The sequence below is a fragment of the Nannobrachium achirus genome (genome assembly GCF_963921795.1).
Source record: "Nannobrachium achirus genome assembly, chromosome: 5".
NCBI lineage: Eukaryota > Metazoa > Chordata > Actinopteri > Myctophiformes > Myctophidae > Nannobrachium > Nannobrachium achirus.
Window position 1 is genome coordinate 5,286,741 of NC_137814.1, and position 72,089 is coordinate 5,358,829.

Sequence of the window (72,089 nt, forward strand, 5' to 3'; positions counted from 1 at the left end):
CTGGAGAAAAACCTTTCCACTGTAAACATTGTGACAAGCGTTTTATTGCATCATCTCACCTGAAAATACACCAGCGCATCCACACTAAAGAAAAACCTTTCCAGTGTAAGAATTGTGACAAGAGCTTCATTTACTCATCTCAGCTGATTACACACCAGCGTATCCATACTGGAGAAAAACCTTTCCACTGTAAACATTGTGACAAGAGTTTCAGTTGGCCAGGTGACCTGAAGGCACACCAGCGTGTCCACACAGGAGAAAAACCTTTCCACTGTAAACATTGTCAAAAGAGTTTCAGTCGGTCAAGCACCCTGAAGGATCACCAGCGTATCCATACTGGAGAAAAACCTTTCCACTGTAAACACTGTGAAAAGAGTTTCCGTCTGTTAGGTAACCTGAAGGATCACCAGCGTGTCCACACTGGAGAAAAACCTTTCAACTGTAAACATTGTGACAAGAGTTTCAGTCGGTCAGTTGACCTGAAGGCACACCAGCGTGTCCACACAGGAGAAAAACCTTTCCACTGTAAACACTGTGACAAGAGTTTCAGTCGGTCAAGCAACCTAAAGACACACCAGCTTACCCACACAAGGGGAAACTCTTCACAATGTTAACAGTATGACAAGAGTTTAAATTGGTGTAGTGCTCTGAAAAGAGTGCGGTCACTCCAAAGGGAGAACTAATTGAACAGCTGTATGTTGGCAGGGAGTTGGAAAGACAAACAAACATTATAGAGATGTACCCTGTTGACCCTGTCAACAGAGGCCTTCCATCTGGACTAGACTTTTGCAGACATTTGCCTGATCCTTTGTTTTCTTGTTCAACCTTGCATACATTAGTTTTTGTTAATGTTAAATGTTTGTCATTTCATTTCAGTCCCCAGAGTTACTACAGGCCTAAAGAAAAAAACGTTGGGTCGGAGGGTGATAATCTTGTTGGGAAGTCTCACTGTCAGAGGTGATTGGCCAGTCGCTAAGGGCTGTCGTTGTCTGTCCATGATGTTTGGGTCGTGGGTGGAGTTCCTGGGACAGCCAGGGGTATTCTTTTCCTTTTTTGTAATCGACTGTGTCTAGAGGTGCCGCGGTTCGGTTCGTATCTCGGTTTTTGGCTCACGGTTTTGGTACGGTAAAAAGATTAAATGAAAAAAATAAAGAATCCAAAATGTTCAGTGAATTCAGTTAAAGATGGGGTGAAATCATTTGTTTTCCCCCTAAAACATGCTAATCAGTTATTATGATTATACTAGGAGGAAGATTTTCAAAAAAAAATTGTTTGTGGCACCCCTAACTGTGTCCCCTTCTGAATTTCCATATTTTCATGTCTTGAAGGTCATTCTTGAATGTATCCACTTGAATGAATCTGCTTTTGTGTCCTCCAATAAACTGTCCAAAGCAGGTTTTCACTGATCTTTATCAAGCAAGCTCTTTTTTCCCCCCCTGCATGTAGGCGGAGGTAATGGGATACATCATTTAATTCAGCCAAATAGCTTCCATTTCAATTAAAAGCTCTCTGTCCACCTCTAATTCATCTGCTTTCTTTTTGAGATCCACATAGTCAGCCATTAAAGCATCATACTTTTCATTTTGCTCCTGATTCAAAATGTTAGATTTAAATTTAAAGAAGAATACGAAACATGTTTTCATTACTTCCCATAATTCAATAGAAGATTTAGTAAATACATTTAAAGTTGTGGTAATAGCAACGTATTTCTTTAATTCTGCCAGCACATCGTGACTCTTTAAACATATAACATTCATTTTCCAAAAACCTTTCTTTTCTGTTTTTTCCGCTACTACTACAGTCAAGGTCAGAATTTACCAAAACCCAGGTTTCAATAGGCTCTCAATAGCCGTCTTGGCTGCTGGCATTTCATCTTTTGTGTGTGCAATGACAAGCAACGTTAGATCTTTGGAGCGGTGATTTAACATCTCACACCACATTTTGCAAAACTCTGGATTATATCTCTCAATTCACACTTTGTCAAGTCCCACCCCATCTCGCTCTGTTACTAGGTGGGACAACAAAGCCAGGGAAGACTATTTTTATAATGGAAGTGAAAGGGGAAAAAAATAAAGATTTTTCATAGCCTCATTATTGTTGTTTGAAGAAAAACTATGTGATAAGTACAAAAAAGTACAGTAGTTACATTGCAAAACAGGGGTTTTCCCCTGAAAATACATTTTTGAATTAGTTTAATCCTCTGAAATTAGCAGAGGACAAAGAGCGAGAGAGAGCACAGTGCATCTTGGGTGACTGCAATGACCAGGAAGTTGTGGAATTATAGGCTCACCCTCAACATAAAATGTATTTTAATTGTGGAATTATAGGCTCACCCTCAACATAAAATGTATTTTAATTGTAATTCTGCCCATTTAAAATATATGTACCCAATTGAATATCTTAGTTACATCGATATCGTTCATGTGAACTACTTTGTTGAAGCTTATTCATTATACTTACTGAAATCGCTATGACCGCGCCGTACCGCGCATCACCACACAATGCAGTGTCTTGCAGGAGATGTCTAAGCAATTTTTCTTTTATCATTTCAACAAATATTCACTGTGTAATCAGTCCATTTTGCTCCAAAATGTTCCTATTTATCATGACAAAGCAAAAAATAAATATATAAAAAAATATCAATTTAAAACTACACTCGCCATTAATATTAATGGAAGAATGTGGACTTTGTCCCACTGCATAACTCCGCCCCCGGTAGCAAAAGAGAATGATTTTTTTCTGGTTGGCCAGTCGGGGACCAATCAGAAGGCTGATAAAGGGTCAATTGTGGGTTCCAAGTTAGAAGTTGCGTATTCTCAGCCCCTTGGATATCTTATCAGCACGGTAATACGCATGTAGTTCTAAGCGCACCTCCTTTTGATAAGTGTGTAACAGGTTAGATCTCATCTCCCTCCCTTCGGCCATCTCCCTCATTGAGACGAGGCAGTTGTCAGGGTGTCATCCCCTCTGTTCTGCTGAACAGATTTATAGAAAAGGGATATCCACAGGCATGCCTTCATGCAGTGGTTGAGACTGTAAACAAAACTGAAAGAAAAGAGCTTTTCACCCAGCGAACCAAAACTAAAATAAATTCATTCGATGAATTTCATTGCATGAAATAAGTATTTGATCACCTACCAAATAGGAAATAATTCGGGCTCTCACAGAACTGTAAAACTTTCTTTAAGAAGCCCTCCTATTCTACACTTGTGATCTGTATTAATTACATCCTATTGACCCACGTTTGAAGTTGTTGTTACCTGTATAAAAGACCCCTGTTCACGACGCACTCAATCAATCAGACTCCAACTTCTCCACTAAGGCAAGACCAAAGAACTGTCTAAGGAGGACCCAGGGAAAGAATTTTAGACCTGTGCAAGTCTGGGATGGGCTACAGGACAATAGCAAGCAGCTTAGTGAAAAGGCAACAACTGTTGGCACAATTATTCAAAAATGGAAGAAGCTCAAGATGTCCATCAAGCTCCCTCTGTCTGGGGCTTCATGCAAAATCTGGGGAAATCTCGCTCTTTCGACAACGCAGCATTTCGACAACGGAGCGTCGGCAGGTTAGCGACTCACCCCACGGAGGTTAGGGTTTGGGTTAGGTTTGGTTGTCGAAAAGATGACATGTAGAAACAGCGTCACGTTCCCCAAGATCTCACCTCAATGGTATCAATGATCACGAGAAAGGTGAGGGATCAGTCCAGAACTACTTGGGAGGACCTGGCCAATGACCTGAAGAGAGCTGGAACCACAATTAATTTTGTCAGCCGGTCCCATGTTTTTTAGACATTCCGGAAGTTGCGGCTGCGTAGGAAACATTACTACCTCCGCTGGTCACTAACCCTTGAACCAAATGGACCCATGTTCACTGAGGTTATAGATCTGATTCTGTGTTACCTAGGCCAGGGGTGGGCAACTTTGATGATGGCGAGGGCCACTATATTTCCACCTTCACTCCAGAGGGCCACATAGCATATAGCTACGTCCTACTTTGTCATTCTAGTATAGTATCTCATACAAAAGAAGCAAAACATAGCCGATCTACAAGCTCAAAACGCATCGCAGATCGGCTATTTTTTGCTTCTTTTGAATTGGAATCCTGTATAGTTTTTTTTTTTAATTGGAAACCTGAAATGTAACATTTTTAATTATATACTCAAGTTAACTTTATGAACTTGAATACAAATACATTGGACATTAAAAACTGAAGGAATTAAAGCAGGTCATGTTTGGAATTGTAACAGCTGATATCAATAATACATCAGTATTCCAGTATTAACCTGAGGGCCGCATTAAGTGAAGGTGCCGCCATTAAGTGAAGGGGCCGCCAGTTGCCCATGTATGACCTAGGCTATAGTGTGTTTCTTTTGTCAGCTGCAGTGAATAGCAGAAAGACCCTCTGGCTTGCTTTGCTGTTGAGGAGACTGCGGCGACGCCAGGGAAGGGTTCACCCGATCAATCAGAGGAGACGACAGCAAGGACACTACCACAACCTGGTAACCGAGCTCCAAATGTGTGCAGAAAGACACCATAGGTTTGTGGTGGCCATGTATTGTAGGATACAGTTGTGCATGTGGCCATTACTGTATGCTGTTGCCTTCTGGAATAGCATGCATGATTATGAACTTACACTTCCTGTTAGCCAATATTGTTTAACATTGAATAAGTGATACAGTATGTTTCTGTAACCGTAGGTACTTCAGAATGAGTGCAGTTAAAATGGAGGACCTACTGTCCATTATAGGAGAAGACCGCCAGGGACCAGGCACCAACTACAGGTCTTTCATAGAGCCTAAGCAAAAACTTGCTGTGGCATCTAGGTAATGATACAGAAAAATATCTGTACCAATATCGAACATAGTTTTATTTTGAGCACAAACTAGCACAAAAGTGCAATGACAATACTTTTTAATTACTACAGTTGTGTATTTTTTCGAAACCATTAATGTATAGTTTACTTTAAACATTACAACACATTTTAAACATTACAAAGTGCAATAACTTAATGAAATATTCCGCATAAGTAGAGCTACATATAAATCTTGTCTACATTAGATCATCTCTTCAATATAACATTTTATACTTTTTAAACAACATTACAAAAGTTCAATAACTTTTGGAAAATATGTAAACAGTTCCAGTGCAAAATTCTCCACTCCTAGTGACCCAAGTAGAGGTCGACAGGGATCACTCAAAAGACGCCCACGGGTCTCCGAGAATCGGGAAATTAAACCATGTCCACATATGGACGTTGTTTCAGCTCTGAGTATAGTCTCTGCTCTAACAGGTTTGAGCAACAAAGCCAGAAGGGAGGCTCGTGCTGGCATCGATGGCTTGCTTTGATGCAAGATGGGTAAGTGCCCGGTAGGCCTGTCACAGAATGTTCATAATTTTCAGACCTTTGCAAAAAGTAGGTGAAACTAGCAGATCTACAAGCTCACAATGTGCTGCGATACAACACGTTTTCGACTATTGTCCACGACTAATACTGCATTTATTTGAAAGTGGTTATTAAATATGTCAGTTTTTCTTTTTTTTTTCTTTTTTTTTCGTTATTTGCTCTGTGCAAATTCAAAGGATTTTAGCCATAGAGAAAAGTATTTTTTTATATGTTCGTGCTCAGTGACACAAAACGCAATGAATGAAACAGGAGGCAGCACAAGCACAATGGAAATCTGAACTTTGAACAGATTGTCGAAATTGCTCGTAGGCCTACCATGAGACTCAAGAATCGATCCACTGCCAATAAACTCTGGCTTGCCTTGACTTAAAGGGCTTACACCATGCTTTTAAAACTATATTTTTTGTATAAATATATGCTCAAAATTGAGTCTTAGACAGGTTTTAACCCTCAACAAACACTCTGACCATTCTTTTTGTTTGTTCTAGCTCTACTATAATGAGGCTCTCCAGCTGCAATACCAAAACGGCCTCTGTTTGCTCAGGGGTGCATCTAGTGGGGTTTTTCCACCCCTCCCCCCTCCCCTCCTCTTCACTCCTCCCCGGACCCCACGATGACAACAAATAATGTTAATATTGGGCCAATACAAAAATAGGATAATGTTGCAGCTCTGATTATAGCCTACTGTAGGCCTATGTTGTATGTTATAGGCCTACTGTCAAATGACACAGGGCGACCGTTGCTAGACCAGACATTACAGAAAGTGAATCTACATTCTAAAACGGCTAGTTCCATTCCTTGATTTTGATTGGCTGGTTGCCATGGTATACCTGAGACTGTAACCCACACCTTGAATCAGTTTATATCAAAGCCAGGTGCGTTATTTCTTTCCACTGTGCCGTGAGGCTGAACTAGAGAAGCGAGCGTTTGATTTCCTCTCAAATCCTGCCGTGCGGGTGCTTCTAAGCACCGCCCACATGCATAGGACAGTGACTGAATGGCTCCGGGCGGGGCTTGTAAAGGCAACAAGCGCCCTCTATTCTCCAGGCACCACTCGGCTGTTTAGCTTAGGTTGCTATGCTAGCGTTTTTGATGTTTTGTTCACCCACATAGCAGCTAAATCTGGATGAAAATAAACATGTGTATGGATCGAATATGGTTCTTAACATGAGACTGATCTAACACAAGTGTTGTTTCCCTATTTTTTTGGCAAAAAGAATGACGTGACTTTGTAAACACACACTGCCTTCCGTAAGTTCCATTCCTGGATGTGACTGGTAAACGCAAGGAAATGTCTCTTCCTGGTGGCGGAGAAGTGTACTTTTTTCTTTAAATAATGCACGTTTTTTGAAAAAAAAGTTTTTTGAAAAAAAAAGTTTTTGAAAAAAAAATTCTTTTTGAAAAAAAAAAAACATTTTTTGAAAAAAAAACATTTTTTGAAAAAAAAAATGTTTTGAAAAAAAAAAATTGAAAAAAAATTTTTTTTTACTCTGAAAAAAAAAAACGGGAATCCTTGTGACGTCACACGGATCAACTCTCAGAACAGCATTGTTCTGAGAACCCGTGGAAAGCTTTTCATCTCTGTCTTCCCAAAACCAGAGAAAGACACAATGTTCAGAAATAGGACTTTGTGAGGATAGAAGGTGCCAGTGGGACCCCAAAAAAAGGTTTTAAAATAGAAAAAGTGAAAATTCATGGTGTAGGTCCTTTAAAAAAGGTGTTCATATGGTAATCCACTATGGACCAACAAGGGTAATAGAAGACTACACGCAGACCATTGGGAGAGGAGGGAGAGTGTAACTGTCCCAGAGGTCGAGACAGCGATTTAATTAATATAAATGTCATATAAATGTATAATAGGCTATAGACAACATGCCTGGCCACGCCCCCTACTTCCGACCGGAAGCCCTTTTTTGGGCTCAGTCGTAAATAGACTTCCTGCTTTCGTCACAGCTCACTCTCCCACCAGCTGATCGGACCGCTTGGACGTGCTTGTTTTTACTACTTTCTGTTTTTTACTTGCCACGATGCCACTGAAATGGCAACATTCATCCACTCAGCTGATACGAGACGGGGTTTTGACGATTCCACACCCATCTACAGTCCATACTTGGAAGGACGACATGACGACATGGCCGGACATAACGTTAGACAAAATGGTATTTTACTTGATGACATCAACGGCTGTCGATGACGTTCAGCAGGACGCTGTTAAAAGTACGATGGCATATCAGTATCTCCACGGCGAAAAAGTTGGTGTTGTGTTAAGCCATCAACTGGACGGCTTTATTTTTTTTAAGGCCAGTGTTGAACCGAGCCAGTGTCTCAATAACGACGCCCACGGTCCGTGGGTTTTGGTAACCGACGAAGGCTTCATTGAGACAGCTGGATGCACTTGTGTCGCTGGACCTGGGCGTGTTTGCAGTCATGCAGCAGCAATCATGTTTAAGGTATGTACAATACGAAAATGAGATGTATTTCTGTATGTATGTAGCATTGGCTCATTGGTAAGATGAATTTGCTACGTTGTTTTGCTGATGCTGCGCGAGAGATGCGCTAAATAAATTGGCTGGCTACATCGCAAATGCAGCTTCCCAATGAGCAAACGCACCCATGCTGTCTGGTAGAGGATGACAATAATTCCTGTGGGTCCCGTGGGATTCCCGCAGGACAGGAGTCAAATATAATATATGTGTGTGTGTGTGTGTGTGTGTGTGTGTGTGTGTGTTAATGTAACTTATTATGCTGCACGCACGCGCGCCTCATATGCACACTAATTAACAATAAAAACAGAGCATGATGTCATGAATTTAGAGGACCCACACTTCTAAAATCCATATCACACCACTGGTTAAAAGGTGGTGTCACTCCCTACCCCTTTCTATTTATTTGTATAATTGCATGGGTGTTTTTGTATTATGCTTAATGTCCTTATGTCTTCATATTTTCTAGGTGGAAAATGCTGTGAGACAGGGGAAGACTGGACATGCCTGCACAGATGGACAGAATCAGTGGAATGCCGGGTCCAAAAAGAACTGTGGGCAGAGCAAAATGAGTGACATCAGATTCAAACGCCACAGCAGAGAGAAACTCTTCCTGCCATCTCAAGATCGGCCAGCTGGACCCTCCAAGCCTGTTGTACACTACACCTGTCATGAAGATTGGAAACAGAGTAGGCTTCGCCTGACAGTGGCACCGTTCTACACTCGCATTGATAACAGCCTCGTCTCCACCCACTTCCACTCTAAACCCTCTGCTAAGCCTGTTCAACCTGTGGAAGTCCTGCCAGCTTCACTGGTCCATGACAACCATGAAACACCGTTGGCCTGTGTGAAATGCAAAACATTTTACGATGACTACATCAACATGTCTGCAACCCAGTTGATGGCCATCGAACAGCACACAAAAGGACAGAGCAAAGAGCAATTGTGGCATGATATGCGTAAGGTACGCATTACTGCCAGCACAGCAAAAAAGGTCCCAGTTCGTCTTACCACAAAACCTGACACGTTTTTGTCAGGGCATCTCCACCCAACTTTTCTTGGCAACACAGCAACACGTCACGGAACAGAAAGTGAAGAGGTTGCCAGACAGTCTTTACAGGACCAGGGCCTCAGCATTGAAAGCAAAGGTCTGGTGTTGTGCCCAGGAGAGCCGTGGTTGGCAGCAAGTCCTGATGGGATCATCGACACGGATACACTTTTGGAGATAAAGTCACCAGTGGTGCGAAAAAACAAGACTTTCAGAGGTGAAGTGGCACGCATCAGTGACATAGACGTGGTCAATGCAGAATACCAGGTGTGCCAAAAGGGGTCAAGGGGTTACTACATGCAGGTGCAAATCGGAATGCACTGCACAGGACTTAGTAAAGCATTGTTGTTGTTGTGGAGCAGACGCAAAGAACCGTCTACTGTCCAGAGTCCAATTTGTAAAGGCTATGCACTCCATTGAACAGCATTTATCCATTTATATATATTTTTTTTTACGTAATTAAAACTTTTTCATTTTACCCAAAAACATAATTATCATTGTGTATGCTCGTTTAAATATGTTTTGAATGTGCATATCACAGGAAAATGTATCGTTTTTCAACATTTTTCAATTGGCTGAGGGGTACTCTTATTCTGAAGAGATGCCTTATATACGCCAGCTTATATTCGCCAGTTTCACATAGACCCTTTTGCACGACGTCTGTGTAAGCAGTGTTGGCACGGCAGTGACGGCACGTAGTGAAAACGGTGGGCTAATGCCATAGGCTAATGCTGAGCTAGCTAGCATCAGGTAGGCCTACAGTGTAGAGTCCCGTCCGTCCATTACAATTGAACAGACGTTTTCTATTGTAAGTTTAACTGAACCCAGTTGGACGTTTTAAGGGGCATTCTGCCGTTGTCAAGCTGAAGACACAAAGAGGACAACCGCAGAGATAGAAGAGCTTTGAGCAACCCGGGCTTCACTCAAAGTTCCTCTGGCAACGTTGGATGCGATTGAGAATAGCCTACAGACTAGTGAGTGAAATACCAGGTTAACCTGATGCTAAACCTGAACCTGTGGTGGTGGTGGGAGTACTGAGAGACGTGCAGGAACATTAACTAAGGTAACGTAGGGGAGAGTGGGGTAAACTGAGGAATACCAGTCACTTCGCCAATCGCCACAAATCCAACTCGACAAATCAACTTGCTAGGACACCTCGCCAATGAGCAGGGTTGTCAAAATTGGACTGTCAGTCCAGGAGAATCCAGGAGATGTATCTTTTTAGGGGGTGCCGTGGAACCCCCCAACAGGGGTCTGGTGGTCCTCCCCCCCAAAACTTCTTAAAGGAGTAGTTCACCCCCAAAATGTTTTTTTTTTTGTTTTTTGTTTTTTCTATTGATTACTCACTCCAGGGAGACTTGAGTTCAATAATATATATATATATATATATATATATTTTTGTCTCATTCCTGTCACAAGACAATAATGTGTCCATAAATAAATGTTCCGCCATTGATTCCGGATGGGGACCCAAATGCATTTTGATTCCCATCCGGAATCAATGGGTGTAAATTTACCATAATTACATTTTTGTCTTCGGAATGTGACAAATACAAATCAATATTATTGAACTCAAGTCTCTGTAGCTTGAGTAATACATTGAAAAAAAAAGAAAAAAAAAACAGTCATTTTGGGGGTGAACTACTCCTTTAACAGATATATTTTCCTGTGTTCTGTTGCATTTTGTGCATGTTTGGTACTTTTATCAGGCTTGCTTTACTAGCATGGGTACAATTTCAGCCTTAAAATGCCAAAAATGTAGATGTACAAATGTGATGACAGATGCAAAGTAAGACATCCTTAATAATGACTTCTCATCTGGGGGTCCTCCTGCAGTAGATGCAATTGCCAAACATCCTGGCAAATCCAGGAGCATTAACATTGATTGATTGATTGATTGAAGACTTTATTAGAAGTTTGCATAGGAAAAAGGTACAGTTTCATGACGGTACAATTCACTGGTACAAGGTCTACTAAAAGGAGATCCATGAAAAGACTAAGCTTATTTCCACAGGAAACCATTAAAGTATCTCATATAACATTGAATGACAGACGAATAGAACACAGTACTATGCAGTATATATGTAAATAAAATAAAATGAAAGAACCAAAAAAAAGAAAACAGTAAGTCTAAACAAACAAAGTATATACAAAGAAGGGGCAGGGGAGGGTAGGGCTGGGCTAGGTTTGTTTTTTACCAGTTGCGAACGGCTGCTGCCTGTAAGTGGTTTTTCAGGGCAATTTTAAAGGATGCTAGTGATCCACACTCCTTTATGGCCTTTGGTAAGGCTTTCCACATTTTGGTGGTATAGCAGAAGAACGAGTTTGACCCTTTGTTGGTTTTGACTCTGGGTTGAAAGTGACAAGCCTGCCCAATGAGCGTGGCCAATTTGGCGAGTTGGATTTTTGCCGAAGTGACCGTGAAGGAAAGGACCTGATTGATAGTGCTGTGGAAAACATGCTTTTTTCACAAGAAATGTGAAATGTCAAAGTATTTTTTTTTTCTTTTTCTTTGCTGTCAACATAATCAGCTGTTGTGTCAAAGCAAATTGATTCAGGGAGAACATTTTTTTTTTTATCATACATGTTGATGAACTACTAAGACGCCTCAGGGCGACCAATTCTTTACCCATATTAGTAAGGGGAACATAAGAAAATCTGCAAAGTAAATCGTTACCAAGAAATTTCTTCGACAAAGTGTTAAAGGTGTGTAATAATAATTATGTACAAAAAGGTTGAAATTCAACTCCCGGAGGGAAAAAATGATTTGTGTTTGTGTCCCATTAAAGGACCACCTCACCTCTGGGACAACCAGATCTTATTTTATTGTTGTTTGGGACACGATCAACTCAATCCTCAGTTATTTTTTGTGTTCAATCAGTTTTTTTAGATATTTTAGTATTTCAGCAACATATGATGCATTAGATGATGCAATATCATGCAACAACTGGTCATATGACCAGTCGTTGCATGCTGAAATACTAAAATATCTAACGACACAGATTGAAAAAAAAGATGGAAAAGATGGAAAAGATGGAAAAAAGATGGTGGTCGTGTTTGCATAACGTCTTCAGACTAGGATTTGAGTCTAGGATGTACAGGCTATGCTACACACACGTTTTGCGATGGCAGAACGCTGAGGAAAAAGGCTACAGACATACGACATATGACATCACTAGACAAACATGATGCTACGTACACACAATTTAATATGGCAAAACGCTGAGGAAAAAGGCTACAGACCAGGGGCGTGCACAGACATTTTGAAGGGGGGGTGCTCAAGTGAAAAAAAAGGGCACCTTGTGCAGCGCGTGGAACCGTCGACTGCCAGTAGTTAGGGATGGGAAGTGTTGCATTGGTGATTCAATGTTTGGGGGACGTGATTTGAATGATGTCACGTGGACGGCGCTTACACATACATTACAGGAGTTAACAGGTACAGACAATGGTCTATTGATATGCATACATGCCCTGCTGTGACATATCTAGGCTATATCTATTGATATGCATGCATCAATTAAATGTGTATTTGGCTGCGGACCCCTATCTCAAAATATTTTGTTCCAGGGACCCCCAGAAGCAAATACTTTAGTTAATTTGGGTCTTGCCTCAAGCTAGATGCAGAATAGATACATGCTGTTTTGATTACAGATAGCCTACACATGTGGCAAGATTCCAGAGCATTTTGGGGCATAAATATATTAGAACCTTTTAATCCAGAATTGACCAATGTCACCATGGTCCATGCACACTGCACAAAACAACAAAACAAACACTGTACAAAAACATGGGGTCTGTCTGGGGGGCGTCCCAGATGAGTAAAGACCCCATCCAAAAGTAAAACAGGTTATTCTGTCTGCTTTCAAATTGTAGTAAATGAACTCAGGTTGTTTTAAAACCTACAAAACAACTCTAATATTATGAAAATCGGACATTAACTGGCTGGTGTACTGTTCTGGGAGGTCCCAAAATAGATAACCCCCAGGGGCGGGGGTCTAGAACATTTTACACCCATCATTTACTCATTTGATTCCTTGACCCAGAACACATAGGATTGGCATGTTTAATTACATTTCTAGGTTGTCTAGAAGCCAAGATAGCACAAATTATGTATTTTATGTCGGCCATTTTGCATTTGGATTTTTGGATTCCCCATGCTCTGAAGATTCCAAAAATGTATAGTTTTACTAATCTTCAAAACTTTTGAACAAAAGTACAAAGTGAACCTGACTAAAAAAGGGCACTTTGATCCAGGAAGGCAAAAGGGCAGGTGCTCTGGCACCCCCTAGTGTCTACCTGTGCACGTCCCTGCTACAGACACACGCACAGCCACGCATAGGAGCGGTTTACCACCGCTCAAAAATAACTCAGGATTGTATTGATCGTGTCCCAAACAACAATAAAATAAGATATGGTTGTCCCAGAGGTGAGGTGGTCCTTTAACTTTACTCTACAGGAAAAAAAAAAAAAAAAAAAAGCTTTAAGTAGCATGTGAGGGGTCAAACTAGGGGTTTTTCATGATGCTGAATCCATTGCAAGCACTTGTTTTGCACAAAATACATTCCCTGGGCTACAAATGGCCCCTACAAAACGGTGAAAAGTGATGATTTATCACTAAACCATCGTTTTGTGGGTCCGTTTTTACCACAGACCGGATGTCGTGGTGTCCCCCTCCTCTACTTCTTCCTTTCCTCCTCCTCCTTCTTCTTCATCCTCCACTTCTCTTCCCTCCTCTCCTTTCCCTCCTCTGACATCACTGATGACATCACTGGTTTTCTAACTATTATGACATAACTGATGACATTCATTTTCAATGACATCACTGGATGGGGCGGACGGACGGACAGACAGACAGACATTTGCTCCTTTGCACCATATACATACAATATATTTTATACCCATACATGGATCTTCATATATGGGTATAAAAGGGATTCTGGGTTGGGAATACCCATATATGGACTTTTACATAGGTGATGTCACCTGTGATATCACCTGTGATGTCACAGAGACAAGGGAACCAACCCATAGACTGTAAAAATGAGACAAGCTGTGACATTTCTCATGGTAAACTGCAACCTTCGGTCACAATAAGATCTATATTTTGTGAAGTTGGCAGAAGCCATTTTCCCTTTACATTCTGCAAATGGCTTTATTCTTGACACCACTTCAAGACACGGACGCGGAAATCAGTGGCTGTCTCTCAACACTTGTGTCTCACTCTCCAGTGATTAAAGTAATTATTCAATTGCTTCATTTCAGAGCAGCGTGTGGAGTCCAGACTGCAGGTGAAGATGAACTCTCCAGACTCAGCCAGGGACATTTCTGTTAAACAGGAGGAGCCTGAAGACATCTCTATTAAACAGGAGGAGCCTGAAGACATCTCTATTAAACAGGAGGAGCCTGAAGACATCTCTATTAAACAGGAGGAACCTGAAGACATCTCTATTAAACAGGAGGAGCCTGAAGATCACCCACACCTCAGTACGTATTTTCACTATTATGATGATCTTGTCAATAAATATCACATGACAATTCCCCAGGACTTTAATTGCCTTTAAGCCAAAATGTTTTACTGTGCCTCCATGCTATTTGCATTGTTTGAGTAATCAATATAATTATATCTATCAATCAATCAAGCCAGCAATTAAGAAATAATATATGCATACTGGTATCCATCATTAAATACTAATAAGACGCCTAAGGGTGACATGCAACCTCGCTCTTAATTCTTGGCCATCTGGCCAGTGATGTATATCGAACCAGTTACCCATATATGGAGACCCCTTTTAGTGGTATCCATATGGAGATCCATGCTGTGATATGATATGCTGTGAGACAGGGGCAGCCCGCCCAATAGGCAGAGTAGGCGCCTGCCTAGGGCGCCTTGAGTGAGCAAGGGCGCCCACCAATAGCCTACAAATATAATAAAAATACATAAAATAAAATAAAAACGTTTTTTAAACAAGAACAAATACACTTTGCACCCAGTTCTGTTCCTCATCCGCTGAACTTAAATGCCCCTAAATGGGGGGATACACGCGCACATATAGGCAACCCCGAAAAGCCGTAACACATTCTCAGCTGCGCCACACTCACACAGGGATGCACCCTGCCTGTGTGAAGAAGCCAACAGGGGAGAGGGGCATCGCTACGTGCCGTGAGCTTGCAGATCTGCTATGTCTGCTGCTGTGCTCAGCTTCATTACTCTTAAAAGTTGCTACACTGCAACGTTTGTAGGATTACTTTGATGGCAAAGCGATGGGATGGAGAAATCACATCCAAGCCTAAATACCTACTTGTGAATCACTCCATACCTCGAGTACTGCCCTCGGTCTCTGTGTCTGTCCAGTCATTTGGAGAATAATCCATTTTGAGGTGAGAATGGAGAATGCAGAGTAGGCTAGGCTTCATCATAAATTGTCTCATAACGTAAACCATAAATTATGGTGTAACTTTGAGGAGAGCTGAGCTGTTGGGAGTCCAGCCACACTCAAACCAGCTGCTGGAGTTAATTGGTTCGTGGTTTTTTTTTTCTGGCATGATGTAATTATTTGAGCAAGATTCCAATAGTATAAACATTTTTAAAAGGCTTTCATATACTTTTGATATGTGTTTCAAGTGAGGTTTATTTGGGCTATTTTCTGGGTGTTAATTTCAAGAAATGAATTCATTCATTTTTGAATTAATTCATTTTCACCCTGTAAAGTAAAAGTCAGTGATTAAAATGCACATAGTAAAAGTACAAAGTATTGGTATCAAAATATACTTAAAGTACAAAAGTAAAATTATTCAGGTATTTGATATTTGATACCATATCAAATACCCATTTTCAGTTTGTTCACATATAATAGCCATTTCATAGAAAATGGCTGATCTACAAGCTCACAATGTAGTGGAGTAAACGTACAATATTTTGTGTATGGCAAATCGAGTGGCACATCGAGTGGCAAAGTGAGTGGCAAAGTGAGTTTAACGTTGTTTAACGTTGCCATTAAACGTTGTTTAACGTTGCCATGGAAACTAGAGTTCAATAATATTTTTGGGTTTTTGTCACATTCCTAAGACAAAAATTTGATTTGAGTAAATTTACCCCCATTGATTCCCATCCGGAACGAATGGGGGTAAATTTATTGTTATCACATTTTTGTCTTAGGAATGTGACAAAAAACTAAAAATATTATTGAACTCTAGTCTCCATGGCGTAACTAATCAATAGAAAAAAGTCATTTTTGGGGTAAACTACTCCTTTAAGCACTTCTTGTATGAAAAAAAAAATACATAAAGCTTATTTGTGTGGTGTGTTGGCGAATGCACCGCACATCACGACCAGGGGGCTCCAGGAAAAGGGGAAATCTCGCTTTCGCGAACGCCCATCATTTCGACCGGAGGGTTAGCGACTCACTCCACGGAGGTTAAGGTTAGAGTGAGGGTTAGCGACTCACTCCACGGAGGTTAAGGTTAGAGTGAGGGTTGGAGTCGGGTGTTGAAAAGATGACATGTAGTAACAGCGACACGCTCCCCCAGGAACTCTCTGCTGTGAGAGTTCAAACATGCTTACTCAGTTATTCGTTATGTGAACGTCCTATGACGTCTATGACACCGACATCATGCGCTTTTATGCCCATACATGGAGATCACTGTCTGTAGAACCAGCCACACAGCTTTGGGATTTCTTGGCGATCTGTCTTGGCAATATATGGATTCTGTTAGTGTGGTTTGTGGCCGATGTGGCCTCCATATACTGTATGGGCATTTCCATATGAAGTCCTGTTAGATATGGGGTTAATACTGATGACATCAGGGAACTCAATATATGGACATAAAAGGGATTCTGTTTAGTTTGACATCACAGTGAAGCCAGAGCGTGATGTCAGAGCGGCAAACCCATTATGTTAAGAGTGGTTCCCCTGACATCACAGCGACATCAGAGCATTATGTCTATATCTGTAGATTATATTTTGGTATGATAACCCTTTCTGAGACACAGATAAATTGGTGTTATCAGCCGCTAGTGTTGGTGTCCCATTAACTTGGTGTTATCAGCCGCTAGTGTTGGTGTCCCATTAACTTTACTATACAGGGGAAAAAAAGCAAAACATTAATCTGCTTTAAGTAGCATATGAGGGGTCAAACTATGGGTTTTTCATGATTCTGAATCCATTGCAAGCATTTGCTTTGCTTTCACTTCTCACACTTTTGTGTGAGAAGTGAAAAAAAAAAACGGGTTACATATTAGGAACCCAGTGTTCACTATTGTTATTTTTCTGCTCCTAGACATCCTGCACATAGTTGTGTGTAAAGAGGAGGATCCTCCTGAACAGGAGAGGAGCTCCAGTCTGCTCCAGGAGGAACCAGAGCCTCCACACATTAAAGAGGAACAGGAGGAACCAGAGCCTCCACACATTAAAGTAGAACAGGAGGAACCAGAGCCTCCACACATTAAAGTAGAACAGGAGGAACCAGAGCCTCCACACATTAAAGTAGAACAGGAGGAACCAGAGCCTCCACACATTAAAGTAGAACAGGAGGAACCAGAGCCTCCACACATTAAAGTAGAACAGGAGGAACCAGAGCCTCCACACATTAAAGTAGAACAGGAGGAACCAGAGCCTCCACACATTAAAGTAGAACAGGAGGAACCAGAGCCTCCACACATTAAAGTAGAACAGGAGGAACCAGAGCCTCCACACATTAAAGAGGAACAGGAGGAACCAGAGCCTCCACACATTAAAGTAGAACAAGAGGAACCAGAGCCTCCACACATTAAAGTAGAACAGGAGGAACCAGAGCCTCCACACATTAAAATAGAACAGGAGGAGATACTTAAAACATCAGAGGAGCCTTCTGGGTCAACGTTGACTTCTCTAGTGGCTACTATGAAGCCTGCAGTGGTGGTCCTTCACAAACTCCGTCTGAACATGGTTCACCAGGCTCTCCATCCACCAGGGCACCTGCAGCTAGGTAGCAGTGAGGAGAAACCAGAGCCTCCACACATTAAAGAGGAACAGGAGGAACCAGAGCCTCCACACATTAAAGAGGAAGAGGAGATGTTTCAAAGGCCAGAAGGGTCTGATGGATCAATGTTGACATTACTAGCAGTAAAAAGTGAATTTGATGAAGTCATCTCTTCACACTGCACTGAAGTTGAACTTGAATCTGACGCTGAAGTCACTGAAGACAGTGATGATTGGGGGGAGACGAGTGGAGGTGTCCACGCTGGAGGAAAACCTTTACAGTGTAAATTCTGCAACAAGAGTTTCAGATTTTCATCTAACCTAAAGAGACACCAGCATGTCCACACTGGAGTAAAAACATTCCAGTGTAAACAATGTGACAAGAGTTTCAGTCAGTCAGGTCACCTGAAGGATCACCAGCGTGTCCACACTGGAGAAAAACCTTTCCACTGTAAACATTGTGACAAGAGTTTCAGTCAGTCAAGCACCCTGAAGGAACACCAGCGTATCCATACTGGAGAAAAACCTTTCCACTGTAAACACTGTGATACGAGTTTCAGTCACTCAGGTGATCTGAAGACACACCAGCGTGTCCACACTGGAGAAAAACCTTTCCACTGTAAACACTGTGAAAAGAGTTTCAGTCAGTCAGGTCACCTGAAGGATCACCAGCGTGTCCACACTGGAGAAAAACCTTTCCACTGTAAACACTGTGAAAAGAGTTTCAGTAGGTCATGCACCCTGAAGGAACACCAGCGTATCCATACTGGAGAAAAACCTTTCCACTGTAAACATTGTGACAAGAGTTTCAGTAACTCATCTAATCTGAACGCACACCAGCGTATCCACACTGGAGAAAAATCTTTCCATTGTAAAGATTGTGACAAGAGTTTCAGTCACTCAGGTGACCTGAAGACACACCAGCGTGTCCACACTGGAGAAAAACCTTTACAGTGTAAATTCTGCAACAAGAGTTTCAGCTTTTCATCTCAACTGAAGATTCACCAGCGTTTCCACACTGGAGAAAAACCTTTCCACTGTAAACATTGTGACAAGAGTTTCAGTCACTCAGGTGACCTGAATACACACCAGCGTGTCCACACTGGAGAAAAACCTTTCCAATGTAAACATTGTGACAAGAGTTTCAGTCGGTCAGGTAACCTGAAGGATCACCAACATATCCACACTGGAGAAAAACCTTTCCACTGTAAACATTGTGACAAGAGCTTCAGTGACTCATCTAATCTGAAGGCACACCAGCGTGTCCACACTGGAGAAAAACCTTTCCAATGTAAACAATGTGACAAGAGTTTCAGTAATTCAGGTAACCTGAAGGATCACCAGCGTGTCCATACTGGAGAAAATCCTTTCCATTGTAAAGATTGTGACAAGAGTTTCAGTAATTCAGGTAACCTGAAGGAACACCAGCGTATCCACACTGGAGAAAAACCTTTCCACTGTAAACATTGTGACAAGAGTTTCAGTCGGTCAAGTACCCTGAAGACACACCAGCTTACCCACACAAGGGAAAACTCTTCACAATGTTAACAGTTTGACAAGAGTTTCTATCAGTGTAGTGCTCTGAAAAGAGTGCGGTCACACCAAAGGGAGAACTAATTGAACAGCTGTATGTTGGCAGGGAGTTGGATAGACAACAAAGGTATTATAGAGATGTACCCTGTTGACCCTGTCAACAGAGGCCTTCCATTAGGACTAGACCTTTGCAGACATTTGCCTGATCCTTTGTTTTCTTGTACAACCTTGTATACATTTGTTTTTGTTAATGGTAAATGCTTGTCATTTCATTTCAATCTATACTGTAATACAGGGGTCTTCAACAGGGGGTCCGGGACCCCTAGGGAGTCCCCAGAGTTACTACAGGCCTAAAGAAAAAAACGTTGGGTCGGAGGGTGATAATCTTGTTGGGAAGTCTCACTGTCAGAGGTGATTGGCCAGTCGTTAAGGGCTGTCGTTGTCTGTCCATGATGTTTGGGTCATGGGTGGAGTTCCTGGGAGAGCCAGGGGTATTCTTTTCCTTTTTTGTAATCGACTGTGTCTAGAGGTGCCGCGGTTCTAGCCTCGTAAACCAGACTCTTCCTGCCTTCATTCGAACAGAAGGAGTCAAGTTTACTAGTCTACCACGGTTCAGTAAGCCCACGGTTCGGTTCGTATCGGTTTTTGGCTTGCGGTTTTCGGTACGGTTTCGGTACAGTAAAGATTTAAAATGTAAAAAATAAAGAATCCAAAATGTTCAGTTAATTCAGTTAAAGATGGGGTGCAATCATTTGTTTCCCCCCTAAAACATGATAATCAGTTATTATGATTATACTAGGAGGAAGATTTTCTTAAAAAAAAAAAGAGTACAGAAGTGTCAAAATTATGTTTATATGTGGCCACACCCCAAAAAAAATAAGAAATTCGGTTCATTCGGTATGGGCTGTTCGGTGCGGTACAGGGCCATTCGGTTCAGTATACCGGTTCGGTTCAGTATTGTGGCACCCCTAACTGTGTCCCCTTCTGAATTTCCATATTTTTCATGTGTTGAAGGTCACTCTTGAATGTATCCACTCGAATGAATCTGCTTTTGTTTCCTCCAATACACTGTCCAAAGCAGGTCTTTCGCTGATCTTTATCAAGCACGCTCTCTCTTTTTTTCCCCCTGCATGTAGGCGGAGGCAATGGGATCCATCATTTAATTTAGCCAAAATATCCTCCATTTCAATTAAATGCTCTCTATCCACCTCTGATTTATCTGCTTTCGTTTTGAGATCCACATAGTCAGCCATTAAAGCATCATACTTTTCCTTTTGCTCCTGATTCAAAATGTTAGATTTAAATTTAAAGAAGAATACGATTTTTTTTTTCATTATGTTTATTATGATTAAACACAATGCAATCATACTTAGACAAATTCATTTCTAGTTCTTGCTCTGGTTCTGTGACCTTCTGTGACCTCCTGGGACCTATGTGACCGCTGTCTGAGACTTGTGGCATACAGAACATGTTTTTCCATTGGGTGCGGCATAGCTCAGGCAGTGTTTCTCAGAAAAAACCCTATTCACTTGTTTTTTCTAGACACCTGTTGTTCGTCTTCAGCTTAGAGTTCTCAAGAGGCCTGAAAATTAAGGCCTCTAACTGGGCCCTAACTGGGCCCTAACTGGGCAGGCCCGAGGCCCTACCCGGCCCTACTAGTTAGCATACATTTTAGGCCCTACCCGGCCTGAAAACGTCGGTTCGGGTCGGGTATATGGTCTATCACAGAGTAATAGTAATAAAATAATAAAAATATATATTTTCTTTTTTCATTGAGCCCGAGGCCCTACCCGGCCCTACTAATTAGCATACATTTTAAGCCCTACCCTACCCTAAATGTCGGTGGGGTTCGGGTATGGTCGGGTTCGGGCAGAATTTGAGAACTCTACTTCAGCTCACCACAAGTCTACGTGGCGTTTATTCAGAAAGGTTAACCAATGTATCTTTTGATGTTTCTTTAATATGCAAACTTTTGTTCACCTTATCCCACGTGACTAACACTGGGACGAACTTCCTACTATGTATATAATGTCTTGTCTGAGTGAATAAACGCAGAGCATATTGAACTCCAACACCTGTTTGCTGTTTCAGTCTGTTCTCCCACAATGCATTGTCTGTTTTCCTGCTGCTGATTATTTGTCATTTTGGGTTTTCATAATTTCTCTCCACATCACCATAATCAACTCAAGGGACAGAGTAGCGATTTTGCAACACATTACTTCCCATAATTCAATAGAAGATTTAGTAAATATATTTAAAGTTGTAGTAATAGCGACTTATTTCTTTAATTCTGACAGCACAACGTGATTCTTTAAACAGATCACATTCATTTTCCAAAAACCTTTCTTTTTTTGTTTTTCCGAGCTTTAGAGGTTCTACTACAGCCAAGTGGTCATAATTTACCAAAACCCGGGTTTCAATAGGCTCTCAATAGTCGTCTTGGCTGCTGGCATTTCATCTTTTGTGTGTGCAATGACAAGCAACGTTAGATCTTTGGAGCAGTGATTTAATATCTCTCACAACATTTTTGCAGAACTCTGGATTATATCTCCCAATTGTGGGTTTCAAGTTGCGTATTCTCAGCCCATTGGGTATCTTACCAGCACGGTAATATTCACTGAGTGTCCTCCCATGCAGTGGTGGAAAAAGTACTCACATGTTTTACTTAAGTAAATATCAATACTGTAATATAGAAATACCCTCTTCAAGTTCAAGTCAGTTTATTGTATGTCTACACATAAATGTGTTGTAATGTGCATAAAGTGCCTACTTAAAAACAACTAAAAAGAAATACATCACAATAAAAACACAGACACATATAGGCTACAACACGAGACCAGCAATAAAACAAATCCACTTGGAAATTGTCCAATTCCAAAATTCAAAAAGTTCATTCACCTATCGACCCATCTTCTTATTTAGGAGGGTGATGGCATGGGGCACAAAAGATGTCTTGGTCCTTTGCAACTTTTTACAATTAAAAGTCAAGAATTCAAAATGTACTTGAGTAAAATACAAAAGTATCAGTATCAAAATGTACTTAATGCACCAAATGTAAAAGTACACAATGTTGAAAATAGCAGATCTACAAGCACAACGCGTTGTGAGCTTGTATATCAGCTATTTTCAAATAGCTAAGGTATAAAATATGGCTAAAGTGGTCCATTCATGTTTTATAATATCATTTATATCTGCAAAGTAATTAGTAACTAAAGTTTTCAAAAAATATCGTAGTGGAGTAAAAGTAAAATATTTGGAACCGAGATGTAAAAGTATTGGAAATTGGAAGTACATTACTTTACACCACTGATCGCATTCTAGGCGCACCTCCTTTTGATAAGCGTGTAACAGGTTAGATCTCATCTCCATCTCATCTCCCTCATTGAGACGAGGCAGTTGTCAGGGTGTCATCCCCTCCGTTCTGCTGAACAGATTTATAGAAAAGAGATATCCACAGTCATGCCTTCATGCAGTGGTTGAGACTAAACAAAATGGAAAGAAAAGAGCTTTTCCCACAGCGAACCAAAACTAAAATAAATTCATTCCATGAATTACAGTGATGGAAATAAGTATTTGATACACTGTCGATTTAGCAGGTTTTCCCACTTACAAAAAAATGGAGAGGTCTGCAAATTCTATCGTAGTTGTACTTCAACTATGAGAGACAGAAACTAAAAAGAAATTCCAGGGAATCACATTGTATGATTTTTTTTATAATTAATTAGCATTTCATTGCATTAAATAAGTATTTGATCACCTACCAATCAGCAAGAATTCTGGCTCTCACAGAACTGTAAAACTTTCTTTAAGAAGCCCTCCTATTCTACACTCATTACCTGTTACCTGTATTAATTGCATCATATTGACCCACAAGTTGTTACCTGTATAAAAGACCCCTGTTCACACACTCAATCAATCCGACTCCAACTTCTCCACTAAGGCAAGAGGGGAAAGGAACTGGCTGAAATAACGTGTTCCTTCCATGCGCCATGTCCAAACCGGGGAAATCCCCCCCTGTCAGGTGAAAAGAAGGATTGGATTGGATTACTCATGCATAGAAGGAAGCATGAGGTCAGTCTGTTGTCTCCCCAGGCGCGGCAGAGGGAGAGCAGAGCACAGGATTACATAGGCAATTGGCACATGGGTGAGAAAAATGATGTTGTGGGATAAAAAAAAAGAAAGGCCCCTTTTTAAACAAGATGGCGTTTATAGTAATTTTACAATGTATTTTGTCCCCCTAGCTCAAAAAACTAAAAAGTTAGAAATGTTATTATAAATCTTTTTTTGTTTTTGTTTTTTCCCATTGATTTACTATATATATATATATATATATATATATATATATATATATATATATATATATATATATATATATATAGTGAGAAGCTGTTGTCACAATATATTTTAATAATATTATAATTGTTATTATTATTATTATTTTGTATTTGATCGCTTATAACTTCCTGGTGGAATAAGTTATGCGAACAACTTGAATACCCATTTCAAGCCCGGACCTTAAGTGAACTGTACCGTCATGAAACTGTACCTTTTCCTATGCAAACTTCTAATAAAGTCATCAATCAAACCTTCTAATGTAGGAATGATTATCGTCAGATGTGTTGTTGATGAGAAATTCACGTCGGAGTAAAAATTGTGACAACCATCCCCGGTCTCCCTTACTCAATTCATAGACATTTTCATTAATATGTTTTGGGTCCACGATGGAATAAAGACAACATCCAGGTTTAGCGTGGTTAAAACTATTACAAACTAAGGGTCGTTTCATACCGTTATAAGGAGCCTAACTAATTTCGGTTCGGCACTAGGCAAACCCAAATATGGTTCGCATCCCCCGGTTCGGGGGGGCGTCAACCGACTAAATTCGGCTCTACGGTGCTGACGAAATGTTGTGACCTCCCGACTTAATTTCGGTACTCAGCGGTGTCTTCTCATTCATTCAGCCCGGCTTCACGTTCATATTCTCGGCTGTGAATCCAAGGAAACAGCGGTCGTTTGGGAGGGAGACACGCCGACTTTCAAATGCTTGTGTGGCCGTGTATTGGGCTTCGCAGAGCGGACACAAGTCAGCTGTCTCTCGCTCTGGCTGGAGACGAAGAGTGGTGGACTGGGAGGCGCGCGCGCGACACACACACACACACACACACACACACACACACACACACACACACACACACACACAGCTGCGTGTATCGCCGACCGTTTTAAAGACAAAAGAAGAGCTTAAACACAACTTTGCTAATTGCTATATGCTAGTGTTCCGTGTTGATAGGTTTTCCACGACGAGTTGTGACTGTGTGATGACATGCATGCAGCAAGGGAGGCGGCAAGTCTATAATGTGAGCTTGTAGATTAAATGTTTTTACAGAGCTCGATCGAGCGTTTGTGAGTGTGAGAGAGAGAAGAGACCCCGGCCCCGCTGGAGCTGCTACTCACTCACTGGACCTCCAGTCATTCAGTGTGCAGCGCGAGGGAAAGTCAAATTTGTATCCCCCCTGCAATGCTCATTCATCGGCCACAAACGTTGTCATGCCACGGACCTCCAATATTTACAAGCAACTTCGGCACTAGCCGTTAAGAAAGTGTGGATGAACTCCCCCCAAACCTAAATAATTTCGGGTCGGGGCGTCCTCCCGAACCGAAATTAGTTAGGCTCCTTATAACGGTATGAAACGACCCTAATTAGGGTCCTTCCCTATCAGACTCACCTCACCGCTACTCACCAGTTAAGAGTGGGGGTGGTTCAGAGTAGATGACAGAGTACAGTAACTTGCAATGGGCCTGGTGTACTCGATAGGGGAGGCTCTCCATTCCGACATGTCGCCACTCCGAAATTGACTTCTTTTTGTCAGAGTGGCGACACTCCCATGGGCCTAAGGTTTAGGGTTAGGGTTAGAGATAGGGTTAGTGTCGGAATGGAGACATGTCGGAAAGGATACATGTCGGAGTGGAGAGATGCACTCACAAGATAGGCCTACACACCACTAAGATACCCATGTATTTTCTGACTGTATCTACTGCATAGTAGGCTACTGTGTTCTATTCGTCTGTCATTCAATGTTATATGAGATACTTTAATGGTTTCCTGTGGAAATAAGCTTTTCTTTCTTTTTTTTCTTTTTTCTTTTTTTACTATATCTATATATCTATATCTATATCTGCTTTGCATAACAATACTCGGGTAGGCACTAGGCAGTTCTCACCTACATCCTCATTTACACTTGTACACGGCCAGCAGCACGTTCGCCTTGCATTCTTTGCAGAGTCAGACATGTAGGTTCCTCTCGGAACCCCCCCTCCACTATGCAGCTCCGAGATAAGCTTCCCATGCTGCGCTCTTGTGATCCACAATCGTTTGCGTCGCGGGGAAGCTCAGCCGTTCGCGAAAACGTCTCCTTTTGTGAACATCTCATCTGTTTACTTCACAAGAGTGGAGGAAAAACGAAGCAGTGTGTTGTTTTGTCAGAGCTGCATGCATTGCAGAGGGAGAGTTCCGAAAGTGTCTATATGATTGTAAAGTAAATTGTCTATGTAATATGTAAAGTTATTTTATATTTTATATAAAAAAATAATTAATTGAAACTAATTAACAATGTAACTAAATAATAAGAAATATAATTAGGCTACATTAAAAATGTTGTGATGTTGAATACAAGTAGCACCGCGCGGCAGGCATGCGTGCACACATGCGCGTGCACGCGCGTGCGTACGTGACGTGCACGTGACGTCATGAATTTAGAGGGGTACCACTTCTAAAATCCATATCACACCACTGATATCTACTGCATAGTAGCCTACTGTGTTCTATGGTTTCAATGGTTCCCTGTGGAAATAAGCTTAGTCTTTTCTAGGATCTCCTTTTAGTAGACCCTGTACCAGTGAACTGTACCGTCATGAAACTACCTTTTCCTATGCAAACTTTGAATAAAGTCTTCAATCAATCAATCAAACAAACAAACAAACAAGTAGACTGATGTCACCACTGGAGGGGCAGTAGAGCAATGCAATGTACAGCTATTGAGTGACCCCATACTCTGGAGCGATGGTCGCGTGTGATTGGCTGGCAGTTGTCAGGACGACAACAAGAAAAAGGCAGTCTTGCCTTGCAGCCTTTTGCACGACGTCTGTGAAAACAGGCACGGCACGGTAACTGAAGGCTGTTTGTTTTGTGGGCTAATGCTGAGCTAGCTAGCTTCAGTTACAGTGTAATGTCCATCCGTCCATACAATTGAACAGACGTTTATTATTGTAACTGAACCCAGTTGGACGTTTTAAGGGACATTCTGCCGTTGTCAAGTTGAAGACACAAAGAGGACAACGCAGATGGAGCTTTGAGCAACCTTCACTCAAAGTTTATAGCCTACAGACTAGTGGGTTACACCCCGCCTTTCCGAAACACCGCTATTCCGAACGTTGACTTCTAACCTAACACCGCTATTCCGAACGTTGACTTCTAACCCTAACCCTACCCCTAACCCTAACCCTAACCCTAACCCTTACCCTAACCCTAACCCTACCCCTACCCCTACCCCTAACCCTAACCCTAACCCTAAACCTAACCCTAACCCTGCTTCGGAATAGCGGTGTTTCGGAATGGCGGACTGTTGCCAGACTGGTGAGTGAAATACCACGTTAACCTGATTCTAAACCTGAACCATCTACTACTGAGAGACGTGCATTGATTGATTGAAGACTTTATTAGAAGTTTGCATAGGAAAAGGTACAGTCATGACTGTACAGTTCACTGGTACAAGGTCTACTAAAAAGGAGATCCATGAAAAGACTAGGCTTATTTCCACAGGAAACCATTTAAGTATCTCATATAACATTGAATGACAGACAAATAGAACACAGTACTATGCAGTAGATATGTAAAGAAAAAAAAGAGAACAAAAAAAAGGAAAAACGTAATTCAAAACAAACAGTAAGTATATACAAAGAAGGGGCAGGGAGGGTAGGGTTGGGCTAGGTTAGTTCTTTTTACCAGTTGCCAACGGCTGCTGCCTGTAAGTGGTTTTTCAGGGCAATTTTAAAGGATGCTAATGATCCACACTCCTTTATGGCCTTCGGTAAAGCATTCCACATTTTGGTGGTATAGCAGAAAAACGAGTTTGACCATGTTGGTTTTGACTCTGGGTTAAAAGTGATCTGTGGCGCTGCCTCTGGTGTTGTTATTATGTACATCCTTAATGTTTATAAAGTATTTTGACAGGTACTTGGGTATCAAAGTGGTGTAGTGTATCTTGTACACCAGGCCCATTGCAAGTTGCTGGAGCATTAACTACAGGAGCATTAACTACGGTAAGGTAGGGGAGAGTGGGGTAAACTGAGACACTGTATCAAGGCAATGGAACACATTTTGTGAATTTCCCCCTTGCCATGAAGGAGAGGACCTGATTGATAATGCTGTGGAAAACGTGTTTTTTTCTTTTTTTTTTTTTTTTTTTCTCACAAGAAATGTGAAATGTCAAAGTAAATTTTCTTGCTGTCAACATAATCAGCTGTTGTGTCAAAGCAAATAGATTTTTTTTTTTTGCGTTCGGAAATGTGCACCGGATCTGGTTAGGGTTGGGTTTAGGCATAATTTTACTGAGGTTAGGGTTAGGGTTGGGTTTAGGCACTCACTACACTGAGCACACACCTGGTGCGCATTTCCGAACGCACCCTTTGATACACTCGGACCAGTTACCCATATGGAGACTGATCGATATATTATTATTAAACAACAACACCTTCTTATTCCCATGTGAGATACAATAATCCATCACACAGAAATAAGACAGGAGAGTGATCAGAGTGAGAATGGTATGTTTACTATGGAGAGAGAGTATTCAAGACAGGTATACAGTACAATCAATGGTTCGTGCTCTCTCTGACAAATTATGTTTTGACATGAGTATAAGTATGGTCATTTCATCAGTCAATGGATGACGTTTCAACAGTTAATAGGATATGTTTCTTGTCCACACATCACAAGACTAAGAGTCCACAGGGTTCCTGGGGGGAGAGGTGTCCTTGCTGGTGTCTAGATGACACCAAATGTTCCAGGCCGAGCCTTAGAATACCAAAACAATTCTCATTGTTTTCGGAACAGGCTCCATGGCAGTAGATAAGGTCTGATTTCTACCAGACGGAGACCTTGTGGGTACTGTACATGACATTTTATGACACAGTCACTGTGCCTTCAACTTCAGGTGGTCATCAATATGTATTGATAAAAAGATGATATGAACCATAACAAAATACCTATCAATTCCACCGGCTGGTTAATATTGATCTTTTTATCAAATAGATCAACAAAAGAAAACAAAATAGGCACACAGTGGGATAAAAATGGTTAGGGTTAGGGTTAGGGTTAAAACATTTCTTCAATAGTAAAAGGACTGTAATTATCGTTAGGGTTAGAGTTGACATGACATTAATGACAGATTGATACGTCAAGATTAGTTGATCAGTCTTCCCCTGCAACCTGTCAGGACAGAATAAAAATAAAAAGGGGTCCATAAGTCCATAAGTCCTCGATATGATGAGGGCTAGAGACAGAGCAAAGTCCAGGGATCGAGTTGAGGTTTTGTTGGAGATGGGTACCTGGGTGGTGAATCTTGTTGGCTCTGCTGTCGGCTTGCCCCTTTGCCAATTTGAGTGACATGTATGATAAAACAGTGAGCTCACGTGCCATGGTGGGGAGAAAAAAAAATCCTGGGGGTTCCACCGACAGCAGGTCCAATCGTCCAATCGGTCCACTCCTTGAGAAAGTGGAGAAGGAGACATTTTAGTTCTGTCTTAACTTAAATTGTCAGATACATTTTAAACATTTGAATATTATTAGAGGCCTTCATGCCAATTATTTTACCAGAACAGAAATGGTCAAAATACGGTCTAAAAAATAACATATAGCTTCTCACTCTGCTTCGCGACGGCAAGCGAGGGGGTGAGAGGCGCAGAGTAAACGGAGCGAATTCGGTACCAAAACAGACAGATAACAAAATAATACTGGACAATTATTGATAAAAATAACATCAACCGTGACCACCGGCGGCTATGTCCAAATTCTTTAGAACCAGGCAAACCCTCTGATTCTGGTAAACAATGTGCAACAAAAAGCAACAAAAAGGTACCGAGAGAAAAAAATAGTTTCTGTGAAGTTTGAAAATCACAGAAATAACGACCGATAAAATGACCATCTACTGTTATCAGATAAGGGTTAATTTACGACGCGTGTCAAACCAGAACATAATTAGGAGATTTCCGGCTCCTCGACGGAGGGAGAACAATAATTCATCATTAATTCAAAATTCAAAGACACGACACATAATGTTACAGGGGCCAACCGTAAACTATAAAGGATTAATAAGTAATTACAAATGTTATAATTTAAAAGAATGTTATAATGAATGGTGTCTCCTGTCCTACTGTATTTCCCCTATGTTGGGCTGGCGGGGACAATAGCCTATGATAGGATGTGTCCGAGCAATTTATGTGTTAAAACAAGTGAAGGTAAAATAGACTGAGCGATACTAAAACATTATTTAGCCTTGTCCGACTCCCTGAAATATCAAAAATCAAAACAATAATTCAAACTGAGAAGCGACTCATCGCGCACAGATAACTGAAGAAAACAGTATACTTATCTTAAAATATTATTCCGGTCACCAGTGGTGCATAAAGATCCGTCCTCGGACCGTGGAGCATGCAATCAGAAAACCATGTGTCCAGCGGTCCAGTGGCGGATGTCCAAGCAGGGAATGTTATAAAATAAATTGTACTGTTGTCAAAATAATAACCTTGTCTGAAAACACAGTAAACTTCCAAACTCACAGCTGGTTCTTTTATACGTGTTGTAAAACCGACCCACCGGGGGAGAGAAAGTGCACCCACGGTCACTTGTCCATCCATCGGTCGGCCAAGATTACATCTGTATGCGGCGACGTAGGACCATTTTGATCGATATATTATTATTAAACAACAACACCTTCTTATTCCCATATGAGATACAATAATCCATCACACAGAAATAAGACAGGAGAGTGATCAGAGTGAGAATGGTATGTTTACTATGGAGAGAGAGTATTCAAGACAGGTATACAGTACAATCAATGGTTCGTGCTCTCTCTGACAAATTATGTTTTGACATGAGTATAAGTATGGTCATTTCATCAGTCAATGGATGACGTTTCAACAGTTAATAGGATATGTTTCTTGTCCACACATCACAAGACTAAGAGTCCACAGGGTTCCTGGGGGGAGAGGTGTCCTTGCTGGTGTCTAGATGACACCAAATGTTCCAGGCCGAGCCTTAGAATACCAAAACAATTCTCATTGTTTTCGGAACAGGCTCCATGGCAGTAGATAAGGTCTGATTTCTACCAGACGGAGACCTTGTGGGTACTGTACATGACATTTTATGACACAGTCACTGTGCCTTCAACTTCAGGTGGTCATCAATATGTATTGATAAAAAGATGATATGAACCATAACAAAATACCTATCAGAGACAATGTTATGGGTATTGCCAAATACAGGCATTCCCAGGTATGTCCTTAATATTGATGACATTGGGACAGGGATCTCCATATATGGGTATAACACGTATGTTAATTAGTAAAGCCAAGCAGAGCCTTGGCGAGTTAGGTCCTGGGTTTGATACCTGGGGATATCCATATATGGGCATAAGGGGGGCATCATCTGGGAATGCCCATACTGTATATGGACATTTTATTTATTTTATCCTTTATTAATATGTATCCATATACACTAGGTCCTTACCCCTTACCGTTACCCTTTGAAAAATAAATAGTTAAAAAAAGAAGAAAAAATAGGTAGGTACAAAATAATATCTGCTTACCCCTGGGAAAAAAAGGTTGTTTCTTTTGTTGTGTCATGTTCCTTACTCGAAAAAATAATAATATTACGTCTGTTCAAAATAGTCCTCAATCGTTATGTTTCAAAGATGGAGTAAATGGATTAAACAATATAACAAAAATAGTCCAAAATAGTTGAAGAGTTCACCTGTCATTTCATGGGTTGCATTTTTAGTCCTACACCAGCCATTTTGAGGACCAACACGGGTGTTTTGATTAACGTAGAACATTGGTTCTATGCTAGAGGTCTTCGGACCTGCCCGAGATCCGAAATTACCCGCGATCCGAACCGAACCGAGCCGGGTAACGGGGCCGTTTTCAAGCTTTTACCGCGGGGCGGGCCGGGGCCGGGGCCGTCTGCCCCGGTTCCCCGGGTATCTCCTGTTACCCGAGTGGAGCCGAGACAGGCCGAGATTGAAGTGAAAGTGAACGCAACAACTGCACCAAATAGATAACGCCACACGATGGCACTAAAGATGCAGCATGTAATCTGTTGCATTGGTTGGGAGAACTGAGAAGTAGAACTCACTCAGTCACAACAACACTGACTATCAGTTGGATTGTTATTATTATCAAAGATATTAACGTAACGTTTTGGTTAACGGTTTACAATGGAGTTGTCATTGCGTGTTGTCATGCTCTGCAGAGCAAAATGGACACTCAAAGCAGAAAGATATAATGAACAACACATGCGACAGAAAACGATAGCATTAGCATTGGCTAGCCAAAGAAGAAGGAATAAAAACATGGATTTATTTGTATTTACAAACTGTCCGCATTGACTTACTGGTCTGGGAAAAGATCATCTTTTGGCGAGAGGCACAGCGCCGCTGACAGCAACAGCAGCACCGTGGCGACGTTAGGTAAGAAATATGTCTGATACAACTCTTAATATAATAACGTTGGCATTCTTTCATTTCGGGGCGACAGGTTCGGGTCTCGGATCTCTCGTTCTGCTCGGGTATCGGATCCAATTTTTCTAATAACAGGCGGGGCCGTTCGGATCGGATCCATCACGTCTCGGGGCTGATCGGGTAACGGTTCTCAAATTCCAAATGATAGACGGGGCCATATGGGTCCGGGTCCGTTTCCCCCGGGTCCTTTTGGGTTCGGGTAGTTCAAATTGGACCCGTGAAGACCTCTATTCTATGCCAATAGTTGTTCACCATCACAGAATAATGGGTTCTCTATAGTTTGCTTAGAGCCATGTGCGTTTGCATAACCTCCAGTATGTGTGAGGTGATTTCATTCATATGGCTTAATGCTGAACGCCACCACAGACCGGATGTAGATAGATAGATAGATACCTTTATTATCCCAAGGGGGAAATTCAGTTACCCAGAAGGTACAGCAGTTAAAGGTTACAGGACAGTTAGAAAAAAAGAAAAGGACTGTTGTGTACAGCCGAGTGACAAAAACAAACAAGAAAGAAGAATCAACAATACAGGAGAATCAGCCATACATTGCAATTAGGTTAAAATATATATATATATATACATAAAGTGTCGAGACAGAACACAACAACAAAAAAGTAGTACTAACGTTTCAAGTAAAGGATTGCAATTTTAAGGGACTTTTCTAAGCATATTGCAAACTCAAAGAACTTACAATGGTCCAGTCATTCAAACATTAGAAACTACTTCTCAACGTAGTGCCAAAAAATATATAGCCTACACATATATACAGTATGCAAAAGTGTTTGCACCAAGACAATAATAATAATGCTTAGCCTAAATAAAAGAAAAAGTGCAGAGCCAAAAAAGTGTCCAAAAGTCTGTGCAAACAAAAGAAGTGACCAATGTCAAGTCACAACAAAGAAAAAGGAAAAAAAAAAAAGAAACGCAGATAGATGGCGATGCTCCTCTCCGCAATACAGGAGGGAGGGCGGGGGGGGAGTCATTTGGATGGCCCGGGATGGAAGATTGGAACAATATCGTGGAGTTGTGTGCGCGTTGCAATCGTCCTTCCGAGCCTCGGTAGTACAGCGTCTCCTCCGCCGTCTTGGCCCACGTATGTTACGGACCTCCACAGCGACACATCCTCCGGTCCACGCCACGAGCCTCCGCGGCGAGGGCTCCGCTCCTCCGGTGCGCAGCGTGCGCCTCTGGCCAGAGTTACGGGCTTTTTTCACGACGACAGCGTGTAGGCCTCCTCTTCTGCGCGAACATCGCGCGTATGCAGTTTACTCCGGATCTGACTCCCGCCGCCATGCTCGCCTGCATCCAGAACAAGGTCCACGTACACCTCCATGCCTACGGCACCAACAGACTGGTGTCTCCATAAAAAAAACACCAAAGCAACGAGCCAGTCCCGTTGCCCCAGGGCCACACGCTTAAGACAGGCTAAACTGATAGAGGTAGGCCACTGTTTCCTCTGCTTTGTTCCTCGCAGGGCACAGAAGGCCCTTCCCCCACTTTTTCTGCCAGCCGATCAGAAAAAACACGAAAAAAAGACTAAACTACTATATACACGAATAAAACAAAGTTCCTCAGAACATGCCCAGCTTGGCCAATGTAATGAGTCACCACAAGAAAAAAAGAAGACAGGAAAAAAAAGCAAGAAAAAGAGAAAGTAGGAAATTAACTGCAGAGCTGTTCTGAGTTGCGACCTGCAGCCCTCAAGGAGCGCGTCGCGGCCCATATATGGAGATGTCATATATGGATGTCCTGGTTTCCCCCTCCTCTACTTCTTCCTTTCCTCCTCCTTCTTCATCCTCCTCTTCTCTTCCCTCTTCTCCCTTCTCTCCTCTGACATCACTGATGACATCACTGGATTTCTAACTATTATATGACATCACTGATGACATTTTCGATGACATCACTGATGACATCATCGATGACATCACTAGATGGGACAGACAGACAGACAGACAGACAGACAGACAGACAGACATTTGCTCGGTTATTGCGACCGTCAGGTCGCAGTTTAGTATCAAAACCTCCACCGGCCGTCTGTCCGTCCGTCGGTCACACGTCACACCTTTGCCCTGCTCATATCTCCGCATCAGTATGACATCACACTGCTGACATCAGTATGACATCACACCGTACACAAATGACCCTTATATAAGACCGGCATTATCTACCGACAGATTAGTAACAAGATGTCAAAATCGTTGAAGGTTGAATCTCCAGATATGGAGATAACCAACACATCCCTCCATATATGGAGAGTAAAATTGCTACTCCAAAAGGAACTGGTTTCTAGGGTTAGGACCCGCCGCAGTGGTGTCCGGTAAGAACTTAACCGAGATGCCTTGAATCGTATGAGAGGCTCTGAAGTCTTGCTGGGAGAACTAGCTGAGTATCTTGAGATGGTTAGAGGTGATGATAAGCTTAGGTGATCCTGGCGATAAGGTCAGAGTTGAGGAATGCTTCTGGCTTCTCCGGTGTCAAAGGCTCCTATTTATAGGGCTTGTTTGTGTATGAAGGTGACATCAGCATGATGTCATCCTGATGAGGTCACTAACTAGACATCTCTATATATGGGCCGCTCCTTTGTGTACGATGTGATATCAGCGTGATGGATGACATCAGCATGATGTCATCCTGATGAGGTCACTAACTAGACATCTCCATATATGGGCCGCTCCTTTGTGTACAATGTGATATCAGCGTGATGTCACCCTGATGAAGTCAGCAGCTAGATATCTCCATATATGGAGATATCGAATGTGAGGTGAGATGAGATACGTCAGTCATCTCCATATATGGAGATTCAACTTCAACTTCAACTGCAATCATTCAACTGTTAACTGCCGGTATGACGTGAGAGCAATTGAGAGCCTTCGCAACAGCCGCCCCAGATTTCCCGTGGAAATCGATAAAATATTAAGAAGGCTCGAAGGTGTCTTTCATTCGGTCAGGGCAGGAAGACTGATTATCCTTGCTACTGGGCAACGCAAAGCCATTGACAAGGCCCTGCAGAAAATGCATGACACGCTGCTGCGCCACACTCAGCACCCCTAAAAACCAGTACTTGGGATTTGTTGATGTAAATGTTCACATAGAGTGTAATAATTGATAAAACAAACTTTTGGCCTATTTGTGGAGATAAGCGACCAACGGTCGCTTATCTCCCGATTAGGGAGTCTTACTGGTAGTATAATAATATGTATCTATATACATACAATATATGTTATGCCCATACATGGATCTTCATATATGGGTATAAAAGGGATTCTGGGTTGGGAATACCCATATATGGACTTTTACATAGGTGATGTCACCTGTGATATCACCTGTGATCTCACAGAGACAAGGGAACCAACCCATACACTGTAAAAATGAGACAAGCTGTAAACTGCAACCTTCGGTCGCAATAATATCTATATTTTGTGAAGTTGGCACAGGCCATTTTTCCCTTTACATTCTGCAAATGGCTTTATTCTTGACACCACTTCCAGACGCGGACACGTAAATCAGTGGCTGTCTCTCAACACTTGTGTCTCACTCTCCAGTGATTAAAGTAATTATTCAATTGCTTCATTTCAGAGCAGCGTGTGGAGTCCAGACTGAAGGTGAAGATGAACTCTCCAGACTCAGCCAGGGACATTTCTATTAAACAGGAGGAGCCTGAAGACATCTCTATTAAACAGGAGGAGCCTGAAGACATCTCTATTAAACAGGAGGAGCCTGAAGACATCTCTATTAAACAGGAGGAACCTGAAGACATCTCTATTAAACAGGAGGAGCCTGAAGACATCTCTATTAAACAGGAGGAACCTGAAGACATCTCTATTAAACAGGAGGAACCTGAAGACATCTCTATTAAACAGGAGGAGCCTGAAGATCACCCACAACTCAGTACGTATTTTCACTATTATGATGATCTTGTCAAAAAAACTGTGCCTCCGTGCTATTTGCATTGTTTGAGTAATCAATATAATTCTATCTATCAATCAATCAATCAAGCCAGCAATTAAGAAATATAAGCATGCTGGTATCCATCATTAATACTAATAAGACGCCTCGGGGTGACATGCAACCTCGCTCTTAATTCTTGGCCATCTGGCCAGTGATGTATATCGAACCAGTTACCCATATATGGAGACACCTGGTAGTGGTCCATGCTGTGATATGATATGCTGTGAGACAGGGGCGACCCGCCCAATAGGCAGAGTAGGCGACTGCCTTGGGCGCCTCGAGGGAGCAAGGGTGCCCACCAATAGCCTACAAATATAATAAAAATACATAAAATAAAAACGTTTTTGGGCACCAAGGCGCCTCTCCCAATTGAACAATTAAACAAGAACAAATACACTTTGCACCCTGTTCTGTTCCTCATCCACTGAACTTAAATGGGGGATTTACGCACACATAATAGGCAACCCCGAAAAAGCCGTAACACCTTCTCAGCTGCGCTCACTCACACAGGGATGCACCCTGCCTGTGTGAAGAAGCAAACAGGGCAGAGGAGCATCGCTACGTGCCGTGAGCTTGCAGATCTGCTATGTCTGCTGCTGTGCTCAGCATCATTACTCTTAAAAGTTGCTACACTGCAGCGTTTGTATGATTACTTTGATGGCAAAGCGATGGGATGGAGAAATCACATCCAAGCATAAATACCTACTTGTGAATCACTCGTTACTAGAGCCCGGCCGATGCCATATTTTTTGACCGATGCCGATGTTTGCCGATGGTGAGTGCTACACCACCGATTGCCGATGTTTAACCAATGTTTTGTAATAATATAAAATAATAATAAATAGCCTACATTTCTAAAAGGTATCTTTTCCTTTTTTTACCAATGGTCCGGGGACCACAAGTGGTCCTTGAGGGGTTTCCAGGTGCTCCCCAGCAAAATGATGGAGATTTGGTAACCAAATGGACCCTTTAAAAGATCTTTAACTCATGAGTGTAAAATGAAACCTATTGGATCCTTACGGGCAAAGATAATATATTCTAAGTTTTGGGTCTGAGTGGCTAAATATCATCAAATGGTGGTCTAATATTACTTATTAAAAACGACCGATGTCCGATACCGACATCGGGGTCCAAAAACGACCTCGTTACCTCGAGTACTGCCCTCAGTCTCTGTGTCTGTCCAGTCATTTGGAGAATAATCCATTTTGAGGTGAGAATGCAGAGTAGGCTAGGCTTCATCATAAATTGTCTCATAATGTAAACCATGAATGATGGTGTAACTTTGAAGAGAGCTGAGCTGTTGGAGTCCAGCCACACTCAAACCAGTTGCTGGAGTTAATTGGTTTGTTTGCGTCTTTTCTGGCATGATGTAATTATTTGAGCAGCAGGATTCCAATAGTATAAACATTTTTAATTTTTTTTCATATACTTTTGATATTTTTTTCAAGTGAGGTTTATTTGGGCTATTTTCATATAAATTCATTCATGTTTTGATTCATTCATTTTCACCCTGTTAAGTAAAAGTCAGTGATTAAAATGCACTTGAGTAAAAGTACAAAGGTCTTGGTATCAACATATACTTTAAGTACAAAAGTAAAAGTATTCAGGTATTTGATATTTGATACCATATCAAATACCCATTTTCAGCGAGTTCACATATAATAGCCATTTCACAGAAAATGGCTGATATACAAGCTCACAATGTAGTGGAGTAAACGTACAATATTTTCCCCTGAGAGATGTAGTGGAGTAGAAGTAAAAGTATTGGAAATACTCAAGTAAAGTACAAGGCTAGTCTAGCCTTGCAAATTTAATGTTTACATTTAGGCTATATTTCAATACATTATTTAATGCATAATGATAAGCCTTCCTAAACCAAGCCCTGTGTCCATGATTATATTAGCCTACTGTTTTTGTTTATTTTCTGTTAATGAACTGTAGCTTATTCTACAGTTTAACCAAACACAGTGCTTCTCAATTGGTTTAATTTAAAAGACCCCCCTTTTGATAGAAATGAGTCTATGGGCCATTTAATGTGATTTTCCTCTCTGGGAGTCCAATCTACAGTACATGCTCAAAAGCCAGTGTTACCTTTAACTTGGTGTGAACAAATGCTCACATCATAGCGGAAACAGGTGTGTTTTTGTGTTTAGCTTGGTTTCTAATTGTTGTTGCTCTTAAAGGGATATGAAACACAAAATCACTTTTTCTATAAATATATATTATATGAATGAGTCACTTGTGATAGGGAGCAGTGATATGGTTCAATTTGCCCATAGGCTTGGGGATTCAGAGCTTTCTGCTGTCTCTGTAGCTATTTCTGTGTACTTCCAGTTTCTAGGTCAAAAGAAATCTTTCGCGCCACTCATTAAATATTAGCTATAAATGTTCTGTGGTGTAACGTGACGTAGGCATATCTAATTAATATTAACGTTTGTTTAATATAGAGTTGTATCAAGGGGGGGCGTGGTTTAACGGTATGCTTGTTTCAGCCAGAGAGAACGAAGAGCAGGCTCCGTCAACAGACAGTTACACTGTGTGGTGCCTGTGTTATTTTCTGTGTAGTGTAGCCTGTGTGTGTGTGTGCGTGCGTGCGTGTCGTGACAGTGCACGCACACACACAACGTCCACACGAAAAATAGCAGATCTACAAGCTCACAACGCGTCGCGAAAGCGACACGTGAGCTTGTATATAGGCTGTATGTAGCCTAGCTATTAGCCGTAGAGCCGACACCAACGTGTCTACATGAAGCTGCTATGCTACGGCTGTTAGCTAGGCTACATAGCTACATAGCAGATATACAAGCTCACAACGCGTCCCTTTCACGACGCGTTGTGAGCTTGTAGATCTGCTAGTTTTCGTGTGTGGACGTCGCGTGTGTGCGCGCACTGTCACGACACACACACACACACACACACACACACACACACACACACACACACACACACACACACACACACACACACACTAGCGTCCATTCTTCACTGCTTCCGTGGTCCATAGCTGGAGAAAGTTTGTCCATGGATAAAAGCTCAGACAGCTTGTTTGTAAAATACCTGCACATTTAAATTCGTTATATAACCTGGAGTTGCCGAATCTTTATACTTTTTACACCTCCAATGACTGGTTTTAAAAAATGTTTCCGAAATGGAAAAGCAACAACTGCCCACAGCTGACAGCTTCGGTCTGTCTCTCTCTGATAGAAGAAGACGCAATACTCCGCCCCCTCCCCCCACAACGGCAGATAACCACGCCTACATTTCAGATTTCTTTTCATGTTCTGAAATCCCATAAAACAAATTAGAGGCGGGGTTTCTCGCTCCTTTAAAGGGATATTTCACTTTCAAAAAAATCTTTTGGAAATGTTATCATCTAAGCAGGCTTTTATGAACACCCTGAATAGTTTTTAGTCTGCTTGATTCAATATTTAGATATTTGATGTAAATGTTACCAGGCCCTCCAGGCCCAGGGCCTCTCCCCCCACACACCCATTGTAACTTCAAACTCCATTTTAACCATGATAGATTCATTAAAAACAAAAAAAGCTTATTTGTGTGGTGTGTTGTCAAATGCACCGCACACCACGGCCAGGGGGCTCCAGGAAAAGGGGAAATCTCGCTTTTGCGAATGCCCATCATTTCGACCGGAGGGTTAGCGACTCACTCCACGGAGGTTAAGGTTAGAGTGAGGGTTGGAGTCGGGTGTTGAAAAGATGACATGTAGTAACAGCGACACGCTCCCCCAGGAACTCTCTGCTGTGAGAGTTCAAACATGCTTACTCAGTAATTTGTTATGTCAAAGTCCTATGACGTCTATGACACCGACATCATACCCTTTTATGCCCATACATGGAGATCACTGTCTGTAGAACCAGCCACACAGCTTTGGGATTTCTTGGCCATCTGTCTTGGCAATATATGGATTCTGTTAGTGTGGTTTGTGGCCGATGTGGCCTCCATATACTGTAAGGGCATTCCCATATGAAGTCATGTTAGATATGGGGTTAATACTGATGACATCAGGGAACTCAATATATGGACATAAAAGGGATTCTGTTAAGTGTGACATCACAGTGAAGCCAGAGCGGCAAACCCATTCTGTTAAGAGTGGTTCCCCTGACATCACAGTGACATCAGAGCATTATGTCTATCTGTAGATTATATTTTGGTATGATAACCCTTTCTGAGACACAGCTAAATTGGTGTTATCAGCCGCTAGAGTTGGTGTCCCATTATCTTAACTATACAGGGGAAAAAAGCGAAACATTAATCTGCTTTAAGTACTAGCATATGAGGGGTCAAACTAGGGTTTTTTCATGATTTTAATGAATATGAATAGTTTAAATATTAGGAACTCAGTGTTCACTATTGTTATTTTTCTGCTCCTAGACATCCTGCACATGGTGTGTAAAGAGGAGGATCCCCCTGAACAGGAGAGGAGCTCCAGTCTGCTCCAGGAGGAACCAGAGCCTCCACACATTAAAGAGGAACAGGAGGAACCAGAGCCTCCACACATTAAAGTAGAACAGGAGGAACCAGAGCCCCCACACATTAAAGAGGAACAGGAGGAACCAGAGCCCCCACACATTAAAGTAGAACAGGAGGAGATACTTCAAACATCAGAGGAGCCTTCTGGGTCAACGTTCACTTCTCTAGTGGCTACTATGAAGCCTGCAGTGGTGGTCCTTCACAAACTCCCTCTGAACATGGTTCACCAGGCTCTCCATCCACCAGGGCACCTGCAACAAGGCAGCAGTGAGGAGAAACCAGAGCCTCCACACATTAAAGAGGAACAGGAGGAACCAGAGCCTCCATACATTAAAGTAGAACAGGAGGAACCAGAGCCTCCACACATTAAAGTAGAACAGGAGGAGCAACTTCAAAGACCAGAGGAGCCTGGTGGATCAATGTTGACATTACTAGCCGTCAAAAGTGAAGTTGATGAAGTCATCTCTACACACTGCACTGAAGTTGAAGTTGAACTCAAATCTGACTCTGAAGTTACTGAAGACAGTGATGATTGGGGGGAGACGAGTGGAGGTGTCCACGCTGGAGGAAAACCTTTACAGTGTAAATTCTGCAACAAGAGTTTCAGATTTTCATCTAACCTAAAGAGACACCAGCATGTCCACACTGGAGAAAAACCTTTCCACTGTGAACGTTGTGACAAGAGTTTCAGTCAGTCAGGTGCCCTGAAAAGGCACCATCTTATCCACACTGGAGAAAAACCTTTCCAGTGTAAACATTGTGAAAAGAGTTTCAGTCACTCAGGTGACCTGAAGAAACACAAGCGTATCCATACTGGAGAAAAACCTTTCCATTGTAAAGATTGTGACAAGAGTTTCAGTCACTCAGGTGCCCTGAAGACACACCAGCGTGTCCACACTGGAGAAAAACCTTTCCAGTGTAAACATTGTGAAAAGAGTTTCAGTCACTCAGGTGACCTGAAGAAACACAAGCGTATCCATACTGGAGAAAAACCTTTCCATTGTAAAGATTGTGACAAGAGTTTCAGTCACTCAGGTGACCTGAAGACACACCAGCGTATCCATACTGGAGAAAAACCTTTCCATTGTAAACATTGTGAAAAGAGTTTCAGTCACTCAGGTGACCTGAAGAAACACAAGCGTATCCATACTGGAGAAAAACCTTTCCATTGTAAAGATTGTGACAAGAGTTTCAGTCACTCAGGTAACCTGAAGAAACACAAGCGTATCCATACTGGAGAAAAACCTTTCCATTGTAAAGATTGTGACAAGAGTTTCAGTCACTCAGGTGACCTGAAGACACACCAGCGTGTCCACACTGGAGAAAAACCTTTCCACTGTAAACATTGTGACAAGAGTTTCAGATTTTCATCTCAACTGAAGAGACATCAGCGTATCCATACTGGAGAAAAACCTTTCCATTGTAAACATTGTGAAAAGAGTTTCAGTCACTCAGGTGACCTGAAGAAACACAAGCGTATCCATACTGGAGAAAAACCTTTCCATTGTAAAGATTGTGACAAGAGTTTCAGTCACTCAGGTGACCTGAAGACACACCAGCTTACCCACACAAGGGAAAACTCTTCACAATGTTAACAGTATGACAAGAGTTTAAATCGGTGTAGTGCTCTGAAAAGAGTGCGGTCACTCCAAAGGGAGAACTAATTGAACAGCTGTATGTTGGCAGGGAGTTGGAAAGACAAACAAACATTATAGAGATGTACCCTGTTGACCCTGTCAACAGAGGCCTTCCATCTGGACTAGACTTTTGCAGACATTTGCCTGATCCTTTGTTTTCTTGTACAACCTTGCATACATTTGTTTTTGTTAATGTTAAATGTTTGTCATTTCATTTCAGTCCCCAGAGTTACTACAGGCCTAAAGAAAAAAACGTTGGGTCGGAGGGTGATAATCTTGTTATCACCTGTCTCACTGTCAGAGGTGATTGGCCAGTCGCTAAGGGCTGTCGTTGTCTGTCCATGATGTTTGGGTCGTGGGTGGAGTTCCTGGGAGAGCCAGGGGTATTCTTTTCCTTTTTTGTAATCGACTGTGTCTAGAGGTGCCGCGGTTCGGTTCGTATCTCGGTTTTTGGCTCACGGTTTTGGTACGGTAAAAAGATTAAATGAAAAAAATAAAGAATCCAAAATGTTCAGTGAATTCAGTTAAAGATGGGGTGAAATCATTTGTTTTCCCCCTAAAACATGCTAATCAGTTATTATGATTATACTAGGAGGAAGATTTTCAAAAAAAAATTGTTTGTGGCACCCCTAACTGTGTCCCCTTCTGAATTTCCATATTTTCATGTCTTGAAGGTCATTCTTGAATGTATCCACTTGAATGAATCTGCTTTTGTGTCCTCCAATAAACTGTCCAAAGCAGGTTTTCACTGATCTTTATCAAGCAAGCTCTTTTTTCCCCCCCTGCATGTAGGCGGAGGTAATGGGATACATCATTTAATTCAGCCAAATAGCTTCCATTTCAATTAAAAGCTCTCTGTCCACCTCTAATTCATCTGCTTTCTTTTTGAGATCCACATAGTCAGCCATTAAAGCATCATACTTTTCATTTTGCTCCTGATTCAAAATGTTAGATTTAAATTTAAAGAAGAATACGAAACATGTTTTCATTACTTCCCATAATTCAATAGAAGATTTAGTAAATACATTTAAAGTTGTGGTAATAGCAACGTATTTCTTTAATTCTGCCAGCACATCGTGACTCTTTAAACATATAACATTCATTTTCCAAAAACCTTTCTTTTCTGTTTTTTCCGCTACTACTACAGTCAAGGTCAGAATTTACCAAAACCCAGGTTTCAATAGGCTCTCAATAGCCGTCTTGGCTGCTGGCATTTCATCTTTTGTGTGTGCAATGACAAGCAACGTTAGATCTTTGGAGCGGTGATTTAACATCTCACACCACATTTTGCAAAACTCTGGATTATATCTCTCAATTCACACTTTGTCAAGTCCCACCCCATCTCGCTCTGTTACTAGGTGGGACAACAAAGCCAGGGAAGACTATTTTTATAATGGAAGTGAAAGGGGAAAAAAATAAAGATTTTTCATAGCCTCATTATTGTTGTTTGAAGAAAAACTATGTGATAAGTACAAAAAAGTACAGTAGATACATTGCAAAACAGGGGTTTTCCCCTGAAAATACATTTTTGAATTAGTTTAATCCTCTGAAATTAGCAGAGGACAAAGAGCGAGAGAGAGCACAGTGCATCTTGGGTGACTGCAATGACCAGGAAGTTGTGGAATTATAGGCTCACCCTCAACATAAAATGTATTTTAATTGTGGAATTATAGGCTCACCCTCAACATAAAATGTATTTTAATTGTAATTCTGCCCATTTAAAATATATGTACCCAATTGAATATCTTAGTTACATCGATATCGTTCATGTGAACTACTTTGTTGAAGCTTATTCATTATACTTACTGAAATCGCTATGACCGCGCCGTACCGCGCATCACCACACAATGCAGTGTCTTGCAGGAGATGTCTAAGCAATTTTTCTTTTATCATTTCAACAAATATTCACTGTGTAATCAGTCCATTTTGCTCCAAAATGTTCCTATTTATCATGACAAAGCAAAAAATAAATATATAAAAAAATATCAATTTAAAACTACACTCGCCATTAATATTAATGGAAGAATGTGGACTTTGTCCCACTGCATAACTCCGCCCCCGGTAGCAAAAGAGAATGATTTTTTTCTGGTTGGCCAGTCGGGGACCAATCAGAAGGCTGATAAAGGGTCAATTGTGGGTTCCAAGTTACAAGTTGCGTATTCTCAGCCCCTTGGATATCTTATCAGCACGGTAATACGCATGTAGTTCTAAGCGCACCTCCTTTTGATAAGTGTGTAACAGGTTAGATCTCATCTCCCTCCCTTCGGCCATCTCCCTCATTGAGACGAGGCAGTTGTCAGGGTGTCATCCGTGGTTGAGACGGTAAACAAAACTGAAAGAAAAGAGCTTTTCACCCAGCGAACCAAAACTAAAATAAATTCATTCGATGAATTTCATTGCATGAAATAAGTATTTGATCACCTACCAAATAGGAAATAATTCGGGCTCTCACAGAACTGTAAAACTTTCTTTAAGAAGCCCTCCTATGCTACACTTGTGATCTGTATTAATTACATCCTATTGACCCACGTTTGAAGTTGTTACCTGTATAAAAGACCCCTGTTCACGACGCACTCAATCAATCAGACTCCAACTTCTCCACTAAGGCAAGACCAAAGAACTGTCTAAGGAGGACCCAGGGAAAGAATTTTAGACCTGTGCAAGGCTGGGATGGGCTACAGGACAATAGCAAGCAGCTTAGTGAAAAGGCAACAACTGTTGGCGCAATTATTAAAAAATGGAAGAAGCTCAAGATGTCCATCAAGCTCCCTCTGTCTGGGGCTTCATGCAAAATCTGGGGAAATCTCGCTCTTTCGACAACGCAGCATTTCGACAACGGAGCGTCGGCAGGTTAGCGACTCACCCCACGGAGGTTAGGGTTTGGGTTAGGTTTGGTTGTCGAAAAGATGACATGTAGAAACAGCGTCACGCTCCCCAAGATCTCACCTCAATGGTATCAATGATCACGAGAAAGGTGAGGGATCAGTCCAGAACTACTTGGGAGGACCTGGCCAATGACCTGAAGAGAGCTGGAACCACAATTCATTTTGTCAGCCGGTCCCATGTTTTTTAGACATTCCGGAAGTTGCGGCCGCGTAGGAAACATTACTACCTCCCCTGGTCACTAACCCTTGAACCAAATGGACCCATGTTCACTGAGGTTATAGATCTGATTCTGTGTTACCTAGGCCAGGGGTGGGCAACTTTGATGATGGCGAGGGCCACTATATTTCCACCTTCACTCCAGAGGGCCACATAGCATATAGCTACGTCCTACTTTGTCATTCTAGTATAGTATCTCATACAAAAGAAGCAAAAAATAGCCGATCTACAAGCTCAAAACGCATCGCAGATCGGCTATTTTTTGCTTCTTTTGAATTGGAATCCTGTATAGTTTTTTTTTTAAATTGGAAACCTGAAATGTAACATTTTTAATTATATACTCAAGTTAACTTTATGAACTTGAATACAAATACATTGGACATTAAAAACTGAAGAAATTAAAGCAGGTCATGTTTGGAATTGTAACAGCTGATATCAATAATACATCAGTATTCCAGTATTAACCTGAGGGCCGCATTAAGTGAAGGTGCCGCCATTAAGTGAAGGGGCCGCCAGTTGCCCATGTATGACCTAGGCTATAGTGTGTTTCTTTTGTCAGCTGCAGTGAATAGCAGAAAGACCCTCTGGCTTGCTTTGCTGTTGAGGAGACTGCGGCGACGCCAGGGAAGGGTTCACCCCATCAATCAGAGGAGACGACAGCAAGGACACTACCACAACCTGGTAACCGAGCTCCAAATGTGTGCAGAAAGACACCATAGGTTTGTGGTGGCCATGTATTGTAGGATACAGTTGTGCATGTGGCCATTACTGTATGCTGTTGCCTTCTGGAATAGCATGCATGATTATGAACTTACACTTCCTGTTAGCCAATATTGTTTAACATTGAATAAGTGATACAGTTTGTTTCTGTAACCGTAGGTACTTCAGAATGAGTGCAGTTAAAATGGAGGACCTACTGTCCATTATAGGAGAAAACCGCCAGGGACCAGGCACCAACTACAGGTCTTTCATAGAGCCTAAGCAAAAACTTGCTGTGGCATCTAGGTAATGATTAGGGGTGTAACAATATAGTAACTGTATCGAAATATCGTTTTTAACTTAAAATATCGAAGTATATCGAAATGAAAACAGCTAAAATCGAATTGTATCGTTTTATTTTGTATCGTATCGAATCAGCAGTTCAAAGAATCGATTGTATCAATACTACCTACTTGTGCATTGTATTTAGCATTTTTAAGAAGAAAAAATGAAAAGGAGTGGTTTAATTACTTTTCCATTTCATAGCTAGACTGGTCTATCGATAAATGTGTGTAATCTCTGGGTTCATGTCAAGTTGCAGGTTTGTCAATATACAATGTCCATGTATTTGGCAGATAATCACTGTATTTACTTATTTACTGTAATTCCATAATAATACATGTTTCCCTTAAAAACCTGCACTATCCACACCTTTCATACAGATTTAATTTATTTGCTAAATAGTTACTATATCGATTTTAAATCATTGTATCGAATCGTATCGTATCGCCTTAAATGAACCAATATCGTCCATGTATCGTATCGTCAACCATGTATCGTGATATGTATCGAATCGCTATTAAAATGTATCGTTACACCCCTAGTAATGATACAGAAAAATATGTGTACCAATATCGAACATAGTTTTATTTTGAGCACAAACTAGCACAAAAGTGCAATGACAATACTTTTTAATTACTACAGTTGTGTATTTTTTCGAAACCATTAATGTATAGTTTACTTTAAACATTACAAAATATTTTAAACATTACAAAGTGCAATAACTTAATGAAATATTCCGCATAAGTAGAGCTATACATATAAATCTTGTCTACATTAGATCATCTCTTCAATATAACATTTTATACTTTTTAAACAACATTACAAAAGTTCAATAACTTTTGGAAAATATGTAAACGGTTCCAGTGCAAAATTCTCCACTTCTAGTGACCCAAGTAGAGGTCGACAGGGATCACTCAAAAGACGCCCACGGGTCTCCGAGAATCGGGAAATTAAACCATGTCCACATATGGACGTTGTTTTCTTTTCAGCTCTGAGTATAGTCTCTGCTCTAACAGGTTTGAGCTACAAAGCCAGAAGGGAGGCTCGTGCTGGCATTGATGGCTTGCTTGCAAAGTTGCAAGATGGGCCAGTTGGGCCTGTCACAAAATGTTCATAATTTTCAGACCTTTGCAAAAAGTAGGTGAAACTAGCAGATCTACAAGCTCACAATGTGCCGCGATACAACACGTTTTCGACTATTTCCACAACTAATACTGTATTTATTTGAAAGTGGTTATTAAATATGTCTTTTTTTTTCTCTGTGCAAATTCAAAGGTTTTTAGCCGTAGAGAAAAGTAATTTTTAATATGTTCGTGCTCAGTGACACAAAACGCACTGGATGAAACAGGAGGGTGGTGAAGAACTTCAAGCACAATGGAAATCTGAACTTTGACCAGATTGTCGAAATTGCTCGTAGGCCTACCATGAGACTCAAGAATCGATCCACTGCCAAGAAACTCTGGCTTGCCTTGACTTAAAAAAGGTGTTCATATGGTAATCCACTATGGACCTACAAGGGTAATAGAAGACTACCGTACACACAGGCCATTGGGAGAGACTCCCACTCTCTTATCTTGTATCATGGCATAGAATTTATGCTGTTGTCTGACCAGATGGAAAAGTATGTGTCCACCACAACTTGCCACCGTGTCAGATTGTGTCATTTATTTGATGAGGAAAAGGTCAAGCCAGAGCTTTTTGTTATATCTGCTCTGTGCAACTAGCCACACAGAAAGGTAATTCTTAATATGTTCGTGCTCAATGACAAAAAATGCAATGAATGAAACAGGAGGGTGGTCCAAGAACAACAAACAAAATGGAAATCTGACCTTTGACCAGATCGTGGATATCGCTCGTAATATGAGACTCCAGAATCGATCCACTGCCAAGAAACTCTCTGTTTCTGTCCACATACAAGGCGGTGAGGGAGAACTGGCTTCGCCCTATAAAGGTCAAACTGGAAGGTACAGTATGACTCAAATGTAAATGTCTTGAGAAATCTTAACTTTCCAAAGAAATTTGCCTGACATTTTGTTTTTCCATACAGGAGATCGAGCGTTTGGTGAACTCGTTCCTTCCTCTCCAAAAGTGTTGCACTTTTGCAATTTGGCTTACACTTGAACCTGCAGGTAGGCTACTGTATGTTCACTCAATATTGTTGAGAATGCAAAGTTGTCTAATCATATAAAGTGCATTTTAAAATATCAATCTTTTTTTGCAAGAAATAAAAAAAAACACTTAAAGGGGCACTCCACCACTTTTCAACCTATGTTCATATAATTGGTCCTCACTCAAAAATAGCTTTTTCCTTTTTTTTCCTTTTTTTTTTCTCAGAGGAGGGCTGTGGGCAGGTCAGAAACCCATAGTCTTGTGACATCATCGATTGCCAATCCAGTTTATAGAAACTGCAGGCTTTCTATTCCTGAAAAGTTGCAATTTTAAAGTCGAAGCCATTGCTCTCGCAATAATAAAAATCTAAATATTTTTTTCAAAAATATTGATTAATTTTTTTTTTGGGAAAATGATGATGTCACAAGACTATGGATTCTGAACTTCCCACAGCTCTCCTAGGAGACTTGGACTGAGTAGAAAAAAAATTAGATATTTTATCATGAACATTAGTGAGGACCTATTATATGAAGACAGGTTGAAAAGTGGTGAACTACTCCTTTAAGTAGTTTCTAGTGTGGTGCACAACTGCATTTATTTGTCTTTTTTTTTTTTTTTTTTGCAGTTGATCATCGAAAGGACCGTGTGGCCCGTCTGAGGAGGACGACAGCTTTGACGAGCAATGTTCACTGGATGATACAGTATGTGCAGAGTAGCCGGGTACCTCCGGAGCTTCATTGAAAATGGTAGTCATTATAACATACTGGAAGTTGTAGTGAACCTGAATGCTAAAATGGGAGAAGGCATTTGTAAACTGATTTAGATGCTATTCTCAGTCATTGCTACAATTTTAAAGGGATGGATGTGATCATGGCACTTGACACTTTGGTAGAGGTAGGTTTGTGTTGTGTGGTGTTTCACGGGAGCACCACCCCGCAGGTAGGCCCCGCACCACGGTAAAACGCACCCTAGACGGTAGAGCGAGGCCCTGTGGAACAACGAGGAGGCTGGGACAGGTGATTGAGGGGCAGTACGCACCTGCTTACCTGCTTCATCAGACTGATAGCCCTGCACCTGTGCCAGCCAGAAGAGGAGAAATGATAAAAGCCAACTACTAGTTAGGTAAAGTTAGCCGAAAGTTAAACCAATCTGGGAACTAAATCAAAATCAATATCTTTCTTCACAAATGTGTTCATAAAGGTGTCAACTATCACCTCTGAACTTTCTCAATCACAACTCCCTTGGGGAACTTTGTGGGAGCCAATCAAAGTTGGGGGTATCCCGTTGGCCTGGGAATAAAGGGCGAAAGAATAGAAAATGGCCAATATGAGCGTATGAGGTGTGTAATTACGGTATTTGGGGGCTGCTGAATCCATTCCAACCATTAGTTATCAGTAAAAATGACTCCTTGGCCATAAAATAGGCCACAACAAACTACCTTTTTGTGTCCACGAGACATAATATTGTCAATAAAAAAAATGGTTGGAGTAGGGTTTGAATTCATGAAAACTATTCAAGATCAGGTGGGTAAGCGCACATCATGACACACATGATAACATGATACAATCTGACAAGGAACACTCAAAAGGGTTTAAAGCATAGGGACTAACAGGACACAGGTGAACTCGAATGACATGATTGGCTAAGCCTTTAGACTGAAAAACAAATGGTTGGAATGGATTCAGCAGCCCAAAAATACCCTAATTACACACCCCATATGCTCATATTGACATTCTTTTCATTTTATCCCCTTTAATCCCAGGCCCAGGTATCCCGATACCCCCAACTTTGATTGGTTCCCACAAAGTTCCCCAAGGGAGTTGTGATTGAGAAAGTTCAGAGGTGATAGTTGACACCTTTATGAACACATTTGTGAAGAAAGATATTGATTTTGATTTAGTTCCCAGATTGATTTAACTTTTGGCTAACTTTACCTAACTATACTCGCTCTCCGTCAGTTAGTGCTGGGAGGGAACCGAGGTGCAGACAATGGGCATGCGGGCGGCTATTAAGGGGAAAATAGCCCCATTCCTCTTGAATACCGTACTTACCTGAAAACCTGGGAAAAAGGAGACAATCAACCTTATTCCCCAAATCCCCATTCTTTGTGAACAAACCGTTTAATAAACTCTACACTTGCAGTGGTGAAGTAAATGCTCAAGTATTCAAAAGTACAAATTATGTTTAACTGAGGTGATGCGAAACTCCCCACCCAGGCTTTGAACCCTGGCCTCCAGTCCATTATCTTATCTTATTACTCCAAACTAAAGGGATATCCCTATGGAACGAGGGACATACTAGAATTTTTGAGGCTTCAGGCTGGGGCTGCGACTCTCTCCGCCACACTCACCTCCCTTTAGAACTCCTCTCACGGGGAAACCCGATCCTGGGGTTTCGCCACCATTGTAACGGAGGTGATGCGAACTTCCCTGGTGTTCCCGCCCAGTTCAAGTATTTTTCAATTGCTGCGCTTCACTTTCTTTAACCATTTGTCCATTATGTTGCCGGGAAAGTCGGAAAGCCGAAAGCCGTCCAGCCTATCACACCCGGGACCGGTGGATTAGTGGCAACATCTGCCCACACGGCACTGTCATTACGATCTGCCATCCACGTAGCGTAGTCACGGAGATACATCTGGGGAATCCCTGCGTCATTAACCCCATCGTCAGGTGTGCCCACCAGGAGAGCCTCTTCCTGCAAAGGTCTGCTGAGAGCCTACTTTGGTAAAATGTTTCAGTGAAAACCGTATCATTGGCGTTGTCTATTGTTGCGATCCAGATCCTGACGCCTATGGTGGGTTTAAGATCCGACGACTTTTCACACTCAATTGCGTGTCGCATGCACCTCAGCACCAATCTCTGAGCTTGGTTTACCGTTAGGAGATGATATGATTCAAAAGTGCCTTTTGCAAAACTGTCTCTGCCCAGTGCGCTGCAGGGCCTACTGCAATGGCATTCAAGATGTCCTTCCTTTCTGCTCCCTGAGGCGGAGGAAACCCGTCGGGTTGTGTCGAAATAAAAATAAAAAGGCCGCGATGGCCACTGGCCACCCACCAAGTGAAACTGTTCGCAGGGAACCCAGGGTGTAATTGTGGACCTCTGACGCGCATAGTTGTCGAGTTGTGCTTGGAGCAATCGTGAGACGCTGTTTATTGAAGGGGCTCGAGGGGCCACGTAGTTGCCCAAGATGAAGTTGACTGTGACCCATTCAGAACGGGTGACCCATTCAGACCCATTCAGAACGGGTGCACATTATAGTGTATTATTATTTTATGCTTTAACTATTAAAAAATAGCAGATCTACAAGCTCACAGCGCTGTGAGCTATTACATCTGCTATTTTTTTTTAATCGTGAAAATTTGAATTTTGACCCGATTCTATAAGTGTCTTTTGTTTTGAATCCTTCTAAGGTTTTTTGAAAAACCTACGTTTCTATGTCAGCAATCTGGCCAGCCATCGTCAAAGAAAAGGTCCTTTTCACTTAACTGGAGCTCAGTTAGCCTGTTCTTGAGAGACTACTATGTCAGTGGTTCTCAAACCTTTTCATGTCAGGGAGCCCCAAAATGATATGTTTTTGGACACGGACCCCCATCTCAAAATATTTAGTTCCAGGGACCACCCAGAAGCAAAATTTTAGTTACAAAAATGTGCTTTAAAAATACATAAATTCAAAGATTTGCACACATTTTCACAACGTTTCAAGAATAGCAGATCTACAAGCTCGCAGCGCGGCACTCGGTGCCGCGCTGTGAGCTTGTATATCTGCCATTTTTAAATAAATTAAAGCATCCAATAATTTTAGGCCTAATTGTGGCCCCAAAGTGTTGGCCCTTCCAGTTGAGGCAGCTCTGCTTTTGCCTGGAGCAGAAATTATTTTTCGGTGGTCGCGGTCAACTGGATCACCTTTTTACATTTGCAGTCCAAGAGTCACTGCCCGTTATTACCTCCCCAGTCGGGCAGATAAATCCAACAATGATGGTGCCTGTGCAGGTCCCAGTACTGGACTGTCCTTCTCTTCCCGGGTTGGCAGTGCCTGAGGGTTTCCCCTGGTTGCTGAGTTCTGGAAGGTCTGGCACCTCTTCTATGTTAGTGGGCTGAACGGCGACAGCGATGTGAGTCTCCACTGGCTGTGCCTGTGACTGTTTCTGGCTGACTGCAGCTCACAATTCCCCCCCTTTTTTTTTAAAGATGTTTTTATTGACAAATATCAATATACATTTGTAATCAATGTATCACTCTCTTTTTGTTAAAACAGGACAATAAAATGAATAAAAGACAAGACAAAAGACAAAATCGAAAAGAACAAAAATAAAGACAGAAAAAACCCACTCCTCCCAACTACCCACCCCCCACCACTTTCCCCGAATGGCCCACCACTACACTCTCACTGCTCTATATCGACAAACTATAGTTATCCACAGAACCCATTGACAAAACCCCAATCGTCAGAAAACACTGTGAAGTCAACCTATTGCTGATATAGAAGGGAGACAGTCCAGATAATCACCCCATATTTTTTTTAACAATTCAGGTTTTCTTCTGACATTATAGGCCTACAGGATTTCTTCTGGAAGAGAGTTCATTGATCCAGTGTCTCTGTGAGGGAGAATTCTCCGACTTCCAATTAACTAAGATGCTTTTCTTGGCAGCTGTGCTGGCAAGAGAGACAAAATATGTTAATAAAATTTAGATTGAAAAGACTAACGTCACCCAGTATCCAAATTCTTGGATCGTCTGGTATATCACGATTCACTACCTTTGAGACAGTGGATATAACGAACTTCCAGTATTCCTTCAGACAAGGGCATGTGTATGAGACTGCCTTCACTTGTTTTACATTCTTTGACATAAAGCAGAAATGTTCACATCAATCCTGTGTATATCAGTGCTCTGCTGTATTTAAATTTAGAACATTCAACGTAACACAAGACCTGACATTGTTAAACCTGGCAGCTCTACAAGCTCCCAACACATTGTCATTCATTGTAAGCTTGTAGATCAACTACCTATCTTGTATTCATTCTAGGTATTCCTTTTCCCCTTCATTTCAGCGTCCTCTGACAAGCCAAAGGCGCTGCTGAAGTTGTGGACGGGGTGGGAGGTTCTGTCAGTCAGCATGGAGTTGACCGTGCAGGCTGTCCGTCCCAATGAGGATCTCCCGAACTCGATGGCTCTCCCAACGGCCGCCACCTGCTTTGGGACCCCGAAACTGCCTTCACAGTTATAATTATAATGTATTTAAAGGGATATTCCACTTAAAAAAAAAAGCTCTGCCTTGCATGGGTCTGCCTCCTCAGGCTCAGGGCCTCTCCCTACACACACCCATTGTAACTTCAAACTCCATTTTAACCATGATAGATTCATTGAAAACTTCCATTATTTTTTCTGGTGACTCAAACTACCCTCCTAATACGTGAGCAGGCCGTGTTTTTTTTAAATTATTGTTATTTTATTTTATTTTGTATATATTTTTTTTCTCATTTTCCCAAAGAATTATTAAAAATAAATGAAAAGGGTTATTGAGAAAACACGGCCTGCTCAAATATTAGGGGGGGTAGTATGAGTCACCAGAAAAATAATGGATGTTTTCAATGAATTTATCATGGTTAAAATGGAGTTTGAAGTTACAATGGGTGTGTGTGTGGAGAGGCCCTGAGCCTGGGGGGCAGATCACATTTACATCAAATAAATATTGAATGAAGTAAATTAAAAACTGTTCAGGGTGTTCATAAAAGACTGATTAGATGATAAAGTGACCAAAAGTTTTTTTGAAAGTGGAATATCCCTTTAAGGCTTATTAGGCCAGGGATAAACTGCTATTCTGACAATTGCACTTTGAGAGATTTTGATGTTAGTTTGCACTCTCTCCTGTGACCACCATGAGTCAAAACACGTTAAAGTAACTGTTACGACTGATGTGAGTTTGACCCAAATGCACAGCAAAGGAGGAGGCAGAAGGTTGAAAGCCCACCCAGGCGTGTTTATTAAAACACGAAGGGAGCTGTACCCTGAGTGTCTGACAGGTAGTAAAGTGGTCTAATGATCTGACTTTCAGCAGAGAGGTTCCAAATTCAAACCCCAGTCTACCTGTAGTTTGATGATGGAGCACTTTGGAATGTTCTTTGTAAAGATATTATGCATGGGTGACTCAAAATGTCTTTAAAAATGAACTGGGCACCTTATGCATGTGTGATTAGGTGGCTTAGTTGGAGGAGCTCTTGACTCATCAGCAAAAGGTTGTGGGATCAAATCCCAATGCTGGCAACACTATATCAGAGCATTTGACACTGATGGTTTGCTTTTTTTTTTTTTTATTAAATATCTCCAAAAGTACAAAACATTTCAAAGTAAAACTTTCAAGTATGTGTGTCCACAGTTAGGAGAATTATAAAAAGTATGAATGGAGTTCCTAGGCGAACGTGTTTTTTTTAGGCGCGCAAATCTGCCATTGAGCCCCATGTTAATTTTCCGAATTTTGTAAAGCTTATATCTCTAAAACCATAAAACATTTCAAATATTCATTTTCAGGCAAACATTTCCACAGTAAGCTCAACACGATAAAGTGTGAACGGTGTTTCTAGGTGTACGTTTGTAGCTCTAGTAGCTTGCCAAAGTTTGTAATTTTCCATTGACAATGCATTGGGTGCTTAAAGTTAAATATTTCAAAAACTGCAAATTATTTCAAGGTAAATTCTCAAGGCATGCAAGTCCACAGTAAGGTTCAATTTTAATGTGTGATTTTACTTAGAAATGTTTTGTAGTTTGGGAGATATTTAACTTTTAAAACTTAAATCTGAAAACTTTGGCATCTCGCTGTTCCTACATACTTTAACCGAACAACATGATTCACAATTCAAAAATTCCACCTTACCATGGACATGTATTCATGAGAATTTTACTTTGAAATAATTTGTAGTTTTTGAAATATTTAACTTTAAGCGCCCAATGCATTGTCAATGACAATGGCCTTTTAAAGGAGAGAGAAATCAAGCAATCATTGTCTACTGTTCAAATGTAGAGTTGCCAGTGTTGGGGATCGATCCCATGACCTTCTGATGATGAGTCAAACTCTTTTCCAACAGAGCTACCATGACTCAGAATACACAAGGGCCCAATGCATTCAAAAAGAGATTTTGAGTTACCTATGTATATGTTTGCATAGAAAATTCAAATGTAGTGCATCATTGAACTATAGGAAGACTGGGATTTGAACATGGCACCCCTGAGGCAAAGAACCAATCATTAGACCACTATACCACCACTCAGGCTCTCTTGGCACATGTCTTATTTAAAATTTACTTTTTTCTCTTCTTCTTCTTTTCAATGCTAGAATAATAGAAAAGGAGAAAAAAACCCACTTTAAAACACAGAGGGAGCTGTACCCTGAGTGTCTGACAGGTAGTAAAGTGGTCTAATGATCTGACTTTCAGCAGAGAGGTTCCAAATTCAAACCCCAGTCTACCTGTAGTTTGATGATGGAGCACTTTGGAATGTTCTTTGTAAAGATATTATGCAATTGGGTGACTCAAAATGTCTTTGAAAATGAACTGGGCACCCAAAGCATGTGTGATTAGGTGGCTGAGTTGGAAGAGCTCTAGACTCATCACCAAAAGGTTGTGGGATCAAATCCCAATGCTGGCAACACTGTATCAGAGCATTTGACGCTGATGGTTTGCTTTTTCCCTCCTTTAAATCTCCATCGTCATTGACAATGCATTGGGCGCTTAAAGTTAAATATTTCAAAAACTACACATTATTTCAAAGTAAAAATCTCAAGCATGCATGTCCACAGTAAGGTGGAATTTTTGAATTGTGAATCAAGTTGCTCGGTTAAAGTATGTAGGAACAGCGAGGTGCCAGAGTTTTCAGATTTAAGATTTTAAAATTAAATATCTCCAAAAGTACAAAACATTTCAAAGTAAAACTTTCAAGTATGTCCAGACATATTCATATTAAGGACTATATATAATTTACATATATGACTTGTTGATAGAAAAATCTAAATCAAAAGAGTTTTGATGAATAAAACCATGGTTCATCCTGCTTTTGTTTCCGTTTGATGAATTATGCATCAATAACGAACCTTTTCTGCTATACATGTATGAGTTTCAAGCCAATTATTCCCGTCGGATCTAAAATCAGGATAGAATTTCAAATTCCCCAAGTAGGCTAACCTAGAAAAAACACATTTAGTTCAAGTTTCTACCTTGTTTAGTCAAAAAGATTTGCACTTAGGATAGATTTCAGCCTTGCAGTGGCGGCCATGTTGGAATTCTCAAATTGCAAAATGCCTTCAGGACTTTATGCAAGCACATTTTCAGAATTTCTGCCTAGTCTAGTTTCTAATTAGGGGTGTTTCTGAATAGAGGGCTGCCCCCCTTCAAAGCCTAAAGGCCAAACAGAAATGTAATTGTCAACGACAAAAACACAATTAAATTGTTAATCGCAATTATTTGAGTGACAATAATCGTCATGTAAAATGTCATAATCGTGACAGCCCTATGAACAGGGGGGTTCATTACGATGCAGTTCAATGTGTCTCTTTTATTGGTTCAATAGCGGTAACAAATTGTTAGCCCTGATCAATGACTTGTAATGAATTGTATGGTTTGAAGAAATGTATTAACAAGATGCCCGTACGATCCTTCTATTTTCATATTTTGCTTTACTAATAAAGATGATATATTTAAAGGAGCTATAGTCAACTTTTTCTTGAAAAACGGATGCTAAAATAAAAATAATGTTTCGAAAATATTTTATAAAAAAATAAGCTTCATATATGTGTTTATATTCCAAAATGACCACAAAAAGCGTAAAATAATGATAAAATAATCATTTTGGCCATTGTCAGACCGACACTTTGTTTACATTCTAGTCTATAGACTAGGATGTAAACAAAGTGTCGGCCCTACAATGAAAAAGTTGACTATAGCTCCTTTAAATAAGTTGTTTGTTGTGTCTGGTATGTGCTCTAAACCTTACGGTCACATAGGTCTATAATGTATCATGTAAAATAAATGCTTCTAAAACATAATGGGAATGCAAACTGACAGGCTGAGGTGAGTCATTATGCTGTGATGAGTTGTTTTTATTCTTCCTTCCATCAGTTTTCACCCCTTTACAGATTCAGATCCATAACAAACCATCTGCTTTACAGACAAAGCTAATAATATAACAACAAAGAAAAAAAAATCACACCCAATGTGAAGTGAGCGGTGGTCGTGCTTGCATAACGTCTTTAGACTAGGATTTGAGTCTAGGATGTACAGGCTATGCTACTGTACACACACGTTTTGCTATGGTAAGACGCTGAGGAAAAAGGCTACAGACATACGACATATGACATCACTAGACAAACATGATGCTACGTACACACATTTTACTATGGCAAAACGTTGAGGGAAAAGGCTACGGACACACGCACAGCCACTTATAGGAGCGGTCTACCACCGCTCAAAATAATAGTAAAAGCATAAAATAAGTATAACATTAAAATAATAGCAAAAAAGAAATGCATGTTAATCAGGCAAAAGAGCTAACAACACAGATATTTAAAAGATCTACTAAAAACTAGAGTGAAATAATTGGTATTGAGCTGTGCTTTATGGGGCTGTTAAGTATGACATCATTTTGTAGGCAGAGGAGAATTTCTGCCCCCAGTTTCTGTGAATCTTTTTACTAGTATTTACACATTTTTATTCTCTTCGTTGTTGAAAGGAAAGTGTTATTATACTTTAGTCGTTATTTTTGTCTCGGATCTGTTGAAAATGGCGAGGGACAGAAAATGCTTAAGAAAAAGTTCTCCTCTGCCTACAAAATGATGTCACGGCTTAAAAGCCCCATAGCTATCTACTCATAGGCTGCCTGTAGTAGCCTATGTAATAAGCTGGAAAAAAATGGTGTGCAGATCATTACTGCGGTGACGATTTCGCCAATAAAACTATAACGAAAAATGTTCATCCACTACCTTATCACTAACAAAAACGGAATGAAAACCAAATAAAAACTATGATGATGACTAAAACTAAGACTAAATATATGACAATTTATTAAATAAAAAAATAAAAAACTAGACTAAAATGTTAGCGAGGGACTAGAGAAGAGATCCAGTAGAACTAAGACAAGTCATTTTACGTTTGGTTGTGCTCTAGTGTTGCTCTCTGAAAATAGATCTACAAACTTGTTGTGAGCTTGTATATCGGCTATTTTCATCATGCAACCAAGTGTAAAATCTGCCGATGCCATCAAGCCAAAATACATTTTTGTCGACAAAATCAACTGTAGATTTAAACTTTTCCCAAACATGGAGATGACGGACATCATAGATGTCTGACATCATAGACCACATGAGACTGACACAGTATGTCCATATATGGGCTTAGCAGATGTGACTTATGGGGGCTGGTGTAAATAGTAGCAAAGAAATTGCCGGCTTATTGTGTCTAAAAAGACATATTTAGCCACTTGCACGCATGCCCCCATGGACTGAAATCAAAATGCTAAGATCGCTAAAACGATAGAAAGAAGTAAATGAAAACATTTTAACACTCATCTTTTCTTTTCTCTAATCACATCAATCAATAACATTGTAAAAAACAAGTTCAACAGTTGAACGTTGAACATTTTTTTTCTGCAGTGTGGACACACTGGTGTATCTTCAGTACTGTTGACAGACTGAAACTCTTGTCACAATGTTTACAATTAATGTTTTTTTGTCCAGTGTGGACACGCGTGTGAGTCTTCAGGTTAGATAACTGACAGACAATCTTGTCTCAATGTTTACACTGGAAAGGTTTTTGTCCGGTGTGTATACTGTATGTTACAGTTAGATTGGGTAACTCAGTGAGATCGGGGTAAGAGCACTCGTTTTGTCGTTCACCACACACCCCTACCACCACCTGGATCAATTCACTTTGTTAGTCTCTTATCAGCGCACCTGTGTAATTCTGCGTAGTCACCATGAGATGGCGACAACAGCCATTCACTTGTGTAGTCGCTGACGTCACTCGTTTGCGACCCCCTCTTTCTTTGTTTATCTACTAGCCTAGCACACCTGTGTTTAGCCATTAGCCTACTATGCCTAACCCTAACCCTAACCTTAACCTCAGTAAAACTATGCCTAACCCTAACCCTAATCTCTGTGGGGTGAGGCGCTATCATTCCTGCCGACGCTACGTTGTCGTTGTTGTGGATCAAAGCGACCGCTTGTTCTGCCCCGCGCCACAAGACGAGCGCTCCGGTTCTCCATCTAACTGATTCTCGATCTGGCGTAGCTCCTTTCGGAACCACTCGCTCCGCGGCTATGCCACTACGAGATGTGGTTCCTACTCACAGCATGCCCAAATGAGGTTTCTCCGGGGTAGTTAGTCAGGTTATCAACCGCTCTTACCGTCACTAAGCGTTGTATCCAAAAAGCAATGGTCCTATACCCGTCTATTGCATCTCTACTTTTTTAGCGGCAGGGGTAATCCAAACGATTTGTTGAAACATTACTTTAAACACGCTCATTTTGTCAGCCAGTTCTGTGTTTTTTTTGTCAGTCTGTGGCCATTTCTCGCTCCGACCGCTTGGTGGCTGCAACTCAGATTAATGGCGAGTCACGTGACTGCTTCCGTAACATTTCACTGGGAAAACATAGAGCTGGCTGACAAAATGAGCGTGTTTAAATTACTGTTTCAACACAACGCTTGGATTACCCTCTCCGCTAAAAAAAGTAGAGATGCAAGAGACGAGTGTAGGACCATTGCTTCTTGGGATACAACGCTTAGTGACGGTAAGAGCGGTTGATAACCTGGTGGTTGATAATCTCGGAGCGGCATAGCCGTGGAGTGAGTGGTTCCGAAAGGAGCTAGATCTAGCGGTGACATATACGCTCATGTGCTTTTAGATTACTTGACACACTGAATCTCTTGTCACAATAATTACAATGGAAAGGTTGTTCCCCAGTGTGGACGCGCTGGTGTTCCTTCAGGGTGCTTGACCGACTGAAACTCTTGTCACAATGTTTACACTGGAAAGGTTTTTCTCCAGTGTGGATAAGATGGTGCCTTTTCAGGGCACCAGCCTGACCGAAACTCTTGTCACAATATTCACAGTGGAAAGGTTTCTCTCCGGTGTGGACACGCTGGTGTGCCTTCAGATGACCCGACTCACTGAAACTCTTGTCACAAAGTTTACAGCGAAAAGCTTTTTCTCCAGTGTGTGTACGCTCATGTCCCTTTAGATTACTTAACACACTGAATCTCTTGTCACAATAATTACAGTGGTAAGGTTTTTCTCCAGAGTGGATCCGCTGGTGTGTCTTCAGGTGAGATGAATGAGAGAAACATTTGCCGCAATGTTCACAGTGGAAAGGTTTTTCTCCTGAATGAAGACGCAGATGTGCCTTCAGTTGATATAAGAAGCTGAAACTCTTGTTACAGACTATACACCGGAAAGGTTTTCCTCCAGTGTGGACACCTCCACTGGTCTCCCCCAAATCACCACTGTCTTCAGTGACTCCTGGGTCAGATTCAACTTCAACTTCAACCTCGGAGCAGTGTGAAGAGATGACTTCATCAACTTGACTTTTCACTGCTAGTAATGTCAACATTGATCCACCAGGCTCCTCTGGACTTATTAGAAGTATCTCCTCCTGTTCCTCTTTAATGAGTGGAGGCTCTGGTTTCTCCGCTTTAATGTGTGTAGGCTCTGGTTCCTCCGCTTTAATGTGTGGAGGCTCTGGTTCCTCCTGGAGCAGACGGGGGCTCCTATCTTCTGGAGGATCTTCAATTTCTGAATCAACTTCAGACACTGTGCCATCTGATGAGTCACAACCAGATGAATCCATGACCTGCATAAAGAGAGAAATTAGGGTTCACACACATTTTTACCGATTAATTTCCAAAACTTTTCCAAAACCTTTCCAGAATATTTAACCCGATTTCCAGGACTATATAACAATAATTCAGCTCAATAACAGGTCGCTTACTCCTATGCACAATGCCCAAAGACAGGTAGTGTATGCCAGTGGTTCTCAACCTTTTCAGGCTGTGGCCCCCAAAATAATCATGTTTTAAGTGAGGACCCCGGCACCCTGACGAGCACTAAGAGTTGAGGAATTTTGTATAACACGGTTCTATTGTGAAAATAGCAGATCTACATGCAAGGCGTTGGGAGAATGTAGACCTGCTATTTTCACAATTTCTGCCTCTAATATTTGACAATTTGGCCAATGTTGAATTTTGTCATTTCAGAGGTATTAACAAAATCAATAACCAAAGACAATGCATAGCAATTTTTTTCCAGGACCTTCCAGGACCCTTGATAAATTCCAAAACTTTTCCAGTACTGGAATTTTTTTTTTCTAATTTCTAAATATTCCCAGGAATTTCATGACCGTGGGAACCCTGGAAATAGGTACAGAACAATGTGGTGCCTTTTTTCAAAAGGCGGACAGTGTGAACTTGCTAATCTACTTTTTTGCCAATTGAAGTTAACCCTCCCCAAAGGCGGACAGTGTGAACTTGCTAATCTAATTGTTTTGCCAATTGAAGTTAACCCTCCCCACACATTTGTGTGATTCGGGTGCGGTTGTTCTCTACTGGCTCAGCTGCCAGTGCCACCACTGGGAGGACAGTTCGTCCATCTTACTCCTCTTTTTAACACATAACGTGCCCAACACGTCCAGTAACGTGTTAACTAATATAGCGGCCGCTGCTAACACTTGTGTTAAGAGCGGTTTAAACAAAAAAACAAAAAAGTACAGTAGTGCGAGTTTAGAAACTCTAGGCTTGCTAAGGGAAGGAGCGCTCGTTGTCTACAGTGTCGGCAGGTTAGCTACTCACCAGTTAGTTTTACTTAGTTTTACTGAGGTTAAGGTCAGGGTTAGAGTTGGGGTTAGGTTTAGGGTTAGAGATAAGGAGAGGTTTAGGTTTTGGTGCACCTCTGCTGCGGTCCAAGTGACTACAATGGAGCGCTCCCTACCTCTGGTTCAGCCAATCACAAGCTTCAAAATGAGTGCGGGCATGGTTTTCCCTTAGCAAGCCTAGAGTTTCTAAACTCGCGCGCCTCTAGGCTGACTCGCACTGACCAGGAAATTGAAGAAGTAGTCACAACATAAAATGTATTTTAATTGTAATTCTGCCCATTTAAAATATATGCACCCAATCGAATATCTTAGTTGCATCGATATCTTTCATGTGGACTAGTTTGTTGAAGCTTATTCATTATAATTATCAAAATCGCTATGACCGCACCGCACCACAGTTCCATACTATGACTGTCTGACCAACGAGATGCGTGAAGAAGGAACATAGCAAGAAGCTAGTCTGAAGTCAAAGTATAGCGTGTATGGCCCCAGAAAATGATGGTTTAGTGATGAAAAGTGATGAGTCATCATTTTTCACAGTTTTCTGGTTGTTTTCTGGGGCCATTTATAGCCCAAGGAGTGTTTTTTTGTGCAAAACAAATGCTTGCAATGGATTCAGCATCATGACAAACCCCTAGTTAGACCCCTCACATCCTACTTAAATACCCAGAAAAGAAAATTCGGGGTATTTTCCTCCTGATTTGGCCTCTGTGGTGACCCCGAAGGTCGCAGACTTGGGCGCCCTAGCTAAATCATTAGAGCATGCCCTGGGCTACATCTGTGCAAAATGTGGCGCGTTTAGACTGATTAGCACGAAAGATCCCTAAGGCCTCCGACTATAATGACATGCCCAATACTTCCCCCCCCCCCCCCCCCTTAACCAAAACGCTTTGCTGGAAAAAGCCAATCTACAATCGCAACACATCACGCTGTGAGATTTTAGATCTGCTATTTTTGCAGAATATTCGCCCCAAAATATTGGGATTTGGGGTGTGGTTAGAAAAGCTTACCTGGTCAGTCGTGTCCTCTGGATCAGATGAACAGCGTGAAGAGAGGAGCTGCTCATCGCCAGTCGACTGTCGTGATGCAACCCAGTACTTTATATAAGCTTGTTTTTTCATGTGTTCAGTTGAGGTGCCGGCCAGAGGTTCTGTTGTCTCTCTGTTTTCATCCACATCATCTTCGCTTGTCAACACCGACACACCAGCATCCTCTGGTCTTTGACGGAACTCCTCCTGTTCCTCTTTTTGTGGAGGTTGTGGTTCCTCCTGGACCAGACTGGGGCTCCTCTCCTCATGTTGTGGAGGCTCTGGTTCCTCCTGGACCAGACTGGGGCTCCTCTCCTCATGTTGTGGAGGTTGTGGTTCCTCAAGGTCATCACATGAAGACATGAGCTATAAATGACAAAACACATTCATGAGAGCTTGAGATTTACTTTTGGACAAGTGACATTAAGGCTGGTCCTTTTGTCCGGGACAAGTAACAAATCCTTTCGGACAAGTTCATGTAAAAGTTACTTAAAAGTAACTAAAAAGTTACGATCGCATTTTACCGCAATTTACCGCATTTTACCGCGACGCGATGCGTGGTACGGTACGGCGGTGGCGCTGGTGTACTTGGAAACACACATGAGTTCTGGGAAACCCCCACCCACGATGATCACAAGACACTGATTCACGACGCTGATTCGCCGATCGGATTTTCAACCGAGGAAGGACTCTTCAATGAGAGCACTTCTAGACCCCTGAATCGCCAAAACAAAAAAATTAAAGGGGTGTGGCTGGCGATTCAGGGTCTGGAACTAGGCTACCTAGCAGCTTTGTGCTGTATACAATCTATGGACTGCCCAAACTATGGAGTGGTTAACTTGCTAGTGTTATGTGTTGATGAGGAGTGGAACATTAAATCAGTCATCTTATTTACACAGGAGTAGGCTATGCCCGACACTCGACAGACACGCTGCAGCGCAGAGACGACAGCTAACTGTTGCCTATCGCCAAGTGTTTACGGTGAACTGGGAGTCAGTTTGTGCATTTTTTACTTTTACATTAACATGTTTACACATTGGGAGTTAATCTGTTCTATAGGGCTCACACTGCTGCTGTTATGCGGCTGCCGCGTTACATTACAAACACGCGCTAAAATAAAACATTTCTTATAGAAAACAAGTTGGTGTATTCTTCTTCCTCGTTGTATTGTTTTTTTATGTGTAAACAGGGCATTTTATTATGGGGGGGAAACTTTTCTTTTCCTTTTTTTAATGGGTAAAATAGCACATTTTTTAACACATGTCCTCCCTTAACGGTTATCGGATTAACTGATAAGGCCGAATGGAAACCAGTTAATGCAATTTCTCCAAATGGTGATCGACACGAAGTGCATTTAGTTAAGTAATGTACTTACGTACAATGTTGAGGTGTTTGTACTTTGCTTGAGTATTTCCAATTTCCAATACTTTTACTTCTACTACACTACATCTCAGTTTACAGTTTGGCATTTAGCAGACGCTTTTAATCCAAAGCGACTTAGAATAAGCAGGTAATACACATCACTATAATAAGCAAGATAATATGTCAGTACATTAACAACAATATAACAGACGCATAGGAATATCAATCTAGACAAAACAATAACAAAAGTAGACCACTCGCCTAGTTATTAAAAAAAAAAAAATCGAAAAACCCTATAACATAAAATAAAAATGCTATCTAGCTTCATGTATGGTCATTGGTGGTCACTGAGGGAAGGGGAGTCTGAAGAGGTGAGTCTTCAGTCCACGGCGGAAGCTAGGTAGTGAGTCTGTAGTTCTAATGGAAGCTAGGTAGTGAGTCTGTAGTTCTAATGGAAGCTAGGTAGTGAGTCTGTAGTTCTAATGGAAGCTAGGTAGTGAGTCTGTAGTTCTAATGGAAGCTAGGTAGTGAGTCTGTAGTTCTAATGGAAGCTAGGTAGTGAGTCTGTAGTTCTAATGGAAGCTAGGTAGTGAGTCTGTAGTTCTAATGGAAGCTAGGTAGTGAGTCTGTAGTTCTAATGGAAGCTAGGTAGTGAGTCTGTAGTTCTAATGGAAGCTAGGTAGTGAGTCTGTAGTTCTAAGTGCGACAGGGAGTTTATTCCACAGTTTGGGGGCCAGATCCAAATATTGTACTTTTACTCCTCTACATGTTTTTTAAAACTTTAGTTACTAGTTAATTTGCAGATATAAATTATAATATTATAAAACATACATAAACCACTTTAGCCCATGGCTATTTGTTTTCAAACATTTTGAACCTTTACTTTTGGTACTTTAAAGGAGTAGTTCACCCCCAAAATGACTTTTTTTCTATTGATTACTGGCCATGGAGAGTAGAGTTCAATAGTATTTTTTGGTTTTTGTCACATTCCTAAGACAAAAATGTGATAACAATAAATTTACCCCCATTGATTCCGGATGGTGACCCGTTTCGAAACGGGTCACCATCCGGAATCAATGGGGGTAAATTTACTCGAATAAAAATTTTCAAGCTTACTTTACTTTTACGTACATTTTGAATTCTGGACTTTTACTTCTTTATTTCTTTATAACATTATTTCTATATTGCAGAATTGATACTTTTACTTAACCCAAACTGGGAAAACAAGCTAGAGGTTCCACACTTGGTATATGTACTGCTCGGTACTCTGGCAAGGTTCCTAGCCACGTTTGCCACCTTGGATAGACTTACAGTACATAACAAATACAGATTAGAGTATTAGCATATATCGCCGTTGTCGGGTGAAAACCTTGTATGTCCAAAACCGTTCGTTTAGCATTTATCATTTTAAAAATGATAGCACACAAGCACACAAGCACACAAGCACACCGCGAGGCGTTGTGTGCTTGTAGATCAGCTGTTTTCACTACTTTTGTGCGACGGCCTTGATGAAGCAGGGCTTTACTTTGCGAAAGCTGTGTGTAATGGTCACCGTTTGACAGGCAACACCACTGTCAGTATAACATTTAAATGACAAAGAGATAATATGCAAACATGGACAGTCTGACAGCAGAATTGAGGGCAGGTGAAATGGCTCAGACAGCCAGGTGAAAAGACTCTCCTCCACGGCGAAAATGCCAGACGAAAGGACCAAATGTGTTTAGGCAAATATGTTTTAGGCGAAAGTGCTGGTGACCGGTCAGGACAGGTTAAAATGCACCAGTGTCGGCAGGTTAGCTACAGTACTCACCAGGTTAGCATTCACCAGTGTCGGCAGGTTAGCTACAGTACTCACCAGGTTAGCATTCACCAGTGTTCGTTTTACTGAGGTTAGGGTTAAGGTTTTAGGTTTAGGTGGTCGGACCAAAGGGAGTTCGAACCAAGGACATGTTAAACTGGGGGTCATTAAAATGGTTGAGAATCATTGCTAGAGCCCTACAAATCTTCTCTTATGGGGGGTCCCAGGTATATATTTTCAAATGGGGGTCCGCGAGCTAACAAGTGTCCTTGAGCTAACAAGGGGCCTTGACATGAAAAAGTTTGGGAACCAACCACTGGCCCCAGGGGTGTCTCGGGGTCCACCCTATGTTCCCCAGGTTCTATGTTCCCCACTTCTCCCCCAAAAAGGTTCTATGTTCCCCTCTCAACCAAAAAAAGGATCTACTGTATCTTCCCCACCAAAAAAAAGAAGAAAAAAAGTATTCAAATGCAGGAAATGGTGGGACATCTGGGCACTAAGAACATGTGGGAAATCCTAATTTAGGTGCCCAGTTTCCCAGGTGTCTACACCCCTAAGTGCCCACTTGTCTTTGTCTATGTGCCCACTTGTCCAAATGCCCACCAGATGCCCAGTCATAATTAAAGTATGGTGTCCAGATGTCCCCAGTGCCCCCTGTCCCACTAGTATTCGTAATTTCTCCCCATTATTGTGTGTTTTGAGTTGTTATTAATAATTAGAAATGAATATTTCCTGCATTTTTGGATGAGTGGGGAACATAGAACCTTTTTGTATCAAAAAAGCGACTGGGTTAAATACTCTCGCAGCTAGCAGTGGTGGAAAAAGTATCAATAGGCCTACTGCAATATAGAAATACTCTGTTACAAGTAAAAGTCCAGAATATATATATATATATATATATTTTTTTTTTTTTATTTTTTTTTTGTTAAGTATTGGCATCAAAATAAAGTACTAAAAGTAAAAGTACAAAATGTTTGAAAATAGCTGATCTACAAGCTCACAACGCGTTTGTGAGCTTGTAGATCGGCTATTTTCAAATATCCTAGGTATACAATAGGGCTAAAGAGCGTAATTTATGTTTAATAACATTATAATATCTATCTGTAGTGTAAAGTAACTAGTAACAAAGTTTTCAAATTAATTTAGTGGAGTAAAAGTAACATTTTTGGATCCCAGATGTAGTGGAGAAGAAGTAAAAGTATTGGAAATTGAAAATACTCTAAGTAAAGTACTACTAATACTAATAAGGAAAGTACAAATGCTTAAGTACAGTACTTGAGTAAATGTACTTAGTTACTTTACACCACTGCCAGCTAGCAATGTAGCCATAGTAGAGTTCATAGACTTTCAGCAGTCGCAATGGGCATAAAACACATTATTGTATGACAGAAAGTATGTTCTGAATCAAGTACTTACATATTTTGTTATTTTCAGACTCAGTCAAGAAGAAATGGAAGAATACTGGCGAAGGAGAAGAGAGTCCGACTCCGTGTCCTTTGTCCGAACTGCCTCTGTTCTGTTAGCAACAACAACCTAGCAACAATACGACTTCCGGTGGCATATCTCTTCAGAATAAGAGTATTCCTGAAGCCATTGAAAACGATTTATTTGCACATGATTTGCACATTAAAAATGTCAATTAAGCATTCAAACGCAGCTATGCAACTACAATTATGTTTCAGTGTAATAATAATAATAATAATAATAATTCTACCCATGAGTGAATAGTTACATCAATGTATCTGTATAAGGACCTTAAGCCTATACCTCTTTCACAAGTAGGAATGTGCCATATGTAGGCCCTATTTAAAATGAGTCATTATACTCATTTTACTCACATATAAGCATGTACAATAACAACACCTCTACATTTTATTAATTAGTTATTTACCCTGTGAAGAAATCACACAAAATGACTCTTTGTTGTGGTCAGTTAACAACACTGACCTGCCATTCCAAGGTCCTGCACCTTACGCCACAGAGACTGGCACAGGTGGAAAAAACAACCTGTACCGTAATTGCCGGACTATAAGCTGCTGCTTTTTTCCCATGTTAGCCAGTTAGTTAGTTTTACAATGGTCTTTAACAAAGATTTATATATAGATTTACAGCTAACGGCCACCAGGGGAGCAGGAAGGACACCTGCGGCTTAATAGTCAGGTGCGGCTTATGTATATAAACGTTTGTTTTTTGTTCTAAATTTAGCTGGTGCGGCTTATATTCAGGTGCGGCTTATAGTCCGGCAATTGCGGTAATTCTGGTCCCTGGCAGCTCCTCCCCGAGGGCGTTCATGAGGGCCATCTCATAATCTGTCAGAACTTTAACAGGGCTCCATCTTGCACGTGAATGAATGGGGGTATGGATGGACGGACGCACGGACAAACAGGTGTTAAAAAAGAAGGAAACATATCGTCAGTCACTGTCGGGCAGAAACCTCGTATCTCCAAGTTTCAAGTTTGTACGTTTTTTTTTCACAAAGTAAAGCCCTGCTTCATCATACAAAGCTGTCGCAAAAAGTGGTGAAAACAGCCGATCTACAAGCACATCGATCGGCTGTTTTCACTAGTTTAGTTCATTTTTTAAATGAAAAATACAAAACGAACGGTCTTGGACATAGAAGGTTTACTTTTCATAAAATATTAAAAATCCAGGTGCATTGGCAAGAAAGCCTACAGTGAGTGTTGACACACGCACACACACGCACACGCACATGCACACACACACACACACACACACACACACGCACACACTCTTACCGTTGGTCTGTGACCCGCTCTACCCTCCTCTTCCCATGTTGGAGGACAGACCGATACGTGGCCTCAGTTTTCCCGGTCTTTAAAATGTGCACAAAAGTCACCATCCTTCCCAGATAGGCTACAGCCCATGAATTGTGGCGTATTGGAAATAGGGCCTCGAGCACGTCCAGAATGTGGCGTCCATGTATATCTAAATTTCAAAATTCATTGTATTCATACTGATATAAACTAGACCTGTATCATATTATTACTAGGTCTGGGATGTGATAAAAAAAAATCGAATTAAGGACATGCTTTGTAATTAATTAATCGCAATTAATCACATTTTAATCACACATTAATATTTTACCCGAGAAGCATTTTTTTCAAGTAAAACTTCTCCCTTTGCGTTTGTTGTCTCTTCTTGGTTGGTGCATGGCTATGATCAGTATGCCCGAAACTGAGGGTTCTGTGGTGCAAAAACTAAGTGTGATTAAAATGTGTTATTTTATTTTTTTTATCTTTTCTGTAATTAATTAATCACAATTAATCAGTTAAAGTCCCAGCCCTAATTATTACGGAAAACACTTATTAGAATATTCGGCCACATCAACATTTTACTTGATCAAGCACTGACATTATCAAATATTTTAATTAGCATTTCACTAACAGGGCGTTTTAAGGGAGAGGTGTTCTCACCATGGTCACAATGACACAGTTCGTCAAAATTGTCGTCTGTTGCAAACACTAGGAAGCCATGCTGCCTGTTAGGCTTGGAGAGGAACTCGTCCCCTCCACAAGTAGCAGCCCATTCCCCTGCATGGCGACCTAGTCTGGGATCACTTCACTTTACGGGGTTTGATCCGGTCGGGAGCGGAAACCACTTTACGTCATGTTGTAGTCCTAGACGGACTACACTTTGACCGGAACTATCAACCGGATTCAGTTTTAACCCGAAATATTCCCCTGCACCCAGGGACATAGTTTTAGGGCCTACCTAATAAACACCTTGATGCGGCGTAGTTTTGCTTTCGAAAAATGTGTTTGGTATGTGCATCTTTTAGTCCAACTCGTAGCGACTGGCAAGACTACACTAGGCTTCTCGAGCATTTTAATAGTGATTGGGGAAACAAACGAGGGTAACTAAATCAAAGCGACGCTGCTTCTTCTAGTGGTTTCCGCGCTTTAGGCGGAAACCAAACGGTCTGTTGTGAACGAACACCAGGCTTTCTCCCCAGAAAGACTGGTAGGCGAGGTTAATGGCGACCTCTTGGACTGTGCGGGGGATGGGAGGCATGTGCCTGGCCCGCTGTCTCTCCAGACGAGTTTTCACTGACTCGAAGGGGGGGACGTGTTCAACTTGTGCTGTTTTGGCAGCAACTTGATCATATTATACCCGCTTGACGGGTTGATTTGGATCGGCCGCCACCAGTTTGAGCATCCGCTCTACTACAGCCGCGGTGGCGACCAGATCCTCCTCTCCCGCGTGGTCACCTGGTGCCTTTAAAATGGTGATTTCTGGATTTTCTGCGTCCACGTCGAAGTACCGTGTGTGGACGGTCACCCTGGTGAGTGCAAGGCCAGCCAGTAAATCTTTTCTGGCAATGTTTTATTTTTCAGGTATCGGAAATTATCCAACACCAGCGCTCTCCCTCCACGACTATTGGCGATCTGAATGTATGGGGCTGCCGTCTTCTTATTAGTGTTGAAAAAGAGAATGTATTATTGATGGGACGCTCTTTTATAGATGCGAACTTGATTTATTAACATCTGCTTCCAATACAGTACAAGATTGCCTCAAAATTATTGGCCTTGGCTAATTGAATACTTTATTTGCATGTCAAGTTGACACGATGCCAATAACATTGTCAACGCGTTGCCGACCTGTCTGTCTGTCTGTGATGATGAGGAGCTGTCTATGTTGCTGATCTGTCTGTCTTTAGTGATGAGGAGCTGTCTATGGTGCTGATCTGATGAGGAACTGTCTACGGTGCTGATCTGATGAGGAACTGTCTATGGTGCTGATCTGATGAGGAACTGTCTACGGTGCTGATCTGTCTGACTTTAGTGACCTGGGGCGCCGCCTTTTTGACGAAGGCTGAATTAAATCACCCTGGATTTAAAGGAAACACCGGTTTGACAAAGCCTGCTCCAGGCTGCTGCGTACAGCTTGGTTTATTCAGTTCCACCATGCCAGGCCGAGGAAGAATGAATGTTGACCCCCAAAATGTCTAACCTCTATCTATCTATCTATCTATATATATGGTTAGTAATGGGGAGAGTCGGACAAACCCCATAATGCGTGTCGGAACAACAACACGCACCGACCGATGGGCCCTTTTACAGCACAGGGGCAGGGGCGTCACAATGGGGGAAAAGTGGGACTGAGTTACCAGGGCCCAAGGTGGAGGGGCCTTAATTATTTTATACTTTAGCTATTGAAAAATAGCAGATATACAAGCACACATTATGCGGCATTTAGCTTGTAGATCCACTATCTTTGAAAAGTCGCGAAAATCTGTGCAAATCTTTGAATATATTTATTTTTAAGCGAACATTTGTAACTTTGTAACAATTTAGCTTCTGGGGGGTCCCTGGAACTAAATATTTTGAGACGGGGGTCCGTGGCCAAATACATATCATTTTGGGTGTCCTTCACAAGTTTGAGCACCACTGACATAGAAACAGGTTTTCAAAAAAAAAAAAAAAAAAAAAAACGTAGAAGGATATAGAAGACATTTATAGAATCGGGTCAAAAATATTCAAAGACT